This window comes from Petromyzon marinus, unplaced genomic scaffold, assembly GCF_048934315.1.
Source record: "Petromyzon marinus isolate PM22_M1 ecotype Great Lakes invasive population unplaced genomic scaffold, UKy_Petmar_22M1.pri1.0 PM_G_Scaffold_64, whole genome shotgun sequence".
Taxonomy (NCBI): Eukaryota; Metazoa; Chordata; class Hyperoartia; order Petromyzontiformes; family Petromyzontidae; genus Petromyzon; species Petromyzon marinus.
In genome coordinates, this window is record NW_027423018.1 from 7,770 (window position 1) to 79,858 (window position 72,089).

Here is a 72,089-nt window from a genome sequence, read left to right on the forward strand (position 1 = left end):
TAATGCTTTTTGTTAAAGGATACATCAGTAAATATGTGTAATGAATTCAACTGAGTCACAGACGCACTTCTTCAACCAACACACGGGGTACTACCCCTTAACACATGAACAACCTATGGTGGTGGACCACCAGGCTATCTACACTAATTACACGGGGTCCGGGTCCACGTGTTGGTGACTCTTGTAGGACGTAGATTCTTAAGGATGAACAACAGCAGCCGGTCCCTCTCAGGGACCCGGCTTTTATCCTCTGTGGCGGGGGTGGCTCCGCCCTTAGCCACGACCATCTTCTGGAATCCTCTAGCGGGTTCCCGGCCCTGACACGTGACCACCCCTAGCCCCCACCTGGGGGCCCTGTGTACACTTTACCGGTCACGTGTCCTTCGGGGTCAAGTGCCATGGCCCTTGGTAACCCCATTCCCATGGCCAGCACTCTCACACCCTATCCTGTAGGGGTCGGCACCGCACGCAGAGCGTGGTGCCACTCAGCACTGTCAGACAGCGCTCACCATGCCCCTCTCGGGCCGGTACTGCACCCACATCCACGTGGTGCCCTCGATGTTAATACGATGTTAATACATCGCACGCCGTGCCTCTCTATAGCCGGCATTACACAATGACATTCGCGATGTCACTACATATATATAAATGTAATATTGTATTATGTGAGAGATAAACATATTTAATAATCCTGTTGCTAAAGTTTTTATTCCGTTTTTATTTACTTCACTATATCATCGTTGTGCAGGAATTCATTTTACACAATGCAATTATGGTGTAGGTTTTGAGCCTCTAATTTGGACATTTATTTGCGTCCATGTTTGACAAATCTGTAATGGATATGCCATATGAAATAAAATATGGATCTGGATTGTACCTCTTTTGTATCTAGATTATTTGATCTCTAGATATAACATCTAAATGTGTCTGTACCACATTCCGGTGTTTTTCCAATTAACTGTACAGTAAAACCTTGAATTGCGAGTAAGTTCGTCTGCAAGTGTTTTGCAAGACGAGCCAAATTTTTTAATAAATATTAATTTGATAAACGAGTGAGGTTTTGCAATACGAGTAGTACGTATACGCTTTGTCTGCCGAGCGTCACGTGATCACAACTGATATACGAGTGCTTTGATATACGAGTGCTTTGGATTACAAATACGTTTCCGGAACAAATTATTCTCGCAATCGAAGGTTTCACTGTATTTGTTAACAGTTGCTTTACCTTTTTCAGGTCGGTCACTTGTTTTTAATGCTATGTTTGAACATGAAATGGAAGAGAGCAAAAAGGTATCTTTAAATGCAATCTTAATACAGCACATTAATACTGTGATCATACATTTCCAAGGTGCATTTGTCACAATGGATCGGTTGATAAGTATCTCTTGAGAGTGCTGTCAAATGTTGAACTATTACCCTAGTAACTCTTTTGGCGCATTGCACATTTATTATCAAAAAGTATTCATTCCGAGGGAATGTTAGATTGTATTTTATAGCTATTTTTTATACAACATTTCACAGAAGGCCATTGCATGTGTGTCAAGAATGGATTTATTACGCGCAATAAATAGTCATCGGCAAGTTGAATACAACTTTAATGGAGCCACTTTACATGTGTTGTGTAGATATAACGGATGTTTATTTTATTTAATTGAATGCTATATTTTCGTCTCCCAATATATGCCGAAGTTAATTTGAATATATTGTGTTGCTACCTTGCAGAATCGAGTGGAGATTAATGATGTGGAGCCTGACGTGTTCAAGGAAATGATGCGTTTTGTCTATACGGGAAGGGCTCCAAACCTCGAGAAGATGGCCGATGACCTGCTGGCCGCTGCTGACAAGGTTACACGCTTAAAATGTTAACATGAGATCGCACCACCTTGTGATGTATCGGTATGCAGTTGTAGGTCGCAAGTGAAATTAAAACAGCATTTAGGTATTTTCTAAAGCCCATGTCACAAATAATATGAATAGCAAATGTATATGATGCAGACGTTCACATTAGTGCTTTCAGGTTTTGGAATTGATGTCCTGGGAGATGATTGAATTTTCAACAAAAAATATAAATTGTCATGCAATTTCACAATGGAATTGAATGTCAAACTGGTATTAGTCCATGCTAGAGGCTAGTACGTGTGCATTGAAGTGCATTCACATGCAGCATTTTTATCCTAAGTGCAACCATTTGGCTGTGTGTTCTTGTATTGAGGGTTTTTTGTTAATCACATTAACAATTGATACAATTAGTAATAAAATAAAGGGAAGTGTTTTAAAAGATTGTTTGATGTGGCATGGCTGTATAGAAATAAATTGGAACAAATATACTTTTATTAAGGAAACGGATATCCTGCTGTTCCTGAAGATCTGCCAGATAATCAGTTAAGAGTCATTACTCTCCCTTCTGGAACATCATATTCAATAGTTCCTAAAGCGATTGTAATAAAATAAGAATACAAATCGTATAAAGTCGCATGTTTAAGCTTTGTTCATTAAAGTTTCATATTCTGCTAGAGTTGAAATATGGTGGCTTGCAGTTGCATTGTTTATCAGCTTAACAACCAAACTCTTTAAGCTCTTGGAAAACAACATCTCACCTCCTTTGTAATTTGCATGACTTTGTAACCAATATAATAAAGTTTAGGACAAGGACCCCTAATTATAGTAGAGATCAATAAATACATGACTTAAAACATAAATATGCTGAAAGGTTGATGCCATGTTTTAAGAAAATTCTCAAACATTTGACTGCTGTATACTGCGTTTATAAAGTAGTTCATGGGGTGAGGGAATGTTATACAAGCGAAATAGGTAGAGAAAATAGTGTTCTTAATACTGAAATTGCACTTTGTTTTTACTTTTCTCAAGTATGCATTAGAGAGGTTGAAGGTGATGTGCGAGGAGGCACTATGCACAAACTTGTCGGTGGAAAATGTTGCAGAGACTTTGATCTTGGCCGATTTGCACAGTGCAGAGCAGTTGAAGGCCCGGGCCATTGACTTCATAATAAACAGGCAAGTCTAGTGAGAGTGTGACTGTCACTGAGCTGCGTAACATTGATGATGCTTACATGGCAATTTGCATTACAGTCCCTTTTAATGGAGACTAACCGTTTGCCCCAATCCTTATAGACACTGCTTATTAGGAGCTCGCTTAACCCTGACTTGTACTTGCAGTCATGCGATGGACGTAATGGAGACGGCGGGCTGAAAGTCCATGGTTCTGTCTCGCCCTCACCTGGTTGCGGATGCTTTCCGTGCCTTGGCCACGGCCCAGTCTCCACAGCTGGGACCTCCATGCAAGCGTCTCAAACAGACTTAACGGTGGCAGGCAAAGAACATCTATGACCAGGAAAACTTGGGCTGCACGGTGCGGTTATTTACCTGTGGCCTCCATGCAAACAACCGTGAAGACTTTGCATCAGACTACCAACTTTCCTCTGCTTTGAAAATAATGTTAATTTAAGCAAATTTATTTACTTTCACAAAAAGGTGGCCAAATTCACTTTACCATGTAATATAGTGCTACATCTATACATCTACAACTCTATAAACAAGTACATATGTAGAAAAAATGGAAAACTACAGCCTAATAAACACCACGACATATCCCAATTGAGAGAGTGTAAAATAAAACGTTCGATGTGATTGTCCCTAGGTGGCAGGACAATTTGGTTCAATTGTTTAGTTAAGTAAAAACAGAATGGTCTAAAACCCTGCAATGTCTACCTTAACATGAAGGATGAGTATTCGTCCAGTGTCTGTGTACTCAAGGTTACAGATAGTGGCATAGAGAACAACCAGTTCTGAAAGATAAGAATGTGCCAAGCCATATAAGGCCTTAATTCAAGAGGTAAACTTTTCAGATTGATTTTTCATTGCACAGACAGCTTATGCATTGACTAGAACAGGAGTACTATGATTGCCGAGTTTGAAGACTGACAAAGATAACATTGCAGTCGTGTATCCTGCGTATAACAAAGCATGGATGGAGTACTCGGTGTAAGAAAAGGCAAGGCACAGCATCAATTTGGCCATGTTACGCAGTTCATAGCATTTCACTTTTTTGCTTGTATGGGCTTTCATGTATGACCCAAAGATTTTTGACTTACAACAAAAGTAAATCTTATTTCCATCAATTTAGTAGTTTGTATTCACGGAAACAAGATGTGCTGTGTTTCTAAGTTTTGTTTCGTATTATATTGTAATGATTTGTTTTTATTATGAATTTCATCTATTACCAACTCGTAGCATCATGTCAACCCAGAGTTTTACGTGATTGGAAGGACCATAATTTTTGCATCAGCGCTGTTTTACGTAACCTCTCACTTAAAATTAAATTGTACATAAAATTGCATAAGCTTTGAAGGATTACACACATAGATTTGGAAGCACAGATTTAAATAATATTCAAAGCTGCAGGATATAATATGAAAGTACAACAAATGAGCAGTGTCATGGATTTGAGTCGATTTGAAGAATATTACAATCTAATGCAATGTGTTGGGATATGAACAAATGCAAACGACGAGAATGTTGGAGGTTTTTTTACGTGTTAAACGTACAAAACAAGTTGGATAATACATGCAAAATTAAGGATAGCCAGTGTTGTAAGCAGTCTATTTATTTTGTTATTTGTTTAATATTTTAGTTTCGTCCTTATATATATTTGATGCTAAAGATGTATATGGTACATTGCACTCTACCTATTCAATTAAAAACTGATTAGGTGATTCGGGGAAGTTATTTGTTGTCATGGTGAGAGTTAAAGCATTGAAATCTGATTGGGGTTCTAATCTGCAGCAAGTCTATGCTGTCGTAAGTGAGTGTGACAAAAACTCTTAGCAGAGTGCAGCCAGTGCGGTGGACTAATTGAACCCTGAAATGTATCAGGCAGTTACCGATAATGTACTCTTCAAATTGTTGCCTTGTATGACTTCCGAAATTGAAAATACTTTGCGCCAAATGTAAATGTTTATTGGAAAATGGATATACTGTAACTGCCAAAAAAATATATATAATTGCAGAAATAATAATATGGTCTTTGTAAAAAGTGTGTGTTTTGAAAAAGTGTGATTGCATGCAAGACAGTTTTGGGTTCTTCCCACGAGTTTTTATGCATATTCAGAGATGAAAATATGTTAATTGGTTTAATAAAAAAATGTTGCTACAATTGTAATACAAAAATATAAACTTGAAGCTAGTAATGCGGCATAGTGCCCCAATGTTTGACCTTTTATCTTTTTCCATTACAGATAATACTGTTTTGGATGTAATATAAATGTTTTGTAAGGCCCTTTTACAATGAATTGTCAGCAGATGATTGGAATTGCAAAATGAACCATTCTTTGTATATTACGTGTTTTCTAAATTGATTTGCATTATAAATGGCAATATAAACCCTTTTCATATGGTAAATATATTACCGTTATCTGATCTCTTCTAGAAATCAGTATTTGGATATAAGAAAAAAAGCTGCTTTTAGCTCTGCACCACTTATTCCACATTTTTTTCATTAAAATTGTTTTTGATAATGTTAATATTTTCATTTATGACATTTTGCAGTGTTACACTTTTTTCGGTAAAGTCTCGTCGAAAGAAATTACTACACGACTTTACCCGAAAGAACCAAAGAGTCATTCCTGCAGTCACGAAAGCTTTGAATCTATTTTGCAGTGTATTTAAAAGTTGAATAAACATGAATGTACCTGGAAATATGTCCAGTTTAAGTTGTCATGTTCTTTACTCTGGGAATGTTACAGATATGTGGATATGTAAAATTTCAATTGACACCCAACAGCAACATTTTAACAAGTTGTATTTTGGAGCCAAAGGTAAACTTAAGTGTATATTTCCTTGCCACTTTTAAAGGCATGTTTACCATGTGTTGATAAACAGTTCACTGGAGAATTGTAATGTGTTCACTGTTCATCATTTACAGCGTTTTGTCAACCCACTGCTTAAACGAAGGCCTCACCACACCATGTCGGTCATTCTTCACCCACTGATGTTAACTGTGGCTGGGAATTGAACTGGTTGTTTCGTCAGTTTCCTAGTGCCACCACTCCATTCAATTACATCCTGTTTAATGTGTATAATTATAAGTGGCATTCTTACTCTTTGGTTCTATTCGGTAAAGTCACGTAGGTAAAAAAATTAAAACAACAAAAATCACGACGTTTCGGCCACAACACAAGCGGCCTTCATCAGGTGAAGGGACCAACCTGTCCAGCGGGCAGCGTTGGAGTGAAGAAAGCCAAGCGCTGGTCGCCTCCCTTTAAGCTGTGAGGGGGCAAACAACAAACGCTCTGACAAAGGAAATTAGCATGAAACGCACCACTGACAAAGCTTGGAATTAGCACAAGATGATAATACACCACCCTGGGAGTTTGGAATACCACTATGCATGTTGTTGTTGCAACGCAACAACAACATGCATAAATACAAACTGACAATTTCATCCTTGCAGTCACGAAAGCTTCAAATCTAGAAGTCGCATTCTATTTTTGGTGGTCATACGTTCAGTATTTTCTGCTGAACTGAGTGTTGGATTTATTCATTTTAAATGTACTTTTTGCTTGGTTACATTTTGCTCAGGTAACAGCTCGCATTTGCGGTAATTGGTGCCATACATCAATGTCTTGTCTGGCATTAGACACGTCTGTACGAACAGTGTTTTCATTAGCCTCCATTTATCAGTTAGGGGAACAACTAAGCTCGAAGGGGCAGTACGTGTCGTTCTGGTCACTCAACACGACGTGTACTGTTCACGGACCACTGAGAAAACGCGTTGCAACAACAACATGCATAAATACAAACTGACAATTTCAGCCAGTGCAGCAGCTTTCTATAGCATGACCACATCGATTCAAGTTTCACAAACATCTTATTCGTATGTGCAGACGTGTAGCAACTACAATAATGTTTCTTTGAGGTGGTAGAGCCGGATGACTGCGTCAGCTGTAGCAGATTGTATCACTGTAATGCCTCCATTATGTTTGTGAATCGGGCATTGAATTGTTATATGTTCCATGGTTCTGGGTGAGCCCAGTCGCACACTGGAGAGTTTTTTCTATTTTCCTTTTTTGTGCATCGACCGGATGTTGTTTAAGGTAGCCCGTAAGCTTTACGGAAGATCGAAGCCAGGTACCTTTTACATCGGGTCTTTCATGAGGTGTTTGTGTCTTGTGGACTTCATTCGGATTTCCAAGAATCACGTTTGAATGTTGACTTAAAGCTTTCGTGACTGCAGGAATTCACATTCTTGGGTCTTTCGGTAAAGTCACGTAGATAGGTTCAAAGAAAATAACAAAAAAACTACGACGTTTCGATCACAGCACAAGCAATCGTCATCAGGAGAGCAATCTTATTATCCCTGAGATCAGGGCTAGGCCAGCCCTGAACAAGATCCGTTTACCATTGGGAGAAGTGACAACAGCAGATGTCAGTGTGAAGGCGATCGGTATTACCTTAGTGTTGCGGCATCTCTTCAGAAATGTGAGTCACTTGATCGAGTCAACGGATCTTGTTCAGGGCTGGCCTAGCCCTGATCTCAGAGATAATGAGATTGCTCTCCTGATGACGATTGCTTGTGCTGTGATCGAAACGTCGTAGTTTTTTTGTTATTTTCTTTGAACCTATCTACGTGACTTTACCGAAAGACCCAAGAATATCACGTTTGAAGTTACATTGTTGAAGGTTAAGCGCGTGGGTCCAAAAAGGCTTGCGCGACTCGAGTGCTGGCGAGGGACTGTATTGAGATCCGAGTGGATGGGGAGACGTTCGTTTTTCCACGATTTGCTGTGCTTCCCGGACAGTTGCAGTATTGAGGCAAATGGATGGGGAAGTGATGCGTGGCAACTCGAGAAGCCAGGATTGTGGATCCTGCTTTAAGGTTCAAGTGCCACCGCATTGCATCGTTCAATTGGACATCAACAAGCCGGGTGTGTGCCGAGCTATTTATGGTCCATGCCATTGCACAGAATACACAAGGACCATGGCTTATACCATAGCACCGGTGATAAATAAGAATTATCAAACAAGAACATGGAACAAAAGCTGAAAAGTATTTAGGAAAAAAGCGTGGAGCGGTGCATGCTGAGAGTTACTCCGGGATGGAAAGAGGAATGCAGATGTACTGACATCGCAGACGTCGCTGTGTAATGCCGGCGGTAGAGGGGCACGGTGTGCGATGTACTCACATCGTGGACACCACGTATATAGTGACATCGTGGATGTCACTGTGTAATGCAGGCCCTAGAGAGGCACGGCGTGCGATGTACTCACATCGTGGACACCACTTGTATGTGGGTGTCGTGCTGGCCCTAGAGGAGGCTCTGTGAGCGCTGAGTCATAGCGCTGAGTGACACCACGCTCAGGTGTGCATTGCCGACCCCTACAGGATGGGGTGTGAGAGTGTCAGCCATGGAATCGGGTTACTTTAGGCCATGGCACTCTGGTTGACCCCGGAGAACACGTGACTGGTAAAGTCTACACAGGGTCCCCAAGTGGGGGGCTAGGGGTGGTCACGTGTCGGGGCGAGATCCTGCTCGAGGATTCTAGAAGGTGGTCGTGGCCAAGGGTGCGACCAGCCACGACCACGGAGGATATAAGCTGGGTCCCCAGAATTGCTGTTGTCATCCTGAAGATCTACATTCGACGTCCGTGAAGAGTCACCAACACGTGGACCTGGACCCAAGCTGGGGTCCTGTCCGTTGTAGCTACTCCCAGTGTAGTTACGGTGTAATTAGTGTAGTTAGCCTGGTGGTCACGTAGCTAGTTACGGTGTAATTAGTGTAGTTAGCCTGGTGGTTATGTAGCTAGTTACGGTGTAATTAGTGTCATTAGCCTGGTGGTCACGTAGCTAGTTACGGTGTAATTAGTGTAGTTAGCCTGGTGGTTACGTAGCTAGTTACGGTGTAATTAGTGTAGTTAGCCTGGTGGTCACGTAGCTAGTTACGGTGTAATTATTGTAGTTAGCCTGGTGGTTACGCAGCTAGGTACGGTGTAATTAGTGTAGTTAGCCTGGTGGTTATGTAGCTAGTTACGTTGTAATTAGTGTAGTTAGCCTGGTGGACACGTAGCTAGTTATGGTGTAATTAGTGTCGTGATTCAAAATAAAGGTTTTTGGGTTAGATCGCGTTAGTTATAAATGTGTCGTAACCCTCCACCACCCGACACGGCCAATCAGCAAAAAAGTGTCACGTTGACAAAAGACAAAAGAGTTCACTACATCAGCCCACCGCTGTGTTGAAGGGTGAATCCACAACATTTACAGCTTGAATACGACGTTTCGCTGGTAATTACATCCAGCATCATCGGGCAATTCGCCAGAATGGTAAAGCCCTCACTTGCTCCCGGTCTTAAATAGAGCAGCAGTAGGGTGACGTCTTCATTTAACTCATTCAGGTGCAGTAATTATATAATCGATTGGTGATCAGTGACAGCACCGTGACTACACGGGATGTCGCGCTTGGCCTGCGCAAAAGGCAGACGGCACAAAGAATGAAGACGCACAATATGACACTGTGAACTTGCGAGACAATTTCGTTTTGCGCGTGCGACACTCACCGCCATTCTGCTGGGTAAAATGTGTAGTACTCTTTGGTTCTATTGGGTAAAGTCACGTAGGTGAAAATAACATAACAAAAAATCACGACGTTTCGGCCACAACACAAGCGGCCTTCATCAGGTGAAGGGACGAGACTGTCTGGAGGACAGCGCTGACTTTACCCAATAGAACCAAAGAGTATGGATCCTAGCAGTCACGAAAGCTTTAAATCTAGAATTAAAATGTGTAGTCCAATCACTTGGCACTAAACATTTTATTTAAATGTGAAGACCTTTGTCGATCCACTGCTGGATAAATTCCTCCACCACGATGTTTCTGCCATGGGGGTTGTTTGACCATCATTCACCACATTGGTCAGTGTGGATTGGTGGACAGGTAGGTGCCCAGAATTAGTTCAGATATCACTCGCTAGTGATGTCATCCATGATCAGTAATCAAACTTGAGTCGCTGCTGGGTTCATAGTGCATTGCGCTAACAATTGCACCGCTACTACACCTTAAACATTGAATGTCATCATTGACCACGGTCAATCCACAGCTGGATGAAGACCTCCCGGTGCTATCCGTGTATCTGCTTGAGTCCCGAGTGGTTGGGGTCATCTGAGTGGAAGTGGTGTGTGGTTATCCACGTCGGGTGAGTTTTCTCACCAACCTGCATTGACCAGGGTATAATGACTAACGGTCACATATCTTTCCCACAATTTTAACGCATCTTGATACATTAACCAGAATCTGAAAATATGAAATATTCATCATTACGAGGAAATAAAACAGGAAGGAGACAGACTCCTAAACATGGATTTCTCTTTTTCTTAGTTCTTTCGGTAAAGTCACGTTGAAGGGAAACAATAAAATAATCAAATATATATAAAACAATAAAAATTCTCACGACGTTTCGACCATAACACAAACGGTCGTCATCAGGTGTGTCGGTTTGCATATATTTATTTTTAAACGGTGTATTTATTTATAAAAACGTTAGCGCCACACGCAGTGATTTGGCAGTATATTTAGAAGGACTAGTCCATCTATGTTCTGAAAAGAGGAGGGGGGAGACGAAAAATTTTAATGTATGCTGTCTGAAAGCCACTGTAAGCGTGAACAATCAATTAAGACCTGAAATGGTTTATCAAATCTTTCCAATGATTGCTAAGCCAGAATCCATCTTCTCAGTTGAAATTGTCTCTGTGCTTGTATATGTGGATAGCCTCATGAACGAATCTCTCATGGTAGCCAGATGGCTTACAAAGAACCTCTGTCTTGAAAAAGTCAATGTCATGTGAGCCTACTGAATTATAACAATGATCTGCCACGGCCGAGGTGTTGGTCCTACCGTGTTTAAGGTCTGCTTTGTGTTCACGAATGCGGTCTGAGACATGGCGTTTGGTTTCTCCAATGTAACTACTACCACAGAGGCAACTTAGTTTGTAGACACCAGGGTATTGTATGTCCGGAATCACATCTTTTACAGACGGAACCAGATCACGGATTTTATGTAATGTGTTGAAATGGACCTGGATCTTGTGTTTATTCAAGATTTTGGACATCTATTTTGTGATCCCCGCAATGTAGGGTAAAGTGATGGTTTTGAAAGGCTCCTCAAGTGGGTCCTTCTTCATGGTTTGAGTGATAGCTATGCGGATTGTATAGTCGGAGTAACCATTAGCCTTAAGAGCTTGGTGTACGTGCTTGAGTTCACTGTCTATGTGTTCCTGGTCGGATATGCATTGGACTCTTTGATACAGAGTCTTGATGAGAGAATTCTTCTGTGATGGATGGTGGTGGGAATCCGGCTTCAGATAAGCATCCGTATGGGTAGCTTTCCTGTAGACAGAGTGGCTCATTGAACCATCAGGTCTCTTTTTAATTAGGACATCCAAAAAAGGTAGCTTGCCATCTTTTTCGACTTCCATGGTAAATCTGATGGCTGGGTGTATGGAATTGATGTGGTCGAAGAATTGGTCTAGAGCAGGCCGGCCATGTGGCCAGATGACAAAAGTGTCATCCACGTACCTCTTCCATAAGGTTGGGCGCAGAGTGGCAGTCTGGATGGCGTCAGTCTCAAATTTCTCCATGAAAATGTTAGCTATAACCGGAGATAGGGGGGAGCCCATTGGGGTGCCCTCAGTTTGTTTGTAGAAAGTTCCATTCCAAGTGAAGTATGTATTGGTTAAACAGTGTCTCACCAGGGGGGGTACCTCAGTGTTTAGTCCTTGATGAACCAAGTCTTCAATGATTGCGATGGTGTCAGGTACAGAAACCTTGGTGAATAAGGAAACTACATCAAAACTGACAAGCAGGTCGTCTGGGGACAGGGAAATACCCTTGATTGTCGATACCAGGTGAGTAGAATTTTGTACCGCAGAGGTGGTTTTTCCAGTGAAAGGATGCAGGATTTCAGACAAAAAACGAGCCAGTTTGTAGGTGGGGGAGTTGATAGTAGAGACGATGAGACGAAGGGGTGTATCTACTTTATGTATTTTTGGTAAGCCGTATAATCTTAGTGGCCTGGCAGCAGAAGGTTTCGACGAAAACTGTTTAGATTGATCAATTAATGCGGTTGAATCAGAAATTATTTTGTTGGTTTGTGTGACGAGGCTGTTGGTGGGATCTCTTTTTATTTTTGTATAACTACCATCGTCGAGTAATTCTTTAATTTTGTTGTTGTATTCTATTTTATCCATGATGACAGTAGCATTGCCCTTGTCAGCTGAGAGGACTACAATATCATCCCTCTTTTTTAATTTATATAATTCAAAACGCTCATCTTTGCTGAGGTTGCTAGCTGGCATCTTAGCGTTTTTGAAGGTTGCAGCGATTTCAGATCTTTTTGGCATTGCCTTTGTCGGCTGAGAGAACGACGTTCTCTCAGCCGACAAAGGCATTGCCACTGTCATCATGGACAAAACAGAATATAACAACAAAATTCAAGAACTACTCAACGATGGCAGCTATACAAAAAATAAAAAGAGATCCCACCAACAGCCTGGTCACCAAAACGAACAAAATTATCTCTGATTCAACAGCATTAATTGATGAGAACAAACAGTTCTCGTTGAAACCCTCTGCTGCCAGACCACCAAGATTATATGGCCTTCCAAAGATACACAAAGAAGATACACCCCTTCGTCCCATCGTCTCTACTATCAGCTCCCCCACCTACAAACTGGCACGTTTTCTGGCTGATATACTGCGACCTTTCACTGGAAAAACCACCTCTGCGGTACTAAATTCTACTCACCTGGTATCGACAATCAAAGACATTTCCCTGTCCCCAAACGACCTGCTTGTCAGTTTTGATGTGGTGTCCTTGTTCACCAAAGTCCCGGTACCTGACACCATCGCTATCATTGAAGACCTGGTTCATCAAGGACTGCATACTGATGTACCCCCCCTGGTGAGACATTGCTTAACCAACACATACTTCACCTGGAATGGAACTTTCTACAAACAAACTGAGGGCACCCCAATGGGCTCCCCCCTATCTCCGGTTGTAGCCAACGTATTCATGGAAAAAATTGAAACTGACGCCATCCAGACTGCCACTCTACGCCCGACCTTATGGAAGAGGTACGTTGATGACACCTTTGTCATCTGGCCACATGGCCAGCCTGCTCTAGACCAATTCCGCGACCACATCAATTCCATACACCCAGCCATCAGATTTACCATGGAGGTCGAAAAAGATGGCAAACTACCCTTTCTGGATGTCTTAATTAAAAGGAGACATGATGGTTCAATGAGCCACTCTGTCTACAGGAAAGCTACCCATACAGATGCTTACTTGAAACCGGATTCCCACCACCATCCATCCCAGAAGAACTGCCTCATCAAGACTCTATACCATAGAGCCCAATGCATTTCCGACCAGGAACACATTACCAGTGAACTCAAGCACGTACACCAGGCTCTCAGGGCTAATGGCTACTCCGACTACACAATCCGCAAAGCCATCACTCCAGTCATGAAGAAGGATCCTCTTGTGGAGCCACTCAAAACCATCACCTTACCCTACATTGCAGGGGTCACTAAAAAGATCTCCAAAATCCTGAATAAACACAAGATCCAGGTCCGATTCAACACAGTACATAAAATCCGTGATTTAATTCCATCTGTAAAAGATGCTGTTCCAGACATACAGTACCCGGGCGTTTACAAACTAAAGTGCCTCTGTGGTAGTAGCTACATTGGAGAAACCAAAAGACATATCTCGGACCGCATCCGCGAACATAAAGCAGACTTGAAACACGGTAAGACGAACTCCTCTGCCGTGGCAGATCACTGTTACAATTCAGTGGGCTCACATGACATTGACTTCTCCAAGACGGAGGTTCTTTGCAAACCAACTGGCTACCATGAGAGATTCGTTCATGAGGCCATTCACATATACAAGCACAGAGACAATTTCAACCGAGAAGATGGATTCAGGCTTAGTAACCACTGGAAAGATGTGTTAAATCATTTCTGTTCTTAATTAATTGTAATTTTACGATGACCTTCAGACCGCAGCTCTTTCGCCAGCATTGCCTCTTAATACCTCTCACACCACGGTTAATGGTATGGTTTACAACATGGAGTATACTAGGGCTTCGCAGCTGTCTCTCTCCCCCTCCTCTGTTCCGACCATGGACGAACTCGTCCGTCTGAACGGGGCCCGTAGCTATCCGTGGTACGGAAATTTGAGGGTAAGAATCCACCCATTTTTTCACCATATAGCATTGTGATATATAACGACTTATGGTTGGTAGCTTAGCTGATTGGAGAATATAGAGTTTATTGATAACATGAAGGTAATTTATATTTTAGTTTTTATTGGTTCACTATATAGTACTGTGAATAGCTCAGATGTGTAGTCATTTCTGTGACCAGTCACTAGCAAATCACCCAGTTATTTCAATGCTAAATTCGCCTAGTTATTTCAATGCTAAATTCTCCTGTTTGATTTGTACTAAGTGCCTCGGTGAATGTGTATGCTCTGACTTCAACGTAACTATTTCTGTAGCAGTTACAAGCGAATCACTCAGCCATTTCAATGCTAAATTCTATGCTAATCCCATTATCAAGGGGTGCCTCTGCGGATGTGTATGCCTTAATTTAGCTATTTCAATGCTAAATTCTATGCTAATTCCTTTTAACAATGGGTGCCTCTGCGGATGTGTATGCTTTAACTTTTAACATAGCTATTTCTGTGACCAGTCACAAGCTAATCATTCAGCCATTTCAATGCTAAATTTTATGCTAATTCCTTCGTCAAGGCTCTTTGTTCCTCTCACACAGCTTAAAAGCCGTGATCTGAACGTGGCTCTCTCACTCCAGCGCTGTCCTACCAGACAGTCTCGCCCCCTTCACCTGATGAAGGCCGCTTGTGTTGTGGCCGAAACGTCGTGAGAATATTATTGTGTTATTTTATTTTATCAATTTATTATTTTATTCTCATTCTACGTGACTTTACCGAAAGAACCAAAGAAGATAGATGGACTAGTCCTTCTAAATAAACTGCCAAATCGCTACGCACGGCGCTAACGTTTTTATAAATAAATAAATACACCGTTTTTAAAAAAAAATGTATGCAAACCGACACACCTGATGACGACCGTTTGTGTTATGGTCGAAACGTCGTGAGAATTTTTATTGTTTTATATATATTTTATTATTTTATTGTTTCCCTTCAACGTGACTTTACCAAAAGAACTAAGAATATGAATTACTCCAGTCACGAAAGCTTTAAATCAAAATGGATTTCTCTGTTAGATGCAGTCATTTGATGCCACTATTTGTGATATCTCAGGGAACACGATGTGACAAATCAAGCATACCAGCTTATATGGAAGAATGTCTCGATTCCAGCTCTCAAATCAACAGATAGACACGATGCTTATATAAATAACCACATTGTACAGCTTACCGACCTGCCAAGGAGTTAACCAGTTCTTTCGATGTCCTCTAGTACACAGGTAACTATAGGCTACAACAGGTGTTTCGTAAAGCCAGTAGATACACCTTTCTGCGGCCCACTTTTCAACTCCCACAAAATCAGCAGCCTGCAATACAATGCAGCGATATGGTCCAATTAACACTTCAATGGCGACTAATGGGAGATGCGAATGGACCGTGGAAGACTGGCCCACAAACTTCAGTTTGAGAATGCAGAGGACTAGAGGGAAAAATGCCAAGGAAATCCCAATCGGATACCCCCCCCCCCCAATTTCTCTCTACGAAGAGTTGACGGCGGGGATTTGAGAGGCGGCAGCAGCAGCAGCAGATGGTGGCCGTACGCTTGTGGCAGCGAAGCCCCGAGTAGCTGTCCCTGCAGGTGCACACGCCAGGGAGCCGCGCAGCGCCCGCCGTTGACGCAGCCATCTCGGCACAGCGCTGTTCGGGGGGCATCGCCAGAGGCGCACGGGAGGAGGAGCCTTTAGCCGTCGGCAGAATCCTTGCATCGGGTAGAGCTGCCCCAGACATCGTCGTCGTCGTTGTCGTCGGCCGCCAAGTGATCAGAGTGGCGATGATGACGCATTGGCGAATGTTCGTGCGTGTGTATGTGGTCACAACGGTGACTTCCTGGGCCTCAATTATGTCGGCGCAGACTTAAATGAGTACCTGGTGTGCTGTGGATACAACGTCAGCATTGGGGCGACAAAAGCGGCTTTGGGGCCGTCCATAAATGACGTCACGCGATTTTGGACGATTTTTGACCCCCCCCCCTCGTCATTGTCACAAATGTCTGACCCCCCCCCCCAAAAAAAAAGATAAAAATCTTCTTTGGTCTGGTAGGACAGCACTCCAGCGCTGTCCTACCAGACAGTCTCGTCCCTTCACCTGATGAAGGCCGCTTGTGTTGTGGCCGAAACGTCGTGAGAATATTATTGTGTTATTTTATTTTATCAATTTATTATTTTATTCTCATTCTACGTGACTTTACCGAAAGAACCAAAGAAGATGAATCATTGCAGTCACGAAAGCTTTAAATCGAAAGATAAAACATGCTTCAAATCGCTTTAAACTATTGTCATTGTAGTGCGTATTTATTGTGCCGCTGCACTCTGATGTTGTAGGAGAAAACATTTATTAACAAGTCTATTTAATTAAGTGGAACGTGTTGTCTATATTTATTTAAAGTTGCGCATTTTGATGTGACGTCACATTTATCACCCCCCCCCCTCGTCACGCATCGTCACAAATGTCTGACACCCCCCCCCCCCAGGTGCGTGACGTCATTTATGGACGGCCCCTTTGGCGTGGTGTTGGCCACACCACCTACTCGATACAAGACGTACACAAGCTGAAGAATCAGACTGGCGAACGAGAGGCACAATTGAAATAAATACATCGTGACACGGTTGGCATAGATGAGGTGAGAAGGAAAGGAGAGCACCCCATACCTCTGAAGAGTGGCATAACCTTTCCTATCATAGGGGCACAGCTGACAGTAATTCTAGAGGAATGGGATTATATTATTGCTGTCTCTGAGAATCGCGCTTCGTGTTTGATCGCTCTCATCGGATAGGGCGACCTGAAAAACTGGCGATGTACTTTCGGGTTACCAGAGCACAGAATGCAAGCTCACATTCACTCGGGTAAGATGGGCTGCAAGCACAGTGGCCAGATGTTAACTATCTCGCCTGGTATACAGGAGGTCGTTGGTTCGATCTCGACTGACGCCTGCTGCTGTATATTTGGATGTTCTCCCCTTGATCGTGTGGCTTTTTCTCCGAGTCCTCCGGTTTTTCCCTCCCAATTCAGAAGCATGCGTTTGGAGTATTTGGCTGCTAGAAATTTTCACACGATAAGCCACTTCGTTGAGCTATCATTTGTGGCCAGGTCGCTTCTAAAAAAAAGAGCTTTATAGCTCAGTGGGCCCTGGTAAAATAAAAAATAGTTTTAATTTAGTATGAGAACGCAACATTCTCGTCGGCAATGGCATAAGACAGGAGGCGGCAGTGTATACGTGGTGCATCTGCGTTCGAGGCTTAGCCAATTTTCACAGCCTCAGATCAATCCACTGCTGGATGATGCCTTTCCCCATATTATATGGGTTGCTTCACCATACTGCACCACACTGGTCAATGCGGTTTGTTTGAAGGGGTCCAGATATCACTTCCAATTCATGTTATAGTCATTCCCTGTAATCGAACTTACAGTGAGGGAAAAAAGTATTTGATCCCCTGCTGATTTTGTACGTTTGCCCACTGACAAAGAAATGATCAGTCTATAATTTTCATGGTAGGTTTATTTGAACAGTGAGAGACAGAATAACAACAACAAAAATCCAGAAAAACGCATGTCAAAAATGTTATAAATTGATTTGCATTTTAATGAGGGAAATAAGTATTTGACCCCTCTGCAAAACATGACTTAGTACTTGGTGGCAAAACCCAGGAGTGTCCCACTTTTGTAGAGGAAACCTTTACAGCAAAATCATCAAACACCCACCACCCCCACCACACTACCGTTCCCAAAGTCCGCCGAGTGGAAGGTCATGGCAACGCAAGAAAGTCGACTGATCTTTCACGAGGCCAGGACTCCCCACGCCCGTGTCTGAGGGTTCTAAGGTCAACTGTAGTTTAGATTAACAAAAATATCTGAATGCAACTGCAACTCACAAAATAACAAAATTAACCCAGAATGCACCAAATCTCGTCAGATCTTTGAAGCTCAACCGGGGAAGAGCCTGGGTTTAGTGCTTAATTTGAAGACTGTCTGGGAAAAGCAGACGTTTTATGCCTTGCGCTGCAAGTTGGCCAACAGATGTCGGTGTACGGTGACGCTTTTTATATTCTTGGTTCTTTCTGTAAAGTCACGTAGCAGGGAAACAATAAAATAATAAAAATATAAAACATCTATGCAGTTGTCGAGTGTTACCCCCCCCCCACCACCTTTCGTATGCACAGGTAATCTCCGAGTTACTCCGGTTTCCTCTCACGAGCCAAACAAGCTACAAAGGAATTGGTCGAACATCTGAACGCTGGAACTTCATGAATACAAAATCTCAGAAACAGTCAGGATTTCCTGAGTAAATGAACGGGAAAAAAATATTCTGACAGTATTATTATTATTATCACCCACGGATGCGCATGTGAATGCCGTTTTGTCAACAGCGCTGGATGCAGCAACAATACGTTCCTAACCTGAAGCTACGAAAAACCTCCCCTATGCATTAAGTGCCTGGCATGAGCAATTCACATTTTTCAGATTCCGTATTCAAAGATCGCACGTGTCCAAAACCAACGGCGCCACGTTCAAGTTGAAACCGGTTCCTTGCGAAGCCTCGGGAGGTACCGGTGGGGCGAGTGGGAGGACGTGTCTCACGGTGGGCCCCCCCCGACCCCAAACTCCCCCTTCTCTCTCCTCGCCGTCCGTCTCGATTTCCACCGCGGTTCTAGTTTCTGTACCGTGCCGCAATATCGGACCACAGCCTCTGCATGTCCTCCAGGCCCCTGGTCCAGAGCTCGCGTAGCTTCACCCAGCCGGTGCGCGCCGTTATCAGCAGGTAGTCGGCGTTCTGCGGGTATCGCAGGATCGTGTAGCGGGCCATGACCAGCGACTGGCAGAACCTGCGGGGAAAAGTAGACCATGTTGTTGTTGTCGCCGTTGCTGTCGTGACGGTTAATATCGTTTGTTATTCAAGAGGGTTTTTGCTGCCGACTTGTTGATCGGCTGGGATTTTAGCGTCCAGGAATTGCATCCATAGTTGGATCAAGTCTCGTGGTCAGCAGCAGAAGTGCCAGCAGAAGGAAAGTCGCTGTCTTCATCTTCCTCGTCTCCAGCAGCAGCAGCAGTGTGATCAGCAACATGATCGTAAACAACATCGCTATGAGTGTCTTTTCTATAATCATCATCACCGTCATCAGCAGCATCCGTAAAAGTGCTGTTAGCAACATCATGGTAATCAGCATTATTATGTCTTAACTGTTACTGATCCCCCCCGTTCACCAACACACATTAACCAGCATGGTGAAGTATGGTCAACTACCGCGATGATCGACATGGCATTGGCAAGACCTTCATTCATCATTGGTCTGATGAAGAGCTTTAAATAAATAATAAAGCACGTTTCGATTTAAAGCTTTCGTGACTGCAATGATTCATCTTCTTTGGACTGTCCTACCAGACAGTCTCGTCCCTTCACCTGATGAAGGCCGCTTGTGTTGTGGCCGAAACGTCGTGAGAATATTATTGTTATTTTATCAATTTATTATTTTATTCTCATTCTACGTGACTTTACCGAAAGAACCAAAGAAAATAAAGCACTTTTTTTTTGCCGCACAATCATCGAGTTTATCGGATTCTCGCCAGACCTGGATTAATTCTCGTTACGCAACCGCCACAGGTTTTTGAAGCCAACGTTTCCCGATGCGGCCAACGGCGATCCGGGCAGACCCGACCCGAACTGCCCCGGCCCCCCTCCGCTCTTACCTGCACGTCACCAGGAAGTAAACGGCCCTCCTCTCGTCCTCGGTGAGGGCCTGCACGCTCTCGTAGCCGGCCAGGACGTGACCCCCGGCCTCCATCGCCTCGCCGCTCTCCACCATCATGTACATGATGGCTATGGCCAGGTCGTACACGTGGTAGCCGAACATCATCGAGTTGAGGTCCACAATGCCAGAGACGCGGTGCCGCGGCGCTCCCTCCGCCGACTTGGGCCCCTGCTGCTGCTGCTGCTGCTGCTGCTCGCTTCCTGCGGCCACCTCCTGCACCAGGATGTTGTCGTCATTGAAGTCACCGTGGATTATGCCTGCGGCGAGGGGGGAAAACGTCGAATTTGATTTCGTCCGTTGTCTTTTATTGTTGACCGTCCTCCCCTCGTCGCCGTCGTCATCGTTCGTGCCCGTGACGTTTTTATTCCGGCCGCACGATTGGGGTTGCGCAAGCCGCGTGTGCGAGTCTAAGAATGGCCCCCGCAGAGTCTCAGTGAATCACCAACTTCTTCTCCTGCCTTCAAAGGCACAGAATTACAATAACCCACCAGCGTCGTACAACTCTGCACGGGGGCGAGATATGGAGCGGTGTGTAGTGGTATGCACACCGCATCACGAGCCCTTGATTCCCGGCCATGGAGAACATCACTGATATCTGAACCAGTCCTGGGATCCTACCTACATCCTCACCGACCAGCATGGTGAAGGTGGCAAAACAACCCCCATGACCCTACACAGCCTGGAAAGCCTTCGTCCAGATAGTGCATTGACAAAGGGCTGTACATTATTATTAAGAGTATATGTGTAACAAAAACTGTTGAACACAATTTAGCATGCATTGAAAAATGATTTGGTAGAAATTACAATAATGATTTATATACAGTAGCGTCTGAATGTAATAACCCTGTCATTTGATTTCACCTGTGATCAGTGTCTGTGCGAGTGTTCCCCATTACATGCATGCCTTGTAATGCATCTGTGTATGCTGGGTAAAAGTAATCACGTAAAGCACATTGCAAAGAAAATGCTTGCCACAAATGAATCACAATACCTTGCTGATCTCGTCAAGCAGCATAAACCATCATGCGAACTCGGGTGATCCTCGCAGCGGCTTTTGGCTAACCATCGAACAAACAAAGACGGTCACCGCATCGCGCGCTTTCAGATGCACTTCTGCGGCCGTCTGAAAAGCTCTTCTTTCCGATATTAGGAAGGCACTGGAGCTATGCACTTTTAAACCTAGATTGAACACTAATTTATTTTTGAACTGATTTTTTGTGTTTAGTTTGTTGTCCTTCCCCCGCACCTCCGATTAGCACGGTTGGCTACGTACGGTGCAAAAGAAGTTCAACGTACACACGTACGCGGCACCCGTCGTGGCTTCAAGGCCTCGTCGGTGGCCTGAAGCGCCCCTCGCCCCCTGAGGCATGGAGCTACGTCCCGGGTGAAGCTGCGAGGCGAGCGTACATCTGGTAAACTTGTGCAGGTTGGGTTGGATCTCCTCGCGGAACTTGGCGATGACCTCCCTGACCAGACCCTGGTTGGGGTCGCCGTCCAGAGTGAAGAGGTAGGACTCGAGCAGGTGGGTGTTTGATAGGTTCCAGATGAAATCGTCTCGTTGCAGGGAGTGCAGGAACGGGTGCTCAAACTATGCAGATGTTTAAAAACGAAGGCGGTAAGATGACAAAAAATGCAATACGAGATTAACATAGCATTGGCCAGTTGAGTACACATGTAAGTTAAAGGCAGCAAAACGTCAAGCTAGCAAAGGATAGTCTTCGATTCAGAAAAGATGTTCTCCTTGACTTATTATTTTCTCTTCGGTTTTTTTCGGTAAAGTCACGTAGGTAAAACTATAAAATAAAAGAATAAATGAAAAAACAACTACATTTTTTTTCATTCTATCATTTTATAGTTTTACCTACGTGACTTTACCGAAAAAACCAAAGAGTATGAATCCTTGCAGTCACGAAAGCTAAAAATCTAGACTTATTATGCAGCTGAGGGTGGGGCTGCCCAAGTCCTGCGTGCGGCTAGCAAATGTTTGATTGGTATTTGTGAATAACAGGACACTTGAATGGATCTGAGAAGTAGTTTTGTGAGATCACCTTCTGTGGGCCATTCTCTAACCAGAGGTGATGCACAGAATGAGATGTTTTTTTCCATCTCATGACATGGCACCAATTAGCACAACTCATACAGCCCTTATCAAGGCACTGCCGTATTCAGTGTTGGTCATGTAGGGTGTTTGACCATACTTCGCCAAACTGGTCAGTGTAGGTTGGTGAAGGATAGAGGACAAGGGGGGGTGGGGGGGGGGCAGGACTGGTTCAGATATCACTTGCCACGAATGTTAGCCGTGGCCGGAAATAAAACTCAGGTGGCCGGGTTCGTAGCGCAGTGTGCGCACAACTGCGCCACCGCTCCACCCCGACGCTTGGAATAAAATTTGGGGGGGAAACAACAAAAATACGTTGTTCATAATAAAGGTTTTTGGGTTAGATCACGTTTATTTATAAATGTGTCGTAACCCTCCACCACCCGACACGGCCAATCAGCAAAAAAAAGTGTCACGTTGACAAAAAGACAAATAATTCACTACTTTAGCCCACCGGTGTGTTGAAGAGTGAATCCACATTTACAGTTTGAGTACGACGTTTCGCTGGTAAATACATCCAGCATCATCGGGCAATTAGCCAGAATGGTAAAGCCCTTGCTTGCTCCCGGTTTTATATAGAGCAGCAGGGTGACGTCATCACTTAACTCATATCAGGTGCAGTGATTAGAGGCGGAGGGGGGGGTATTGTAATTATATAATCGATTAGTAATCAGTCATTGGTTATGATTAGTAATGAGTTGTAGATTAGTAATTCTTTAAATCAAAATGTAATGTGTATTATTTAATAATACGCTTCCAGGCCGCACTAAGCCTGTAGCTGTCAGAGCGATTAAAGTTATTCTTGTTCCTCTCAATTTCAATGGATTCTCTAATTAGTCTTTGCCAGTAATAATTAGTTTTACACACCACTGCAACATTGTCAAAATCAATTGAGTGTCCTTGTTGACAAGCATGTTCTGCCACTGCCGACAGTTGTGTTTGAGATAATTTAATATTTCTCTGATGTTCTTTTAGTCTTACGCTGATGTTACGTCCCGTCTGCCCAATGTAGCAGCTGCCACATAAACAATTAATCCGATATACACCTTCTGTTGATAGTTAGGTAATGCGTCTTTAGTGCAAGATACTAGTTTTTGAATTTTGTGTACTGTACCAAATCTTACTGTAATGTTTTGCTTTTGCAAAACACGGGCTAATTTGTCAGTTACTCCTGAGATATATGGAATTTTTATTGTTTTAACAATCTGGTCGCTTTCAGCAGTATTGCTTTGCAATCGTGATTTGGCATTTAGTGCTCTGTTAATTTGAGCATTATTGTAGCCATTCTGTCGTAGTGCGTCTTTAACGTGTTTAATCTCTCTCACTAGACTCTCACCATCTGACACTGTTTTAGCCCGATGTATGAGCATCTTGATAAGAGAGGATTTCTGAGCTGGATGATGATGTGATTCTGCATTCAGATAGGCATCAGTGTGCATTTGATTTCTGTAAACGCTGTGTTATTTTATACATCGGGCTAAAACAGTGTCAGATGGTGAGAGTCTAGTGAGAGAGATTAAACACGTTAAAGACGCACTACGACAGAATGACTACAATAATGCTCAAATTAACAGAGCACTGAATGCCAAATCAAGATCGCAAAGCAATACTGCTGAAAGCGACCAGATTGTTAAAACAATAAAAATTCCATATATCTCAGGAGTAACTGACAAATTAGCCCGTGTTTTGCAAAAGCAAAACATTACAGTAAGATTTGGTACAGTACACAAAATTCCAAAACTAGTATCTTGCACTAAAGACGCATTACCTAAATTATCAACAGAAGGTGTATATCGGATTAATTGTTTATGTGGCAGCTGCTACATTGGACAGATGAGATGTAACATCAGCGTAAGACTAAAAGAACATCAGAGAAATATTAAATTATCTCAAACACAACTGTCGGCAGTGGCAGAACATGCTTGTCAACAAGGACAGTCAAATGATTTTGACAATGTTGCAGTGGTGTGTAAAACTAATTATTACTGGCAAAGACTAATTAGAGAATCCATTGAAATTGAGAGGAACAAGAATAACTTTAATCGCTCTGACAGCTACAGGCTTAGTGCGGCCTGGAAGCGTATTATTAAATAATACACATTACATTTTGATTTAAAGAATTACTAATCTACAACTCATTACTAATCATAACCAATGACTGATTACTAATCGATTATATAATTACAATACCCCCCCCTCCGCCTCTAATCACTGCACCTGATATGAGTTAAGTGATGACGTCACCCTGCTGCTCTATATAAAACCGGGAGCAAGCGAGGGCTTTACCATTCTGGCGAATTGCCCGATGATGCTGGATGTATTTACCAGCGAAACGTCGTGCTCAAACTGTAAATGTGGATTCACTCTTCAACACACCGGTGGGCTAAAGTAGTGAATTATTTGTCTTTTTGTCAACGTGACACTTTTTTTGCTGATTGGCCGTGTCGGGTGGTGGAGGGTTACGACACATTTATAAATAAACGCGATCTAACCCAAAAACCTTTATTATGAATAATATTGGTCGCGAAAGCCTACATGTTAAACTGACTAACTTCTATGGGGAGGATACTTTTCTTAAAACCAGAAAATTGGAGAAGCTCCGCATTAAGCGGATGAAATTGATATCTTCACTGGCGTTCCTCAAAAGGTGCAGAGATTCAAAGGTAATACCAAACGCAGATAAAATAACACATCACATAAAGTCTTCTAAAGCTAACCAAATACTACACAAAGCTAGCGAATTATTATTAATAGAGAGAATACAGCACAATAGGAGTGAATTATCTTACTTTTCGGAATCGCTAAAGCAGTTACACTTAGATATAAGCAATAGTGTATCTATGCATTATTGGAATATAATCGATAACATAACACAACAATCGGCTCATAATGTGTTTAAACTAACAAAAACTAACCAAATTAATACATTTTCTAGACTACATAATAAACAAATCCCTACTGAAAACCAAAAATTTAAAAACAAAACCGTACTGAACTTGACTAACACTGTATTAACCGGTGACATGGTCTCTATCCTTTCTAAAGGCCTTAACTTTGCCGTTACCCCACACACAATTCCAGTGGATGAGATAATTGCTGAGGTAGAATCAGCAGTTAGACTCCTTCCACATAATGAGGCAGAGATGACTAGACATGAGATTGCTAAAATAATTGAGAATAGCAAAGTTCCAAAAGTAAATATTAGCTCTAACGAGGCAAAAGCCTTAAGAGAGCTGCGTGTAAACAAGGATATCCAAATCCTAGCAGCTGATAAAGGCCGCACTACTGTAGTGATGTCACGAGCCGATTATGATAATAAAATTAGAAATTTACTAGAGGAAAGTACCTACATTAAAATTAAACGAGATCCAACTAATACTTTAGAACGTAAGACCACTGCAATAATTGCAAATTCATTAATCCCTAAAAATGAGCAATACCAAATTAAGCCAAGGGCCTCAAAACCACCTAGAATCTATGGGCTACCAAAGATTCATAAAATCGGCATCCCATTACGACCCATAGTCAGTACAATTGGCTCTGCCACATATCAATTAGCAAAATATATAACCCAACAAATACAGCCCTACATCGGTAGGACATCTTCATTCATAAAAAAAAAATTCAGAACATCTTGTGAATGTGCTTAAAGATATTAAACTTACTCCTGATGATATTCTGGTAAGTTTTGATGTGATTTCTCTATTCACTAAGGTTCCAGTGGACGAATCGCTTAAATTACTTGATACACTAGTAAAGAATACCGGTTTACCAAAAGATATTCCGAAACTTGCTGGCCATTGTTTAAATAACACTTACTTCTTATGGAGAGGGAATTTCTTTAAACAAAAGGAATGAGCAGCAATGGGTTCTTCTTTATCCCCTGCTACAGCAAATTTGTACATGGAAAACTTTGAAATAAGAGCACTTGCCTCGAGCACATTAAAACCATCCTTTTGGTTTAGATATGTGGGTGACACTTTGGTTGTCTGGCCACATGCTAAAGATACACTGAATGATTTTCTAAATCATCTCAATGCACAAAACCCGGCCATCCAATTCACCATGGAAATGGAGGTGAATAACACACTCCCATTCCTAGATATTTTGCTTGGACATGGCCTAAACGGTAAAATAACACACAGCGTTTACAGAAAGCAAACGCACACTGATACCTATCTGAATGCAGAATCACATCATCATCCAGCTCAGAAATCCTCTCTTATCAAGACGCTCATACATCGGGCTAAAACAGTGTCAGATGGTGAGAGTCTAGTGAGAGAGGTTAACCACGTTAAAGACGCACTACGACAGAATGGCTACAATAATGCTCAAATTAACAGAGCACTGAATGCCAAATCACGATTGCAAAGCAATACTGCTGAAAGCGACCAGATTGTTAAAACAATAAAAATTCCATATATCTCGGGAGTAACTGACAAATTAGCCCGTGTTTTGCAAAAGCAAGATTTGGTACAGTACACAAAATAAAAAAAACTAGCATCTGGGACTAAAGACGCATTACCTAAATTATCAACAGAAGGTGTATATCGGATTCATTGTTTATGTGGCAGCTGCTACATTGGACAGACGGGACGTAACATCAGCGTAAGACTAAAAGAACATCAGAGAAATATTAAATTATCTCAAACACAACTGTCGGCAGTGGCAGAACATGCTTGTCAACAAGGACACTGAATTGATTTTGACAACGTTGCAGTGGTGTGTAAAACTAATTATTACTGGCAAAGACTAATTTGAGAATCCATTGAAATTGAGAGGAACAAGAATAACTTTAATCGCTCTGACAGCTACAGGCTTAGTGCGGCCTGGAAGCATATTATTAAATAATACACATTACATTTTGATTGAAAGAATTACTAATCTACAACTCATTACTAATCATAACCAATGACTGATTACTAATCGATTATATAATTACAATACCCCCCCCTCCGCCTCTAATCACTGAAGCTGATATGAGTTAAGTGATGACGTCACCCTGCTGCTCTATATAAAACCGGGAGCAAGCGAGGGCTTTACCATTCTGGAGAATTGCCCGATGATGCTGGATGTAATTACCAGTGAAACGTCGTACTCAAACTGTAAATGTGGATTCACTCTTCAACACACCGGTGGGCTAAAGTAGTGAATTATTTGTCTTTTTGTCAACGTGACACTTTTTTTGCTGATTGGCCGTGTCGGGTAGTGGAGGGTTACGACACATTTATAAATAAACGCGATCTAACCCAAAAACCTTTATTATGAATAATATTGGTCTCGAAAGCCTACATGTTAAACCAAAAATACGCCGCTTGAAAACCAGCCATTCGATCACTTGGAAGGACTCTCACGTTGCTAATTATGAACAGCTGCGTACGTTCCGAGCGAGTGGGCTCGTTACGTCACATTACACTTGCTTACCGAGAGAAAAGGCTCGCCGAAACTCAAGAGTTTTTTTTTAAGATTGTCGCAGTAAGGGGTTGGGGAAACTATCGCTCCGCATTTCCCAATGAAGTAATTTGCGAGTTATTTCTTTTTTGGCTTTTTACTTTGGCGAATATTCTCATATTCTTGTTTCTTTCGGTAAAGTCACGTAGAAGGGAAACAATAAAATAAAACAAATATAAAACAATAGAATTTTCACGTTTCGACTGCAACACAAGCAATCATCATCAGGTGTGAAAACCACAGCAATAATTTTTTTTTTCAAATTTCCTTGTTGTGGTTTTCACACCTGATGACGATTGCTTGTGTTGCAGTCGAAACGTCGTGAGAATTTTATTGTTTTATATTTTTTATTATTTTATTGTTTCCCCCTCTACGTGGTGACTTTACCGAAAGCAACAAGAATATGAATCCCTGCAGTCTCACGTCACCTGTCAAGAGGCGCTCGTGCGCTCGTACCTGCTGCAGGGCTTGGTGGATGCTCGCTGCCAGCTTGCCCACCTGGTAGTACAGGCTGCCATCCGCCAGCACCCTGGACAGCAGCACGCCGGGCAGGTTCGTGAGCAGCCGCACGTTGAACTCCTTCTCTCCTTCGCCGCAGTCTGAGAATTCACAGCAGGAGTCGCCACCGAGGTCAAGAGGTCACCACGGTTAGTGAAATCTCACCGTCGCTTCCTTTTGCTGGAACATAAAAAGCTGTTCGGAAGCTGATATCGGAACCTCCAAGGTCTGGCCAAAGTGTCAACTCACCACTTTGCGCCCTGTGTTCATTACCCACGTGCTATACTACACAGGGTCTCTTATGAATTGCTCAACTGATAGCCAAGGCTACTATTCTTTTTTTAGGAAATTAAGCGACAATTTGCTGCTCAGCATTAAATGGTTAATAACAATAATGAACGTGCCAAGTCCGATATATAACGCACATAAAATTCGTGTAGTCTTTAAAACGCCAATCTCTCAAGCAACTTGAATCGAGTATTTCTGTTCCCCCCCCCCCCCCCCCCCCAAAAAATAGTAAATTGGAGTGATTTTTTTCTCATGACTTTCTTTCACGGTACTATTAACGCAGAAATTAATAACACGAACGCATTCCGAAATTCGCATTCCTATATGGCCTTGTTGTCTAAACCGCTATAGCTAAATAAAGCATTTGAGAGGAATAATACCTCGCCACACCCATGCGTAAGGCATCGGCCAAAGTTGCAACGTGGCATGCAACCCTCGTGCCTTAGCGCACGCTGACCGGAACCGCGGGCAATTCGCCCAGGTTCGGGCCAGAATGGATACGTCAGCACACGAGTCTAGCTGAATTCCCTGGGTTCAGCTTGAGCAAATTACTTAGGAGCAGGGTGAATGGGGGCCCATCTGCATCAGGAGGCGACTTTTATCGCTCGTTCCATCACGTAAATATAAGGGTCAGCGGCTTTCCGTGATCTACGCATTCCAAACACGGCGTTGGGCGGTGATGTCAGCTCACGCGATGAACCCCGAGCCTGGGTTTAAAGGAGCGCTGCTAGCCCAGGCATTGTAATCAGAATATGTACTTTTACTGGAGGAATCTGATGAGCTATGAAGCACTTTGCTTTACAAATGTTTAGCAGCCCAGTGTTGTCCCAACAATAGCACGTGGGCCAAGCCCGAACCACCAAAATTAATTCATTCTGGTCTACAGGACAACTATCCCGCCACGCCTTACAGGAACTAATTAAGTACATGTCTCAGTCAGCAATACTCACTTGAAATTACACACGACAACCGTCGCCCCCACGCCCGCCCCCCAACTGAAAAGTTTGACAAGACCCTCCCGATATTCAGTGAGGCTCTGCTGTGAAAACAAGTGTAACGATGATGATTACAATAATAATAATATTAATAGAAGTGATGCGATGCAGGAGGTCGAAGTGGGTGTGGGGGAGAGATAAGCTCTGTATCGACATGTTTGCATTTCTCTAAATCTCTCCTCTTGCGGATAGATCTTTCTCCTATCTCTTCCATATAAATATCATATTTCTGATTAAATCTCTCTCTGAATGAGTTAAATGATGACATGACCCTGCTGCTCTATTTAAGACCAGGAGCAAGTGAGGGCTTCACCATTCTGGCGAATTGCCTGATGATGCTGGATGTAATTACCAGCGAAACGTCGTATTCAAATATTGTAAATGTTGTGGATTCACTCTTCATCACACCGGTGGGCTAAAGTAGTGAACTATTTTGTCTGTTGTCAACGTGACACATTTTTTTACTGTTTGGCTATGTCGGGTGGTGGAGGGTTATGACACATTTATAAATAACGCGATCTCACCCAAAAACCTTTATCATGAATAAATCTCTCTCATATCTCTACAATATATCGCTTGTGACATATCTTTCCCGTCTATGCTTGTTCATGTAATACATGGTTTTGGTTTGACGTGTTCCCCTTGTCAGCCAATCCGGAACTCGATGCAAAGAGTTTGACGTTTGCTTCTCAGGGTCTCGTGGGAAGATAAGCAGAAACAAAAATTACGATTTAGGTTTTGTAAGTATGTTGAAATTCTTTCGCACCATACGTACGTAGCCAACCGTGCTCATCGGAGGTGTGGGGAGGTGGAACACACTGTGCAGTTGGCGAATGGCGGCGTCGGTGAACTGTACAAACATTATATCTACCAACCTGCAGGTCAGTAGATGAGAAAACAGCAAGTGTGCTTCTGATCTCTCACCACAGATGTTATCGTCTCGTCCGTGTGGCTTTGCTGTGAGCAGTCATTCCAGTTTCATCCCACACACCAAACATTGTTTTTTTAATATATATGAAGAATTTACAAAATATCACAATGTGGACCTTGGGCCAGTACCAACAAGCAGTGCGTTACATCCACCAACCTCACAAAAACTAAAAAGTATGATCCTTTTACATCACTTATCGTCAGTGGAGTGCGACCCAGTATTATACCACCGCCTCATGCTCGGATATTGATCGTTGTCTTTGCAAGTATAAACCAATGCTGTGTTCGTATGATTACTATCAGCCTATGACTAAATCACCTGGAATGTGCCCTATCATAAGATCTGAAAGCTAAGCAGGTTGAGCCTGGATTAGGGCTTCTATGGGTGACAATCGTGCATTAAACAGGCATCACAGGCTGCTGCGTGGTGCTATGTTATGGGGGCCAGAGTTCAGTTGCAGCAAAATCAATTGTACTGCACTGTACATCTATTAAACTTGATTTGTCACTTTCGTGACTGCAGGAATGACTCTTTGGTTTTTTTCAGTAAAGTCACGTAGAAATAAGAAATAATAATAAAATTACATAATAGCATACGACGTTTCGATTGCAACGCAAGCAATCATCATCAGGCATAGAAGAGCTAAATTTAAGAGAGAGAGAGGAAACATAGAACCGCAGATATATATACAGACACCTAAGTAGAAGGGAGTTCACACAGAGACACAAAGAGAGACACAACGTACGGAGCACAGAGAGATAGGGTCTCTGTGCCGAGGCCTTAGCATGTAGGGGGAGACAAAGGGAGATGGAGACGCACATCAAGTAGAACAAGATTTAGTATTATGTACATCTCTTCTCCAATGTCTCTGCTCCCGGGACCCACGCAGGCGCAGCTCACCGATGCTCTCGAGCGACATGATCTTCCCGCTGACGTTGTCCACCACCTCCTGCATGGGGAAGCCCCTCTCCCGCAGGAACCTCATCATAGCCATCTGCACCTCGAGCATCTGCGGCCGCTGGCTGTCCCACGTGTTGGTGACCTTGAGCACGAACTGGCGACCGTCGCGCGCCAGCACGCGGTAGTTCTGGTCGACGTAGCTCGCCAGCGGGCTCACCCCCGCCACGCTCACCCCGTAGAGGCGCTCCACCAGCTCCGCCGCGCGGGACTCGCTGAGGCACGGCTTCTCGTGCTCGCGGCCATCGTCCTGCGGCGCGGCTTGCATCGTCTTCAACGGACAAAACGAGGGCAATCAAAAAGCTTTTGGGTTTTGCGAGTGCACGTTGGCGTTCGCTCCATTCGTGCAGCGCAAGGCGCCTCCGATGAGCACGGTTGGCTACGTACGGTGCGAAACAAGCTCAGAGTACACACGAGGCTACACCCTGGAGGCGCTACGCTTCACGGACAGCCCACAGTAGTTGTCGCATTTACAGAGTTGTGCCGACACACGTGGCATACTACTTATTTAAATTACATCTCCGAGATCTTTAGCATCCGACTGTGAAGCAGACAGTGCGCAATATTTACAGTTCATACACCCACAGCGTTAACCGGGGCGGTCGTGGGACTCGTACCACAAACATCTGCAACGCGCTACCGCTTGGCCATGAAGTCAATCGATCGATCAGCGATCAATAAACACGTCTCTTTGCTCGCATCACATTTAATAGCAACACATTTCACCGAACAGAAAAGCACCACTTAAACATGTCAGATATAAGATTCGTAATAACAGAGAATTCTCCTTGTGTATTTCAGTGGAAATACAGCCAGTGCCTGATAAAGTAGCATTACTGTAACTGGAATTATAACAAGAACCATGGGTTTATGCAGCATTGGGGAGCTGCAGCTATGGCCCACCGAGTAAACACCTTGTCCCGTAAGCACAAAATCACGTGTTCAAATTCCACTGGATGTGTAATTGTGTGAATAATAATCAGGGCTTAATCTGTCACTGAATATTTTCCGGGTCGCTGGTGCGAAGTGGAGTGGGCAGCACAGCCCCGGTAGCCACGGCGATAGCGAAAGGTACACACGGGACGTGGTGTGCCGGGTGTCAGCAGGTTTTTCAGAGTCGCTGACACAGGGCAGCCCTGGCCGAAATTATCTCCATACATATGTAAAAGGCAAAGTTGTGATTATGTGTGTCTGTTAAAAATGTTTAGCGTACTTCCCGACATGCAACAAACTTGAAATTTGCCATGTGGGTACTTTCCAGACTGTACACCACGCAAAAAATATTAAAATACACTTTTGTGTTTTTTCTGGGGGGAGGAGGGGGGGGGGGAGCTCAATAATGCATTTTTTTGCACGGCAAGTGAGCTGTGACGTCAAATCTGTCACGTGATCCACGCATGTGGAAGCGTAACGAATTAGTGTAGTGGTTAGCGCACTGCGCTACGAACCCGGCAACCCGAGTTCAATTCCCGCTCACTGCCACCACCGGTGACGATTATTTCAACCGCTCCTGGGCCTCCCCTAGATCGACTCAGCCTAAAACGAGTAATTGCTGTGGTGTGTGAACATCGCCACTGGGGACACAAAGGCGGCCGGGCGTGGTGCTGTCACCCACCCCTTCGTCTGTATATATAAAAGGGAAATTTGTGATTATGTGTGTCTGTTCGAAATGTTTAGCATACTTCCCGACATGCAACAACTTTAAATTTCCCATGTGGGTAGCTTCCAGACTGTAAACAATGCAAAAAGTATAAAATATACTCTTTGGTTCTATTGGGTAAAGTCACGTAGGTGAAAATAAAATAACAAAAAATCACGACGTTTCGGCCACAACACAAGCGGCCTTCATCAGGTGAAGGGACGAGACTGTCTGGAGGACAGCGCTGGAGTGAGAGAAGCCACGCTTAGATCACGACCTTTAAGCTGTGTGAGAAGAAAAACACAAAGCGCCTTGACAAAGGAATTCGCATATAATTTAGCATTGAAATGGCTCATTGAAATAGCTAAGTTAAAGTATACACATCTGCAGAGGTACCCCTTGACAAAGGAATTAGCATAGAATTTAGCATTGAAATAGCTGAGTGATTAGCTTGTAACTGGTCACAGAAATAGCTATGTTAAAGTCAGAGCATATTTCACGTAAACAAAACGTGCCAATTAGTTACTGCTTCAGCACACTGGTGTATTGGATAGTAAACCCAGAACATTTACCATTAGAGTATGACGTTTCACTGATTATTACAACCAGCTTCATCAGGCGATTTGCCATAATTGTGAAGAAGTATTCCTGTTTCCGTCTTTGAAGTCAACTCAGCCTTAAATGAGTACTTGGTGCAGGGTGTGAACATCGCCACTTGGGAGACAAATGCGGCCGGGCGTGGTGTTTGGCCACCCACCCCATCGTGTGCTGGGCCGGCCTTCATAGGTGTTGGCTCCCAGCCATTGCCCCGAGTCTGTTGAGGCTATACGGGGGTCTTTGTCTTTGTGTGTGTGTATGAGATGCATGCGAGTGTGTGTGTGTATGAGATGCGTGTGTGTGTATGAGATGTGTGTGTGTGTATGAGATGCATGTGTGTATGAGATGTGTGTGTGTGTGTATGAGATGTGTGTGTGTGTATGAGATGCGTGTGTGTGTATGAGATGTGTGTGTGTATGAGATGTGTGTGTGTATGAGATGTGTGTGTGTGTATGAGATGCACTGCTGTATAATAATGAACTACTCACTACTGAGTACACAGACAGTCCCCACTGTGTTCACAGCTACCACCCCAGCGCACGCATAAACTCAACTCAGTCATTAAAAATGTTAAGTTATGTTTAGCAAACAATAGTCATTGCAACGTTATACTTGACTCTAATAACAAGTTTAAGGCACTGCTGTATAATAATGTACTACTCACTACTAACCACAGTCCCCACTGTGTTCACAGCTACCACCCCAACGCACACAAACTCAACACACACTCACACAGTGAGCTAACCACTGCACCACCGCTCCCCACACACACACAGTGTGCTAACCACTGCACCACCGCTCCCCACACTCACTCACACAGTGCACTAACCACTGCACCACCGCACCCCACACACACGCAGTGCGCTAACCACTGCACCACCGCTCCACACACACACAGTGTGCTAACCACTGCACCACCGCTCCCCACACACACGCAGTGTGCTAACCACTGCACCACCGCTCCCCACACTCACTCACAAAGTGCGCTAACCACTGTACCACCGCTCCCCACACACACGGTGCGCTAAACACTGCACCACCGCTCCCCACATACACACAGTGTGCTAACCACTGCACCACCGCTCCCCACACACACACAGTGCGTTAACCACTGCACCACCGCTCCCCACACACACACAGTGCGCTAACCACTGCACCACCGCTCCCCACACACACACAGTGCGCTAACCACTGCACCACCGCTCCCCACTACACACACAGTGCGCTAACCACTGCACCACCGCTCCCCACACACACACGGTGCGCTAACCACTGCACCACCGCTCCCCACACACACACAGTGCGCCAACCACTGCACCACCGCTCCCCACACACACACAGTGCGCTAACCACTGCACCACCGCTCCCCACTACACACACAGTGCGCTAACCACTGCACCACCGCTCTCCACTACACACACAGTGCGTTAACCACTGCACCACCGCTCCACACACACACAGTGCGCTAACCACTGCACCACCGCTCCCCACACACACACAGTGCGCTAACCACTGCACCACCGCTCCCCACGTCCACCACAACCTGGCACCCGATGTCGATCGGCTCGGCTCACCGTGGCTGCTGCACCACGTGACGAGGCTGCTGCACCACGTGACGAGGCTGCTTCACCACGTGACGAGGTGCAGGACGAAGAGTTCCGCATCCCCATTCACTCCACGCCAAGTCACCTGCAGAGAAAATCGATTTAAATTTCGATTAACTATACTCGTGCCGATTCCTAATGGGATAACATTAGGAATCGATTATAGTAGAGTTACGGATGTATGAGTCGATTTCCTTTGGGATAACATTGGAATCGATTAATTGTGGCTTAGGCTAAAAAAAATCGATTTGTATTGGGATAACATGGGAATCAACAGTGGTCTAAAATGAACCTTCATTAATCGATTCCGACTGTGTAGACGTGGGAATCGACCACGTTAGACGATCACGTGTGTGGGCGTGGTCTCTCAACGTCAATCAACCAGGTAGGGCGTTGACTGGTGGGGAGTTTGGGATCTGATTGATTGATTGCTTCTGTGGACAGGTGTCTTTTATACAGGTGTAGGGGTGCTATGGGGAATAAACACATGGCACGGGAAGGTGTGGTTCACCCACACCTTGGTGGCTACAACAACGTCCGCTAAGGCTCCAGTGGGTATAAAGTGCGGGGAGCCAGGGAGCTCGGGGCAGAGTGTGGGGCCCGAGGCTGAAGCAACCAGTGAAGAAAGAAGGCCAGCTAGGTGAGACCCTGGAACTCCTGTGACCGCTGCCCTTTTCAGGGCCGGCACAGCAAGCCAGTGGTGCGGCCCCAGAGCCCCAGAGTCAGAGTCCTTCTAAGGGCCGGTCTGGTCGGCGGGGTGCCGAGATCTGTGCCTAACCAGGGCCGGATCTGATAGCCTCCCTTAGAGCCCTACCAGAAGGAACTGGGAGCCTAGAGCTTAGGCTAGAGAGCCTGGGGTGTGTTCCTGAGTTATACGGGTGGAGGGGCCGCTACCCCTTCTAGTGTAACCCTTGTTAAGGTTTAAATAAATAGTGCTGCTTCTATTCTGCCGTGTCCTGGAACCCACTACAACTGGTGTCAGAAGTAGTCTTAAAATGAACACAAGGAGTACAAACCGATCACAGGCACCCCAGGAGGAGGACGGCTCGCCTGGGATTGCGCCAGAGGCCGCGGCCGACGATCCTGGGATGCCCCAGACGCCCCAACAGCAGCCGCCGCTGGAGGAGTGGCCGCCGATGGAGGACGGGTTGCAGGCAGCTCACTCTCGACTGGCTGAGCTGCTGTATGCCGCGGCTTCCACGCTGGAGGAAATCAACCGCGCGGAGCTGCGGGCGCAAAGGCGGCAGAGAGACGAACGCCGTTCAACGGCCATTCCCGCCGAAACACAGCCACCAGATTTCGGATTTGCCGCCATGACAGTGTCCGCCACGGCGATTGGAGGGTCGCAGCTCGACGTGGACGCTGTGGGCCAATCAGCGGTGGTGACGTCATCACCAACGGACGCCCGCTGTCAGGACCAAAAGGCGGGCGCATCGTCATCACCTGCGCGACCGCCGATGGGTGTCCCCAGCCCCTCCAACACCGGCGGGGAGGCCGGAGATGGCGCGCGGCACCTCTCAGAGACGAAGCCATCATTTCAACAACGCCTGCCGGTGTTGAAGGAGTTCGTTTCAGACGGCGGCGACTGGGGGGGCCTTTCAACGCCGCTTTCTCGCTCATCAAGAGATGGCCGGCTGGATGGACAACGAGACGTTGAGTGCGCTACCGGCCATGCTGGACGATGACGCCCTTGCTACGCTCATCACAGCTCCCAGATCAACGCGATCTACGCTACAGTCGGCGCTCCAGGTCCTCACCATAGCCTACGGGCCATCGTCGGACTGCCGCAAACTCTTCCACGAGCGGTGCAGGGGCCAAAAGGAGCCACCGCTGGCGTATCGCACGGCTCTCCTGGCCCTCGCAAAAGCGGCTTTCCCGCGGATGGACGGCGAAGGGGTGGACGCGATGGTGACGGAGACGCTCCTGGCGTTGGCCCAGGAGCTACAGATCGTCATCGTCGCAGAGGACGACGCGGACATGTGCTACTTGCGGGCAGCAAGACACATCCACGCGCACCTGATAGCGCAGCGTCGATCACCTCTCGTCCCCAAGGGCGCAGCTGCGGTGTGCGCTGGGACGCCAACCATCCCCCCCTCCGAGGAGGTCTTCGCGGCGGGTCGCCCGGTGGAGTGGAGATCCGGAGGGAGGCCGGCTGGGACAACACTGGATCGCCAGGAGCACCCCAAGGTGCTCATCACGTGCTACAACTGTGGCCGCAAGGGCCACGTGGCTGCGGAATGCCAGGCGCCTCGTCAACGACAGCCGGGACGGTCGGACGGCGCTCCAGCCTACAGGCCTCCGCATCGCAACCCGGCAAGTCGCGGCACCCCACATGCTCAGCCTGTGCACACACCTGTCCCCACCTCGCGCGTTTCGGTGTACGGGCCTCGGGGTACGCCCATTGGTTAGTTGGGTGGCGGCGGGGTCGAGAGGGTGCTCGGGCCAGGGCAGTGGACGGAATTGGCCCACCGCATTGTTGCTGCGTTGGCAGGCTCGTCCGTGGTCGCGGGTCGCATTGACGGGGTCGAGGTGCGTATCCTCGTCGATACGGGAGCTTCGGCGACCATTGTGTCAGACTTGATTTATAATATTCTTCCCGTTCAAAGCCGCCCCTTGCTCCCAGTCACCGTTCCGTGTTACGCAGCGAACGGGGGTTCGCTGGGTATCATAGGCCAAATTCGAGCACAAATTTGCATTGGCGATATCAAACTCTCCGGGCCGATATTAGTCTCGTCCTCGCTGGCGGTTCCGTGCTTGTTGGGGACGGACTTTTTGGGCAAAATGCCGATTAAAATTCTAATTGATCAGGGTTGCATCGAGCTTCCCTCGGGCCAACGGGTAACATTCCTGCCTTCCCCTGTCACCTCAAGGGCAGCGTGCGCGTCGATACAAGCGTTCGTCACTCGGACGGTGCGTGTACCTCCCGGGGCGCAAATGCTCGTGCCCCTTCGCTTGCGTCGGCCTTTCGTGCCTGGTGTTCTGGACCAGGGAATTCTATTAGGGCCCTCGAGGGCTGGGGAAAACGGGCTGGATCTGGTGGCCGCTTAAACGCTCGTTAAGGGGAGCGATGACCCGTTTATCCTCGTCCTTAACGTTGGCGTACAGACGGCCGTCGTTCCTCAGGGAACTGTGCTCACGCACGCGACGCCGGTCCCCGTGGTAGACACGGTTATGGGTAATGTGGGGACCGATCCTCTGGCTCAACCGCATTCTGAGGGGGACGATAGTTGGATGGACGCACTATGTTCGGGCACAAGTGATCTGTCCGACTCCCAGCGTGCCGGCCTACGCACCCTTCTGACGGAATTTTCCGATGTCTTTAGTAAACACAAATATGACATTGGGTGCACGAAATTGTTGCATCACCACATTGACACGGGTGACAATGCCCCGGTACGCCAGAATCCTTTTCGGTTAAGTCCGGCCGAAAAAGATCATGTCAAATCGGCAGTGGATGACATGCTGGCTGCAGACATTATAGCCCCTTCCACCAGTCCATGGGGAGCACCCATAGTGCTTGTCAAAAAGCGCGATGGGTCCTTGTGATTCTGTGTGGATTTTCGCCGCCTTAATAAGATCTCCGTGGCCGACGCGTATCCACTTCCCCGGATGGACGAATCTCTGGATGCTCTGGCTGGCGCACGTTTTTTTTCTACGTTGGACTTGTTATCCGGATTCTGGCAACTCCCATTGGATGATGAGTCCAAGCCAAAGACTGCGTTTCGCACACCACATGGCCTATTCCAATTTAACTGGTTACCTATGGGATTACACTCCGCTCCGGGGACATTTCAGCGCCTTATGGAACTGGTTTTGGCTGGCTTACAGTGGAACGTCTGTTTGATCTATCTGGATGACGTCATCGTGTTCAACAAGACATTTGACGAACACCTTTTGCGCTTGCGCGCCGTGTTCCTCAAAATGCGTGCTGCGAATTTGAAATTTAAGCCACAAAAGTGCCACCTGCTACGGGAATCCGTACGCTATTTGGGGCACATCGTCAGCCGCTCGGGCATATCCACCGATCCCGCAAAGACGCAGTGTGTCAGCTCCTGGCCAACCCCCACCTCGGTGGCTGAGGTCAGGAGTTTCATTGAATTTGCGTCTTATTACCGGCGGTTCGTCGCGGATTTTGCGACCATTGCTAAGCCCTTACACGCTCTGACGGCGAAGGGAGTGAAATTTCACTGGGGCCAGGAGGAGGAGGTCGCTTTTTGTTCCCTTCGCGACGCTCTCGTGCGGGCCCCTCCATTGAGCTACCCCGATTTTTCGGAACCCTTCCTGCTCGATACAGACGCCAGCAATACGGGCATTGGGGGTGTGCTCTCACAGGTGATCTGTAGTGTGGAACGCGTCGTGGCTTATGGCAGTAGGGTTTTGTCTCCGGTGGAACAGAGATACTGCGTCACGCGTCGGGAACTCTTGGCTATTGTATTTTTTATGCAACAGTATCGCCCATACCTGTACGGTCGGCATTTCACTGTCCGTACGGACCATGCGGCATTACAATATGCCTTGCGGGTGACGCAGCCTTCGGGGCAATTGTCCCGATGGCTCGAAATCCTTCAGGATTATGATTTCACGACCACATATCGGAAGGGTGCTCGGCACACTAATGCGGATGCGCTGTCTCGCCTGCCGCCCGCCTCAGATTGCGCTTGTCTCAGGGGATCGGGGCGTTGTAAGCCGCAAGAGGATAGCTCCCCCTTAGATATCCCGGTTCTCGCTGCTGCCACTGAGGACCCCTTGCCTGAGGGTCCTGTCGGGGAGGGAGGTGCGGACTCCTTGCTGGGGTTGTCCATTGCGGAATGGGGGCGCCTCCAGATGGAGGACGCATCCCTCCTCGCGTTGCGTCGTCGCGCAGGGGGTTCCGTGCGGGGGGTCGCGGGGATTGATTCGTACGGGCTGCTCCAGGGGCTCCTAATGCATTGGGATGGGAGGGCCTGCCGTCACAGGCTTGTGGTGCCATCCGCTTTGCGGGGTAAGGCCGTTTGGACCGCACACGAGCGGCTTTTGCACCTGGAGACCCACAAGACCCTTGCCGTGCTCCAGCTGGATTTCTTCTGGCCGGGTATGGCAAGGGATGTGGATGACCTCCTGGGTGCATGCACTCAGTGCGCCCAACGAAAACCACCAGCGAAAGGCGCCTGCCCACCGCTACAATCTATCACGGTCTCTCGGGTTAACGAACTCGTCACACTCGATATATTGGGGCCCATCCCTGCGACCCCTAGGGGTAACAAGTACCTGCAGGTTGGCGTGGAATATTTCACCCGATGGCCTATGGCATGGCCTCTTGCTAACCAGTCAGCAGCAGCCGTTGCCGAGGCCTTTGTCCAGGGCTATGTCCTCGACAAGGGTGCTCCCGAACGGCTGCTGACTGACCAAGGGAAGAACTTCTCTGGCGTCCTTCTGCACGAGGTGTGTGCGTTTCTTGGTACGAAAAAGATTCGCACTTCCCCCTATCACCCACAAACCGATGGCATGGTGGAGCGGCTGCATAGGATGCTTACATCTATGTTGTGTCACCAGGTGTGTGACTCCCAAACCGATTGGGACCTTCACATTCCGGGGGTTTTGGCCGCCTATAGAATGGCTCCTCACGCGGCAACCGGCTTCTCGCCGTTCTTTTTGATGTACGGTCGCGACGTTGACCCACCAATTGCAACTCAGCTCCGCGTCTCAGAAACCAGCAGAAAATCTAAATTGGCCGACCACGTTAAATTTAATATCCTGAGGTTGACCGAGGCGCGGGAGGCAGTGGCCCAAAACTCTTCCTCTCGGCAGAAGGCCAACGAGAGGTTGCGATCGCGCCAATCACGCACACATGCGTGGAAACCAGGCGATCAAGCCTGGCTGCACTGCCCTCAGGTGCCGTTGGCGACCTCGGCGAAATTGTTGCGGCCTTGGAGGGGCCCTGTGGTTATTGTGAAGGTTATGCGGCCGCAGTGCGTTCGTATCCAGTGGGGGAAACGCCGCTGGTACGTACACCCCTCGCGTCTGAAGCCGTTTGTGGTGCCGCGCGTCCCTCCACCACATTACACGGGCCGAGCATGTAATGTGTCCGCTGACTCCCGGACGGCGTCTTCGTCACCTGCCCTTGATGCTTCGCTAACTGTTCCACCTTCAGGCGCCTCAAGAATGACGGCTTCCAGCGCGCCTGCGCCACCCGGTGGGGACGGAGTTTGCCCTTCCTGGGTGACGGAAGACGGTGCACCTGCACAGCCGGTGCCCACTGCCGGGCCGACCCGACCCTCCCCCTACGATGGACCCGCAAAACGGACTCGTGCCAAAATGCGCCGCTTGTTGTAATAATGGTTCTTGTTACTCTTGTTGTTCACTGTTAAGTTTTCTTGCTGCGTTGATGGGGGGGTACAATGTATATGTGTATATAGTGTAATTTTGTATAGGTGGGTTGGGTTATTTATTGGGGTGTTCGTTCTTATGAGGCACGCACGGGTGGGGGTTTGTTGTGTTTATTGTTCGAGTATTGTTGCAGCCGGGACGGCTGCGGGTTACACGGGAGGGGGTGATGTAGGGGTGCTATGGGGAATAAACACATGGCACGGGAAGGTGTGGTTCACCCACACCTTGGTGGCTACAACAACGTCCGCTAAGGCTCCAGTGGGTATAATGTGCGGGGAGCCAGGGAGCTCGGGGCAGAGTGTGGGGCCCGAGGCTGAAGCAACCAGTGAAGAAAGAAGGCCAGCTAGGTGAGACCCTGGAACTTCTGTGACCGCTGCCCTTTTCAGGGCCGGCACAGCAAGCCAGTGGTGCAGCCCCAGAGCCCCAGAGTCAGAGTCCTTCTAAGGGCCGGTCTGGTCGGCGGGGTGCCGAGATCTGTGCCTAACCAGGGCCGGATCTGATAGCCTCCCTTAGAGCCCTACCAGGAGGAACTGGGAGCCTAGAGCTTAGGCTAGAGAGCCTGGGGTGTGTTCCTGAGTTATACGGGTGGAGGGGCCGCTACCCCTTATAGTGTAACCCTTGTTAAGGTTTAAATAAATAGTGCTGCTTCTATTCTGCCGTCTCCGTGTCCTGGAACCCACTACACAGGTAACGAGCTGAGATTAGGAGCACTCCCTTTAAGAGTGTGCTCCTAATCTCAGCTCGTTACCTGTATAAAAGACACCTGGGAGCCAGAAATCTTTCTGATTGAGAGGGGGTCAAATACGTATTTCCCTCATTAAAATGCAAATCAACTTATAGCATTTTTGACATGCATTTTTCTGGATTTTGTTGTTGTTATTCTATCTCTTACTGTTCAAATAAACCTACCATTAAAATTATATTTCTTAAAATTATATTTCTTTGTCAGTGGGCAAACGTACAAAATCAGCAGGGGATCAAATACTTTTTTTCCCTCACTGTAAACCCCAATGATCCGATCGAAATGAGGGATCTTGATCGGATCATTGGGGGGCCACGTGCCACCACTACCCCCCCCCCCAAACAGTCATGAGCAGCACCTCCCCACACGCCCTGCCACCGAGAAAAATGTTTCACGTAAGAGAGTGAAACTGATATTTTCATTCTCAGCTGGAATTTAGCCAAATGCAATACGCTTGAGAAACCTGGTTTAAAATCACAAGCAAGTTGCCTGAATTTCAAACCCATGGTCTCAGCGGTACAGCTCGGTGCTCTTGGCAGGCTGAGCCAACCGGTCACTTCATCGCAAGCAACCGGAAGCATCAAGGTTGTCAATGCCGTGCGCGTCGTCCTAATGGGGAGCGGCAGTGTGGTGGCTTGCAACGCTGTGTTGCGAACCCAGTGAACAGAGTTCAATTCCTCCCCACTCACAACCAATAACGGTGCCGAATATTTAAACCGCTTTCCATGGGTCGGCATAGCTTTAAATGAGTACCTGGTGCAGTGTGATCGTGGTGGTGGTTGTGATGGTGGTGATGATCATGGTTGTGATGATGGTTGTGGTGATGGTGTCTCTATTGGTCTCTGTGAGTCCCTGAGCCTCTATGGGTGTCTACGAGTCTCAGTCACTCTGGGTCTATATGGGTCTCTATGAGTCTCTACGGGTCTCTACGGGTCTCTGTGTGTCCCTGTGGGTCTCTGTGAGTGTCTGTGTGTCTGTTGGTCTCTGTATGTCTCTGTGGGTGTCTCTGGGTCTCTGTGTGTCTCTGTCGGTCTCTGTGAGTCTCTGTGGGTCTCTGTGTGTCTCTGTCGGTCTCTGTGTGTCCCTGTGGGTCTCTGGTGGCCGGGCCTGCTGTTGGCCACGCACTGCTCGTGTGCTGTGCCAGCCTTCATAGACGCTGCTACTCGCCAACAGCAATTGCCTCAACAGTCTGTTATTTCAAGTTTCATTTCAAGTTTTCATGTATTAGGTATAGCCCTGTGACATGGGAATCAAGTGGTCACCCACCTAAGTTCATTATAAATGTGGGAGCGTTATACGCATTAGTTCGCTATCACGACATACAGTACCCTGGTGTCTACAAACTAAGTTGCCTCTGTGGTAGTAGTTACATTGGAGAAACCAAACGCCATGTCTCGGACCGCATTCGTGAACACAAAGCAGACCTTAAACACAGTAGGACCAACACCTCGGCCATGGCAGATCACTGTTATAATTCAGTAGGCTCACATGACATTGAATTCTCCAAGACAGAGGTTCTTTGCAATCCATCTGGCTACCATGAGAGATTTGTTCATGAGGCTATCCACATATACAAACACAGAGACAATTTAAACCGAGAAGATGGACTCTGGCTTAGCAATCATTGGAAGGATTTGATAAACCATTTCAAGTCTTAATTGATTATTCACGCTTACGGTGGCTTTCAGACAGCATAAATAAATTTTTCGTCTCCCCCCTCCTCTTTTCAGAACATAGATGGACTCTTGATTTAAAGCTTTCGTGACTGCAGTAATTCATATTCTTAGCTCTTTCGGTAAAGTAACGTTGAAGGGAAACAATAAAATATATATAAAACACAATATATATTTTATTGTTTCCCTTCAATGTGACTTTACCGAAAGAGCTAAGAATATGAATTACTGCAGTAAGGAAAGCTTTAAATCAAAACATCAACAGGCTGATGTGCCACATCTCCTCCTTCAAGAAGTCTCACAGCCCTGCGATGTTGTGTCCACACAACCCAAACTACGGAGTGCCTGGTGGTAAACCGCTGTGCTGTAGCCTGCGCCCCTCCAGTGGAGGAGGAACAGTAAAACCTCGCTGATGCTCTCCTGAAGCACTCCTGTGCGCAACAATCATTTAGACTAGTTGCACGTGCATCGATTGTAAAACCCCGTTCCGTTTCAGGTGGGGACAGTTGGTGCCGTGTGCTCGTTTCACGTCGGGGTGCCACTAAAGGCGCAGGTCCCACTTCTGAGTGATCGGTTACGCGACTCTCTTTTGCACGCAACACAATCTCTTGTGATTCTATTTAATTATTTAAATATTTCGTGACTGCAGCGATTCATATTATTTGTTCTTTCGGTAAAGTCACCACGTAGAAGGGAAACAATAAAATAATAAAAACATAAAACAATAAAATTCTTAAGACGTTTCGACCGCAACACAAGCAATCACCGTCAGGTGTGAAAACCACAGCAAGAACATTTAACTCGTAATCTCGTAGTCACTTACATGTTAATATCGCCTGATGATGTCACTTACATGTTAATATCGCCTGATGATGTCACTTCCCTCTTAATGTCGCCTGACGATGTCACTTCCCTCTTAATGTCACCTGATGATGTCACTTCCCTCTTAATATCGCCTGATGATGTCACTTCCCTTTTAATGTCGCCTGATGTCACTTCCTTCTTAATGTCACCTGATGATGTCACTTCCCTCTTAATGTCGCCTGATGATGTCACTTCCCTTTTAATGTCGCCTGATGATGTCACTTCCCTTTTAATGTCGCTTGATGATGTCACTTCACTCTTAATGTCGCCTGATGATGTCACTTCCTTCTTAATGTCACCTGTTGAAGATGTCACTTCCCTGTTAATATCGCCTGATGATGTCACTTCCCTTTTAATGTCGCCTGATGATGTCACTTCTCTTTTAATGTCACCTGATGTCACTTCCCTGTTAACGTCGCCTGATGATGTCACTTCCCTTTTAATGTCGCCTGATGATGTCACTTCCCTGTTAATGTCGCCTGATGATGTCACTTCCTTCTTAATGTCGCCTGATGATGTCACTTCCCTTTTAATGTCGCTTGATGATGTCACTTCCCTTTTAATGTCGCCTGATGTCACTTCCCTGTTAATATCGCCTGATGATGTAACTTCCCTTTTAATGTCGCCTGAAAATGTCACTTCCCTTTTAATGTCGCCTGATGATGTCACTTTACTCTTAATGTCGCCTGACGATGTCACTTCCTTCTTAATGTCACCTGATAATGTCACTTCCTGCTTAATGTCGCCATGAGCAGCAGCATCAGTGAGTGTGGCACTGAAGAGAGAACCCCGTGGGTGAGGCTGATGGAGCGCCGCGTGATGCTGCTGCTGCTGCTGGCGGTGGCGGCGGTGGCGCTGATCACAGAGCAACAGTCTCAGGTAACGGGGGTCCCCCCCCCTCTCATTCACCGCTCTGGGGCCCCTCTCATTCACCCCCCTGGGGTCCCCTCTCATTCACCCCCTGGGGTCCCCTCTCATTCACCCCCTGGGGTCCCCTCTCATTCACCCCCCTGGGGTCCCCTCTCATTCACCCCCTGGGGTCCCCTCTCATTCACCCCCCTGGGGTCCCCTCTCATTCACCCCCTGGGGTCCCCTCTCATTCACCCCCTGGGGTCCCCTCTCATTCACCCCCCTGGGGTCCCCTCTCATTCACCCCCTGGGGTCCCCTCTCATTCACCCCCCTGGGGTCCCCACCCCCTCTCATTCACCCCCTGGAGTCCCCTCTCATTCACCCCCCTGGGGTCCCCTCTCATTCACCCCCCTGGGGTCCCCACCCCCTCTCATTCACCCCCTGGGTTCCCCCTCTCATTCACCCCCTGGGGCCCCCCTCTCATTCACCCCCCTGTGCCCCCCCCCTCTCTCTCGGTGGTGGTGGTGTTTGGGGAGTTTGTCTCCCGCTCGCGACTCAACCCACACCCAGTGACGGCCGTTATCTGAACCGGTCCTGGGCCTCCCCCAGTTCGACTCAGCCGCAAATAAGTAGCCGGTGTAGCGGTGTAGTAGAGCGGTGCACATCGCTAGCACTGGGGGAGACAAAGGCGGCCGGGCCTGGTGCTGGCCACCCACCCCCTCGTGTGCCACAGTGCCGGTAGCCTTCATAGGTGCTGCTACTCGCTAACAGCACTTAACAGCACTTGCCCCTGTCGCACCTCAAGGTGTACAGGGAATGGCTCTGACTCCCGGCCACGTAGTTTACCCGGGCCCGCTCACCATCATGAAGGTCCTTAATGATCGTGAGCAGAGGGTCAGGTACTCCAAAAGCACGAAGAACGACCCAGAGCCCAGGCCTACTGATGGTATCATAGGCCTTGACCAGGTCAATAAAGCAGAAATGTAGGTCTTGTTGGAATTCCCTACATCTCTGCTGTAGCAGACGGACAGAAAATATGGCATCTGTGCAGGACCGCCCTTTCCTGAAGCCGCATTGGGGCTCCGCAAGCCTCTCCTCAGCGTGCCTGGCAAGGCGATGCTGAATAATCCTTGCCAGGACCTTTCCCGGCACACTGAGGATTGAGATGCCCCTGTAGTTGTTACAGTCTGTGCGGTCCCCCTTCTTAAAGAGGGGGACCACCAGGGAATCCTTCCAATCCTGCGGAACCCGTCCAGTGGTCCAGACTGTTGTTATGATGTCATATAGGGCAGTCTGTGCACAAACGCCACCCTCCCTCAGCATTTCACTTGGGAGATCATCTCTGCCTGCTGCCTTTACTGGTCTCAGACTCCGGATCGCCCTCAGTACTTCCTCAACAGATGGCACCTCAGCCAGCCACTCACAGGGGGTGACTTCTTCCAATATTTGAGGCACCGCAGCCTTAGCAGGGTCATCCTCACTTTGTGCCACGATGTTTTCCTGGCTGAGGTATTTTCCCTCCCCCAGGACCTCACAGAAATGCTCAGCAAATCTGCAAACCTGTTCCTGGGGGTCGGAGATTGGATCACCGTTTTTTCCCCTAATGATGGTAATAGGTGTGGTGCTGCAGGTTACTTTTTTGATGGAGTTAAATAGAGATTTGTGATCACGGGCCACTGAGGCAGACTCCATCTCCTCAGCAACCCGCGACCACCACCCATCCTTGCAGCGCCTCACGGCTCTCCGAACCTCCGAGCGAAGGCTGCGGTAAGCCTCATTCTCTGACGTGGGATTCTGTAGCCGATGACAGTGGGCCTGTCGCTTTTTCTCAACCATCCTGAACACCTCCTCTGTCAGCCAGGATCTCTGGGGAGGTCTGGACCGCGTACCCAAAGCAGCCATTGCAGCTGCATGAGTCACAGTCCTAAACCTCGCCCATTTACCCTCGATATCAGGAGGAGTCGGGAACGATGCCAATCCCAGCCGCAAGCGATGATGAAATTCTCGCTTGCAACTTTCATCAGATAACTGAGACCAGGCCACTTTAGGTCGGAATTGGGTCCTGGGTGTACACCCACCTCCGGAGTGGTAGAATGGCAGGCGCATCTTACAGATGACTAGTCGATGGTCAGAGGGCAGATCAGCTCCACGGTAGGTCCTGGTGTCAAGGACATGGGCTCGCATCCGCTCGTCCGTCACTATGTAGTCCAGCAGCTGTTCTTGCTTGGACCCGGCATGCATCCATGATGTTGTGTGGATGCGCCGATGCCGGAACAGCGTGTTGGTAATTACAAGCCCATGGGCTGCACAAAAATCTAGCAGCCTCCTACCGTTGCTATTGAGCTGATCTGGCCCATGCCCTCCACTCACTCCAGACCAGGTGCCAGTATCATGACCAACTCGGGCATTAAAGTCACAGACACAACAGACACAACACACACAGAGACACACACACAGAGACACACAACACACACAGACACACACACACTGAGACACGCACAGAGAGACAGACATAACACAAATGTCTCCCCGTGTAGTCTCCCTGACGGGCTGCGCGAGGCTTACAGACACACACACACAGACACACACACAGAGACACACACACAGACACAACACACACACACAGACACACACACAGAGACACACACAGAGACTCACACAGATACACACACAGACACAGAGACACACACACAGAGACACACACACACAGAGACACACACACAGAGACACACACAGACAGACACAACACAAATGTCTCCCCGTGTAGTCTCCCTGACGGGCTGCGTGAGGCTTACACACACAGAGACACACACACAGAGACACACACAGAGACACACACACAGAGACACACACACAGAGACACACACACACAGAGACACACACACACAGAGACTCACACAGATACACACAGACACACACACAGACACAACACACACAGACAGACACAACACAAATGTCTCCCCGTGTAGTCTCCCTGACGGGCTGCGTGAGGCTTACAGAGACACACAGAGAGACACACACAGAGACACACACACAGAGACACACACACACAGACACACACACAGAGACACACACACACAGAGACACACACAGAGACACACACACAGAGACACACACAGAGACACACACAGAGACACACACACACAGAGACACACACAGAGACACACACAGAGACACACAGAGACACACAGACACACACACAGAGACACACACACAGAGACACACACACAGACACACACACAGAGACACAACACAGAGACACACACACCCACACACAGAGACACACACACAGAGACACACACAGAGACACACACACAGAGACACACACAGAGACACACACACAGAGAGACACACACAGAGACACACACAGAGACACAGACACAACACAAATGTCTCCCCGTGTAGTCTCCCTGACGGGCTGCGTGAGGCTGACAGAGCCCGCGCGTCTTTGTGGGCCTCAGGCTGTGAGGGCGAGAGGTCGGCTCCACTCTCTCACTCACCGCCCTCGTTGTTGTGTCGCCCGCTCTCGTTCACGTTTTTGTTTTATTATAGTCGTAGTAGTTGTTGATATTACAGTATTAGTTATTATAGCAGTTCATGTTTTTACTATTGTAATTGTTTATATTATTGCTGTTGTAAGTTGTTGATGTTATTATTAGTGTTATAGTTATGATTGTAGATGTTGTTATTATAGTAGTAGTTATACTTACGATTATAGATGTTGTGGTGATGGTGGTGCTGGTTGTTAGTCTCCTCAGAACACACAGCCGCCTTCTCCCGCCAAAACGCGACTCTTCGGTGGTGGAGGGAGAGGGTCGTGGGCGAAACCAACGCGAGCAGCGGGCGATGGAGGGGTGAATGCCACCGGCGAACTTAAATTGTTTTAATTTAGGGGGGTACACAGCAAACTCCACCTTTCACTAACGCCAGTGAGCCCCTCTTGCTTCTTGTCGCTATGGATGAAATAATTAAACATCAAACAAATTCGCTACATTTATTCAGCGCGTCTTGAGTTTTGATGCTTTTCATCCCCCTCTTCCGGGCTATGCTTGGTATAATCTGAAACGCAGCAGCGCCTTATCTAGTCTATGCTATTTACCATGGGCCTTACTCCGGGCTATGAAATAAAGTTCAATGTCACGTGCAATGGAGCTGACCAATTAAAAAACACCCACAAAATATCAACACCACGTGACTCGTGGTGGGAGGGGGGTTGCCATCTTGGTAAGGGAGAATCCACCACACACCCCCCCCTACCTAAGATGACCGCCCACACGTTGTTTGACTGGTTGTTGGGGAGAACCTCTGATAGCCAATAGCGACTATTAGGCGACTATTCACACTCGACTATTGCGGAGCTGTAGAAGCCCATCACGCTTTTACCCCGTCGTGGTCTTTGCGCAGGCAAAGTGAGTTCTCAGGCCCGTACGGGCGTACAGCCGTTTCAATACGGGCAAACAACAATAAAAATCTGTGTCGATTTGTTTGTGTTTCTTCCTTGTGATGGGACTTTGTAGGATTAACGTTGAGATTTATAAGGGGCACGGGGTGATCAGTAAGGTCTGAATTGGTCTGTAATAAGGTAGGGCACTGATAAGGGGTTGACAGCTGTGTAGTGTATAGTGTAGTATAATGTATAGGATGAACGTTGAGATTTATAAGGGGCACGGGGTGATCAGTAAGGTCTGAATTGGTCTGTAATAAGGTAGGGCACTGATAAGGGGTTGACAGCTGTGTAGTGTATAGTGTAGTATAATGTATAGGATGAACATTGAGATTTATAAGGGGCACGGGGTGATCAGTAAGGTCTGAATTGGTCTGTAATAAGGTAGGGCACTGATAAGGGGTTGACAGCTGTGTAGTGTATAGTGTAGTATAATGTATAGGATGCACGTTGAGATTTATAAGGGGCACGGGGTGATCAGTAAGGTCTGAAATTGGTCTGTAATAAGGTAGGGCACTGATAAGGGGTTGACAGCTGTGTAGTGTATAGTGTAGTATAATGTATAGGATGAACGTTGAGATTTATAAGGGGCACGGGGTGATCGACAAGGTCTGAATTGGTCTGTAATAAGGCAGAGCGCCGATAAGGGGTTGACAGCTGTGTAGTGTATAGTGTAGTATAATGTATAGGATGAACGTTGAGATTTATAAGGGCCACGGGGTGATCAGTAAGGTCTGAGTTGGTCTGTAATAAGGTAGGGCACTGATAAGTGGTTGAGAGTTATGCTACTGACACTAACGGTGTGACTATGCATACGTAGCCGTTCAGAGTGTTCAACGTCGGCCTGGGTGCTGCGGTCGTCCAGGCGGGCACCGTTCTGGCCCACGCAGTGGCCGCGTGTCGTGGGGAGGCCGGCAAGGCGACCACAGATGTCTCGTGGCCATGGTGAAGTGGAGGAGCGAGCCGGACGAATCATGGATGGACGCGCTGCGCTGCAAGAATTCCGATTTTATCCGGCGAGCGGCGGGGCGAATTTTCAAAACATTTTCAGTCAGGGTAAATATGACACTTTGGGCGCACGTCCCTAATGGCAGCACCGCATTGACACGGGCAACGCCGCTTCCGTACGCCAGAATTCACACGGGCTCAGTCGTCAGGAGGAGGACCACGTTCGCCACTGCGGTCGACGAGGGGAGCTCTCGTTGTTCCCGTTAAGAAACACGATGGGAGTCTGCGGCTTCGCGTGGATTTCCACCAATTGAACAGGGTCTCCGTGGCAGATGCACACCCGCTCCCACGGATGGACGATTCATTGGATGCCCTGTCGGCCGTGTGGGTTTTCTACCACACTTGACTTGTCGTCGGGGTGTTGGCAGTTGCCTCTTGATGAGAGCTCTAAACCAAATCCTGCGTTCTGAACACCTCGGGCTCTATTCCAGTTTAATTGTCTCCCGATGGGACTCCACTCGGCTCCGGTCACGTTCCAGCGACTCACGCAGCTGGTCCTAGCAGGCCTCCAATGGGACTCGTGCCTTATTTATTTGGACCACGTGATCGTCTTCGGATGCATGTTCCAGGAGCAGCTGCAGCGGTCGCGATCGGTGTTTGTTAAACGTTCGGGCGGCCAATCTTACGTTTAAACCACAGGAGTGTCATCTCTTGCAGACATCGGTTCGCTACTTGGGGCACATCATCAGCGAGTCCGGGATAGCCACGGACCCCAACAAAACTGCGTGCGTGCGCAACATGGCCAACCCCCACGTCGGTGGGTGACGTTTGCAGCTTTGTCGCGCTGTGGGACGGCCTCGTGACTGCTTTGTGACGTCATACACCAACGTGCATTGAGGCCCTTATAAGGACTGCTTTGTGACGTCATACACCAACGTGCATTGAGGCCCTTATAAGGACTGCTTTGTGACGTCATACACCAACGTGCATTGAGGCCCTTGTAAGGACTGCTTTGTGACGTCCTACACCAACGTGCATTGAGGCCCTTATAAGGACTGCTTTGTGACGTCATACACTAACGTGCATTGAGGCCCATATAAGGACTGCTTTGCGACATCATACACCAACGTGCATTGAGGCCCTTGTAAGGACTGCTTTGTGACGTCATACACCAACGTGCATTGAGGCCCTTATAAGGACTGCTCTGTGACGTCATACACCATTTGCCATGACGTCCAAGCCATTAAACACCGGAACAACGAACGTGCCATTCAAGTGCATCTTGAAACCCATTATCTGAAGTAGTTTGTATTAAATAACTAAATAATAGAAACACGTTTACAATATTGAGCGAAGTTATAGTCACGGACTTTTTCCAACTTTAGCTCAACAGGACCACAAAAGCTCAAATATGTGGTTCATAATAAATGAATCAATCTGATTGCAATCATGAACTGGCCAAACACTTTTCGATTTCAACATCACTTTATAAAATAACATTTTAAATATAAGCGCACAACTTTATCTATCTGTGATGAGCGCTGCACTTTCCGTTGTTTTCATGCAGGGGGCGCTGCAAACTTACACACCCCCTGCATGGACGACGGAGGCACAGGGACAGACGTTCGATTACGTTGGAATCGATCTGCAGACGGCGGTCTTCTCGCACGGCCAGCAGCTCGATGTCGTCTTATCTCGATCCCGCAATCCCAAACAGGTGAAAGTCCGCATCGAACCGAACCCCCGGCAAGGCCATCTACTTAATGACGAGAGAAAATTCACACGAAATGTCCTTTTCAATGAAGTCTTCCAGATGTAAATTGATACAACCTTTTAATGAAGAAGTAAAATCATCCAATTCAAAACACAACACAATTCAAAGATGCTTCATTTTAAAACTTCAAAACGGAGCATGGGGTACTTGCGTGAATGCGTCCTTCATGTGCAAATGTTGTGACTTTCCTGGCCTGAAGGCCGTCAACGTGTTGGACCATTATTGGTGCACAGCGTCTCAACAACAGCAGTGGGGTTTGCTTCAACCGATAGGTACGAACATCCAGACGTCAATCAGCAAGGAGCATTTCTAGTCCTAGTTAGACAAAATCTACGACAACACGTAAGACAAAACTACAATTCGTGTTGTAGAGAATGTACCTCCTCCTATACGTGTAACTTTTAAGGGGTATGCCTTGTAACTGATTAATGATCCGAGCGTGCTACCTATGTCAAAGACAATGAGTTGCTCCAGATGCTTCGTGAAACACAAAAGTACCCTTTGACCTGTATCACAAGAACAACGGGTCTCACCTGAGTTCTCTGTACAGGTTACTTCCAAACACACACACACACACACTTTGTCCTAACATCACTTATTCAATGTGTGACCCTCATACAAAATGTTACATGCACGCGCACAATCAGACAAGTATTCATTCTAAACCATTGACGGGCATATTAACATCGAATTACTGCAGCGAAATTGAATGCATCACGTTACATCGTATTAACAAGAAGCTATTTTACAAATGCGCACCGTCTGCTTAACAGTGTATGTACAACGTACTATTGTTGCGTTATTCAAAACGAGTAGGCCGTTGCATGCTGGCGTCTGGGTCAAAATGTAGCAAATTTAAAACATTACGCTACAAATAATAGATCACGGCGTTTCGATGGCAAAACAAGCAATCGTCATTAGGTGGGACAAGCACAGCAGCAAGAAGAAGAAACTGCTGCAGTAGGCGCCTACTACTTCAGCAGTTTCTCTTGCTGTGGTTGTCCCACCTGATGACGATTGCTTGTGTTGCCATCGAAACGCCGTAATCTGTTATGTTTCTACCCACGTGGTGACTTTACCGAAATAACTCAAGAGTGTGGATTCCTGCTGTCACGAAAGCTTCGAATCAAGATTGCCTACAAACTACACAACTGAGATGACGCATCAATCATCGCCCCCTACTGACAGGCTCTTGTCCACATGCAGGCTGGTGCAGGGCCACCACCTTGTGCCACACAGGGGCAGCTGCTACTTGGGGATGCTCTTCAAGTGTTTCAGACGAGGTACGACACAAAACTCCGAGTTGCTGAGACGATTAAGCAAGCACGGTGTAAATTCAATTATTATAACATAGTGAATCATTGGGGGCTTATTGTCTCTCGCTCCTGGTTAAATATCTACCCAACCCACAGGTCCACAAAGACTTGCCACTCTTACTCTGCAGGATGAACCTAGAAACTGAGTGTCCAACTTCACATTCTTGTCATTAAAGGCCTGTGACAAAGGTGCATCTATTGTAGCGACCGTCTCAAGCTTACACATCTACCGGGTCTCCATTTGACTTTGTATTGTCTCGGAGGAAGTCCACCCACACCTCGACTTCCACAAACTGCTGGGAGTTGCCTCGCTCTGCCTCACAGTCAGAATTCTCCTCCTGCTTCACGTTGCCTCCATCGATGTGAAGGTCCCATTTTGGAGTTGAATCTTCATCTTCACATTTCACCTTCACTTCTTCCCTCTTCACAATCACCTCTTCCCTCTTCACCATCACTTCTTCCCTCTTCACCATCACCTCTTCATATTTCACCTCGATAACTTTAAAAGTGTCCAAGCTGGGATTTTCTTCCGGTTCTTGTTTCATGAGGGATGGGCTTATTGTGGCACTTTGACTTTCACAAGCTGATTTCAGACTCCACTCCTTGTGGATCTTCTGATGCTTCTGTGTTCTCTGGTGTACTTGAAGATGTGGTTGCTGTGCAAACGCCTTCCCGCACGGAGTGCACCTGAAGGGTTTCTCTCCCGTGTGTGTTCTCTGGTGAATTACAAGAGGAGATGACTGTGCAAACGCCTTCCCACACACACTGCACTTGAAGGGTTTCTATCCCGTGTGTTCTCTGGTGTATTACAAGAGCAGGTGACCGTGAAAATGCTTTCCCACACACACTGCACCTGAAGGGTTTCTCTCCCGTGTGTGTTTTCTGGTGTTCTACAAGAGTAGATGATTGTGCAAACGCCTTCCCACACACACTGCACCTGAAGGGTTTCTCTCCTGTGTGTGTTCTCTGGTGTTCTACAAGATTAGATGACTGTGCAAACGCCTTCCCACACACAATGCACTTGAAGGGTTTCTCTCCCGTGTGTGTTCTCTGGTGTGCTAGAAGAGCAGATGAATGTGCAAACGCTTTCCCACACACACGGCACTTGAAGGGTTTCTCTCCTGTGTGTGTTCTCTGGTGTTCTACAAGATTATATGAATGTGCAAACGCCTTCCCACACACACTGCACTTGAAGGGTTTCTCTCCTGTGTGAGTTCTCTGGTGCCGTGTCAAATCTCCTGTACGATCCGTGCTGTATGCACACTGGTCGCATTGTTGACTTGTCATACCGAGCTGCGCTGAGTGCCTTTGCTCCATCAGACCAATTCTGCAGAGGAAGCGTCAGAGGAAGCGTCAGCGGCAGACAGAAAAAAATAATATCCACACCATCTACACGTCAGTATCGAGGCACAGAGGAATGCATATAGTCACACGTGACTTACATGTCTATACTTATTCATATATTCATTATGTAATAAAAACGTTTCCCAAATTAATCACACGGGCTGTTATGGCACACAATGAGAGGGCAAATGGTTATAAACATGCCTGCAAGCCCTCGTATCTTCAAAATGAATGTTAACACAAAACTCCGAGCAAACAATTTCAGCTGTCTGGCTACAAAAGGAATATTTATGAGAGCTAAATTCAGCTGACATAGCAGAGGGTGTTGAAAACAATACTTCATAAATTAATGTTCAATCGCAACTTAGAGGTGTGAATCCAGGCTCAGATGTCCTTGAATGCTGGGATGAACAGTTCCGACTTCAGCTGCATGTGCGTACTGTGTTAACTTCCTGTTTCCATTCTTATAAAGAGTTCCAGAGGAAAACAAAAGTAAACTATTGTTACGCTATAACCTCCGTGTTCAACAGAGTTAATAGACGTTACTGCAAACACAAACTGTACACTGTCACTGGGTAAACAGGCGGTGGCGTGTCTAGAATCACGCCTGGCCACCTTCATCTGCTTGGCATGAATGCTTCCTCACTCCACCAAGTAATTAATTGAGGATCAATGAACATAGCTGAGGCTAACTGGAGTTTGCGTGTCTCTCTCCGTGGTGAGATGTTAACTACCTCACCTGGTATACAGGAAGTCGTGGGTTCGATTCCGACCCTGACGCCTGCTGTATATTTGGAGTTTGCGCGTCTCTCCGTATAGCGTCTTTGACCGATAGACATTGACACACGTATTCTTGTTTCTTTCGGTAAAGTTACGTAGATAGAAGATAACAATAACAGATAATACAATTACATTAAATAAAGAGCACTTGTGTTGCGATCAAAACGACGTGACTTTTTTTGCTTTATTTACATTCATTTTTATTGTTATTTTCATTTAATTTTCTATCTACGTGACTTTACCGAAAGAACCAAGAATATTAATACCTACAGTCACCAAAGTTTTAAGTCAAAACATTCACACACGTTGACAAAGCCTCACCTTGTGTTGTTGTGGGCAGGTCGCTTCTGATAACAAGAGCGGTATAGCAGCTCAAGCGGGCTTGGCCTGGTAACAAAAGAAAATAAAAACTGCGTGAATATTTACAATAAAAAAAGTTACAAAGTGGCGAGCCGGGTGAAGACAAATTAAACTTAAGCGAGATAATTAAAGTGAACGCAACCAGGCGAGGGCAGGAGGCAAGGCCCCGCGTGGCTAGGCCCCGCGTTGTAAAGTTCCAACCTGGACATCGATTCCCATGCTCACTGCTACTCAACCGACATCCCTACGAGAGAGAGGCTCTACCTTGGTAAACAACAACCACAACCACCACAACAACCACCACCACAAGAACAATGACCACCACCACAACGATGAGAATTTCTCACCTCGGATTTCAGTGCAAGAGCGCACACGGCAGCTTCCTGTTACCTTGCGACAGCAGGAAGTAGCATGACGTCAGTGCCCTTCCACGAGCAGCTCTCTAACTGAATAAATTATGTTAATCAGGCCGGCCCACACGTAGAGGGACGGGGGCGTGGGCGCTGAACCCGTCGCAACAAACTCGCGACGGCTTTAACGGTCACATTATGTTAATGAGCCACCGGTCACTGGGCGTAGCTTTGCCCAAATAAGGATTGCCACTGGACCGATATCGGCGGTAACCCGATCGGAGGTGACGTCACGCTCAAGAGCGCGGTGGACGGGGGGAGGGGTGAATACCTTGGTGACATAACGTCACTAGCGAGGTACACCTCACCCTGGCGTTTCACGCCGATGAGGTAATTAAGAGTGGTGACGTTACAGAGTTGGAGTTTAAGTTGATTTAGATTCATTTTCCATTGCTCCCTCCCTTGGGTGTGTGAGCTCAGCAACAACGTGGACATTATTGTGTATACACTGTGTGTGTGTACACTGTGTGTACACTGTGTGTGTACACTATGTGTGTACACTGTGTATACACTGTGTGTGTACAATGTGTGTGTACATTGTGTGTACACTGTGTGTATACACTGTGTATGCTGTGTGTGTACACTGTGTGTGTACACTGTGTGTATGTGTGTACACTGTGTGTGTACACTGTGTGTATACACTGTGTGTGTGCACTGTGTGTGTGTACACTGTGTGTGTACATTGTGTGTGTACACTGTGTGTGTACACTGTGTGTGTGTACACTGTGTGTGTACATTGTGTGTGTGTGTACACTGTTTGTGTCCGCATTGAACCGAACCATCTACTTAATGACGAGAGAAAATTCACACGAAATGTCCTTTTCAATGAAGTCTTCCAGATGTAAATTGATATAAGCTTTTAATGAAGAAATAAAATCATCTAACTCAAAACACAACACAATTCAAAGATGTTTCATTTTAAAACTTCAAAACGGAGCATGGGGTACTTGCGTGAATGCGTCCTTCGTGTGCAAATGTTGTGACTTTCCTGGCCTGAGGGCCATCAATGTGTTGGACCCTTATTGGTGCACAGCGACTCAACAACAGCAGTGGGGTTTGCTTCAACCGATGGTTACGAACATCCAGACGTCAATCAGCAAGGAGCATTTCTAGTCCTTGTTAGACAAAATCTACGTCAACACGTAAGACAAAACTACAATTCGTGTTGTATAGAATGTACCTCCTCCTATACGTGTAACTTTCAAGTGGTATGCCTTGTAACTGATGAATGATCCGAGCGTGCTCCCTATTTCAAAGACAATGAGTTGCTCCAGATGCTTCATGGAACACAAAAACACCGTTTGACCTGTATCACAAGAACAACGGGTCTCACCTGAGTTCTCTGTACAGGTTACTTTCAAATACACACACACACACACTTTGTCCTAACATCACTTGTTCAATGTTTGACCCTTACAGATCAAATGTTAGAAGTATGCACAAAACCAGACAAGTATTAATTCTAAATTATTGACAGGCATATTAACAAAATTGGATTAAATTTCGATTTAAAGCTTTCGTGACTGCAATGATTCATCTTCTTTGGTTCTTTCGGTAAAGTCATGTAGAATGAGAATAAAATAATAAATTGATAAAATAAAATAATACAATAATATTCTCACGACGTTTCGGCCACAACACAAGCGGCCTTCATCAGGTGAAGGGACGAGACTGTCTGGTAGGACAGCGCAGGAGTGAAAGAGCCATGTTCAGATCACGACCTTTAAGCTGTGTGAGAGGAAACAAAGCGCCTTGTCAAAGGAATTAGCATATAATTTAGCATTGAAATGGCTGAGTGATTAGCTTGTGACAGGTCACAGAAATAGCTATGTTAAAAGTTAAAGCATACACATCCGCAGAGGCACCCCTTGACAATGGAATTAGCATAAAATTTTGCATTGAAATAGCTAAGTTAAAGCATACACATCCGCAGAGGCACCCTTGACAAAGGAATTAGCATGGAATTTAGCATTGAAATAGCTGAGTGATTAGCTTGTGACTGGTCACAGAAATAGCTATGTTAAAGTCAGAGCATACACATTCACCGAGGCACTTAGTACAAATCAAACAGGAGAATTTAGCATTGAAATAACTAGGCCAATTTAGCATTGAAATAACTGAGTGATTAGCTAGTGACTGGTCACAGAAATGACTATGTTGAAGTCAAGGCCTACACATGAGCTATTCACAGTACTATATAGTGAACCAATAAAAAACTAAAATATAAATTACCTTAATGTTATCAATAAACTCTATATTCTCCAATCAGCTAAGCTACCAACAATAAGTTGTTATATATCACAATGCTATATGGCGAAAAAAATGGGTGGATTCTTACCCTCAACTTTAGCACCACGGATAGCTACGGGCCCCGTTCAGACGGACGAGTTCATCCATGGTCGGAACAGAGGAGGGGGAGAGAGACAACTGCGAGGCGCTATTATACTCCATGTTGTAAACCATTTCTGTTCTTAATTAATTGTATTTTACGATGACCTTCAGACCGCAGCTCTTTCGCCAGCATTGACTCTTAATACCTCTCACACCACGGTTAATGGTATGGTTTACAACATGGAGTATAATAGCGCCTCGCAGCTGTCTCTCTCCCCCTCCTCTGTTCCGACCATGGATGAACTCGTCCGTCTGAACGGGGCCCGTAGCTATCCGTGGTGCTAAAGTTGAGGGTAAGAATCCACCCATTTTTTTCGCCATATAGCATTGTGATATATAACGACTTATTGTTGGTAGCTTAGCTGATTGGAGAATATAGAGTTTATTGATAACATTAAGGTCATTTATATTTTAGTTTTTCATTGGTTCACTATATAGTACTGTGAATAGCTCAGATGTGTAGGCCTTGACTTCAACATAGTAATTTCTGTGACCAGTCACTAGCTAATCACTCAGTTATTTCAATGCTAAATTCGCTTAGTTATTTCAATGCTAAATTCTCCTGTTTGATTTGTACTAAGTGCCTCGGTGAATGTGTATGCTCTGACTTCAACGTAGCTATTTCTGTGACCAGTTACAAGCTAATCACTCAGCTATTTCAATGCTAAATTCTATGCTAATTCCTTTGTCAAGGGTGCCTCTGCGGATGTGTATGCTTTAACTTAGCTATTTCAATGCTAAATTTTATGCTAATTCCATTGTCAAGGGGTGCCTCTGCAGATGTGTATGCTTTAACTTTTAACAGCTATTTCTGTGACCAGTCACAAGCTAATCACTCAGCCATTTCAATGCTAAATTATATTCGAATTCTTTTGTCAAGGCGCTTTGTTTCCTCTCACACAGCTTAAAGGTCGTGATCTGAACGTGGCTCTTTCACTCCAGCGCTGTCCTACCAGTCTCGTCCCTTCACCTGATGAAGGCCGCTTGTGTTGTGGCCGAAACGTCGTGAGAATATTATTGTGTTATTTTATTTTATCAATTTATTATTTTATTCTCATTCTACATGACTTTACCGAAAGAACAAAAGAAAAATTGGATTACTGCAGTGAAATATACTGCATCACGTTACATCGTATTAACAAGAAGCTTTTAAAAAAAAGTTGCACAGTCTGCTTCACAGTGTATGTAAAACATACTATTGTGTCATTCAAAACGAGTAGGCCATTGCATGCTGGCGTCTGAGTGAAAATGTAGCAAATTCTAAACATTACGTACAAACTACACAACTGAGATGACGCATCAATCATCGCCCCCTATTGACAGGCTCTTTTTTCGATTTAAAGCTTTCGTGACTGCAATGATTCATCTTCTTTGGTTCTTTCGGTAAAGTCACGTAGAATGAGAATAAAATAATAAATTGATAAAATAAAATAACACAATAATATTCTCACGACGTTTCGGCCACAACACAAGCGGCCTTCATGAAGGCCGCTATTTTATTTTATCAATTTATTATTTTATTCTCATTCTACGTGACTTTACCGAAAGAACCAAAGAGGCTCTTTTTTTCGATTTAAAGCTTTCGTGACTGCAAGGATTCATCTTCTTTGGTTCTTTCGGTAAAGTCACGTAGAATCTTAGCAGCGTTCATTGCAGCTCTGTCGTCCCGACAGGTTTGTTCCTTTCACCTGAAGGCCACTTGTGTTGTGGCCGAAACGTCGTGATAATTTTTTGTGTTATTTTATTGTTTTATTTTATTATTTTATTCTCATTCTACGTGACTTTACCGAAAGAACCAAAGAAGATGACAGGCTCTTGTCCACATGCAGGCCGGTGCAGGGCCACCACCTTGTACCACACAGGGGCAGCTGCTACTTGGGGATGCTCTTCGAGCGTTTGAGATGAGATACAAAACTCCGAGTTGCTGATACGATTAAGCAAGCACCATGTAAAAGCAATTATTCTGATAACAGTGAATGCTTGGGAGCTTATTCGCTCTTGCTCCTGGTTAGAGATCTACCCAACCCACGGGCCCACAAAGACTGGCCGCTCTTACTCTGCAGGATGAACCTAGAAACTGATGTTCAACTTCACGTTCTTGTCATTAAAGGCCTGTGACAAAGGTGTATCTATTGTAGCGACATCGTCTCGGGCTTACACATCTACCGGGTCTCCACTTGACTTTGTATTGTCTAGGAGCAAGTCCACCCACACCTCCACTTCCACAAACTGCTGGGAGTTGCCTCACTCTGACTCAGTCAGAATTCTCCTCCTGCTTCACGATGTGAAGGTCCCATTTTGGAGTTGAATCTTCATCTTCACATTTTACCTTCACTTCTTCGCTCATCACTTCTTCACATTTCACCTTCACCTCTTCATATTTCACCTCGATACCTTTAAAAGTGTCCAAGCTGGGATTTTCTTCCGGTTCTTGTTTCATGAGGGATGGGCTCATTGCGGCACTTTGACTTTCACAAGCTGATTTCATACTCCGACTCTGCTCCTTGTGGATCTTCCGATGCTTTTGTGTTCTCTGGTGTTTTCGAAGATTTGATGAATCTGCAAACGGCTTCCTGCACAGAGTGCACCTGAAGGGTTTCTCTCCTGTGTGTGTTCTCTGGTGTTTTACAAGATCAGATGAATGTGCAAACGCCTTCACGCACACACTGCACTTGAAGGGTTTCTCTCCCGTGTGTGTTCTCTGGTGTGTTACAAGATTACCTGACTGTGTAAACGCCATCCCGCACATCGTGCACCTGAATGGTTTCTCTCCCGTGTGTGTTCTCTGGTGTGTTACAAGATTACATGAATCTGAAAATGTCTTCCCACACACACTGCACTTGAAGGGTTTCTCTCCCGTGTGTGTTCTCTGGTGTACTTTAAGATGTGGTGACTGTGCAAACGCCTTCCCGCACACAGTGCACTTGAAGGGTTTCTCTCCCGTGTGTGTTCTCTGGTGTGTTTTAAGAGTAGATGAATCTGAAAATGTCTTCCCACACACACTGCACTTGAAGGGTTTCTCTCCCGTATGTGTTCTCTGGTGTGTTTTAAGAGTAGATGAATCTGAAAATGTCTTCCCACACACACTGCACCTGAAGGGTTTCTCTCCTGTGTGTGTTCTCTGGTGTGTTTTAAGAGTAGATGACCATGAAAATGCCTTCCCACACACAGTGCACTTGAAGGGTTTCTCTCCTGTGTGTGTTCTCTGGTGGGTCTCAAGAACTGATGACCATGCAAATGCCTTCCCACACACAGTACATTTGAAGGGTTTCTCTCCTGTTTGAGTTCTCTGTTGCCGTGTTTAGTTTCCAGTCCGGTCCGTGCTGTATGCACGCTGGTTTCATTGTTGACTTGTCGTACGGAGCTGCTGCCTTTGCTCCATGAAACCAATTCTGCATAGGAAGCGTCAGAGGAAGCGTCAGCTGTAGACAGAAAATAAGAACATCAGTTTCGAGGCACAGAGGAATGCATATATACACAGTGACTTACACGTCTATACTTATTACTATATTCATGATGTAGTGAAAACGTTTCCCAAATTCATCACGAGAGGGGAAATGTCATAAATATGCCTGGAAGCCCTCATATCTGCAAAATGAATGTTAACCCAAAACTCCGAGCACACAATTTCGGCTGTCTGACTACAAAGGAATATTTATGAAAGCTAAATTCGGCTGACATAGCAAAGGGTGTTGAAAAAATACTATTTCTGTTGTGCAAAAATGCATTAATTAACGTTCAATTGCAACTCAGGTGTGAATTCAGGCTCATATGTCCTTGAATGCTGGGGATGAACAGTTCCGACTTCAGCTGCATGTGTGTGCTGTATTCACCTCCTGTTTCCATTCTTATAAAGAGTTCCAGCGGAAAACAAAAATAAACTATTGTTTTGATATAACCTCCGTGTTCAATAGAGTTAATAGACTTTACTGCAAACACAAACTTGACACTGTCACACACTGCCATGAGTAAACAGGTGGCGGTGTGACCAGCACCATGCCTGGCCACCTTCATCTGCTCAACATTAATTCTTCCTCACTCCACCAAGTAATGAATCGAGGATCAATCAACATAGCCGAGGCTATCCGTGTCTCTGTCTCTCTCTCCCCGTGGTGAAGGTGTTCCCCTCCACACATTCAGAGTCAACAGCGGCACGTGCTTAGCGTCTTTGACCGATAGATACATTAACACACGTATTGTTGGTTCTTTCAGTAAAGTCACGTAGATAGAAAATAAAAATAACAGATTAAATTCAATAAGATAAAGACCACTTGTGTTGCGATCGAAACGTCGTGGGTTTTTTGCTTTATTTTCAATTTTTTTTATTTTTCATTTAATTTATAATCTGTTATTTTCATTTAATTTTCTATCTATGTGACTTTACCGAAAGAACCAAAAATATTAATTCCTGCAGTCACCAAAGTTTTAAGTCAAAACATTCACACACGTTGACAAAGCCTCACCTTGTGTTGTTGTGGGCAGGTCGCTTCTGATAACAAGAGCGGTATAGCAGCTCAAGCGGGCTTGGCCTGCTAACAAAAGAAAATAAAAACTGCGTGAATATTTACAATAAAACAAAGTTACAAAGTGGCGAGCCGGGTGAAGACAAATTAAACTTAAGCGAGATAATTAAAGTGAATGCAATCAGGCGAGGGCAGGAGGCAAGGCCCCGCGTGGCTAGGCCCCGCGCTGTAAAGTTCCAACCTGGACATCGATTCCCATGCTCGCTGCTACTCAACTGACATCCCTACGAGAGCGAGGCTCTACCTTGGTAAACAACAACAACCACCACCACAACGACCACCACCACAACGATGAGAATTTCTCACCTCGGATTTCAGTGCAAGCGCGCACACGGCAGCTTCCTGTTGCCTCGCAACTGCAGGAACTAGTATGACGTCACTTCCCTCCCAAGAGCGGCTGTTACTGTATAAATTATGTTAATGAGGCCGGCCCATATGTCGAGAGATGGGGGCGTGGGCGCTGAACCTGTCGCAATAAACTCGCGACGGCTTTAACGGACACATTATGTTAATGAGCCACCAGTCACTGGGCGCAGCTGTGCCCAAATAAGGATTGCCACTGGAACGATATCGGCAGTGACCTGAGCGGAGGTGACGTCACGCTCAAGTGCGCGGTGGACGGGGGAGGGCTGAATAACCTGGTGACATGACGTCACTAACGAGGTACACCTCACCCTGGCGTTTCACACCGATGAGGTAATGCAGAGTGGTGACGTCACAGAGTTGGAGTTTAAGTTGATTTAGATTGGGTGTGTGAGCTCAACAACAACGTGGACATTATTGTGTATACACTGTGTGTGTGTACACTGTGTGTGTGTACACTATGTGTATACACTGTGTCACTGTGTCGCTGTGTCACTGTGTGTGTACACTGTGTGTATATACTGTGTGTGTACTCTGTGTGTGTACACTGTGTATATACTATATGTACACTGTGTGTACACTGTGTGTACTATTTGTGTACACTGTGTATACACTGTGTGTTCAATGTGTGTGTACATTGTGTGTACACTGTGTATATACACTGTGTGTACACTGTGTGTATACACTGTGTATACTGTGTGTGTACACTGTTTGTGTACACTGTGTGTACATGTGTGTGTGTACTGTGTGTGTACACTGTGTGTGTACACTGTGTACAGTGTGTACACTGTGTACACTGTTTGTACAGTGTGTGTGTACACTGTGTGTACATTGTGGGTGTACACTGTGTGTACACTGTGTGTGTGTACATTGTGTGTGTACACTGTATGTACACTGTGTGTGTGTACACTGTTTGTGTCCGCATTGGACCGAACCCCCGGCAAGGCCATCTGCTTAATGACGAGAGAAAATTCACGCGAAATGTCCTTTTCAATGAAGTCTTCCAGATGTAAATTGATACAAGCTTTTAATGAAGAAATAAAATCATCTAATGCAAAACACAACACAATTCAAAGATGTTTCATTTTAAAACTTCAAAACGGAGCATGGAGTACTTGCGTGAATGCGTCCTTCGTGTGCAAATGTTGTGACTTTCCTGGCCTGAAGGCCGTAAATGTGTTGGACCCTTATTGGTGCACAGCGTCTCAACAACAGCAGTGGGGTTTGCTTCAACAGATAGGTAACGAACATCCAGACGTGAATCAGCAAGGAGCATTTCTAGTCCCAGTTAGACAAAATCTACGTCAACACGTAAGACAAAACTACAATTCGTGTTGTAGAGAATGTACCTCCTCCTATACGTGTAACTTTCAAGTGGTATGCCTTGTAACTGGTGAATGATCCGAGCGTGCTCCCTATTTCAAAGATAATGAGTTGCTCCAGAGGCAGACGCTTCGTGAAACACGAAAGTACCCTTTGACCTGTATCACAAGAACAACGGGTCTCACCTGAGTCCTCTGTACAGGTTACTTCCAAACACACACACACTTTGTCCTAACATCACTTATTCAATGTGTGACCCTCAGATAAAATGTTAAATGCACAATCAGACAAGTATTCATTATAAATCATTGACGGGCATATTAGCAACATTTAATTACTGCAGCGAAATTGACTGCATCACGTTACATCGTATTAACAAGAAGTTATTTTACAAATACGCACTGTCTTCTTAACCGTGTATGTACAACGTACTATTGTTGTGTCATTCAAAACGAGTAGGCCGTTGCATGCTGGCGTCTGGGTCAAAATGTATCAAATTCTAAACATTACGCTACAAATAATAGATCACGGCGTTTCGATGGCAACACAAGCAATCGTCATCAGGTGGGACAAGCACAGCAGCAATAAGAGGAAACTGCTGGAGTAGGCGCCTACTACTTCAGCAGTTTCTCTTGCTGTGGTTGTCCCACCTGATGACGATTGCTCGTGTTGTGATCTAAACGCCGTCATCTGTTATGTTTCTACCCACGTGGTGACTTTACCGAAATAACTCAAGAGTGTGGATTCCTGCAGTCAGGAAAGCTATGAATCAAGATTACCTACAAACTACACAACTGAAATTACGCATCAATCATCGCCCCCTGACAGGCTCTTGTCCACATGCAGGCTGGTGTAGGACCACCACCTTGTGCCACACAGGTGCAGCTGCTACTTGGGGATGCTCTTCGAGTGCTTCAGACGAGATACAAAACTCCGAGTTGCTGAGGCGGTTAAGCAAGCACCGTGTAACTGCAATTATTATAACATAGTGAATGCTTGGGGGCTTATTGTCTCTCGCTCCTGGTGAGAGATCTACCCAACCCACGGGCCCACAAAGACTGGCCGCTCTTACTCTGCAGGTTGAACCTAGGAACTGAGTGTCCAACTTCACGTTCTTGTCATTAAAGGCCTGTGACAAAGGTGCATCTATTGTAGCGACATCGTCTCTGGCTTACACATCTACCGGGTCTCCACTTGACTTTGTATTGTCTAGGAAGTCCACCCACACCTCCACTTCCACAAACTGCTGGGAGTTGCCTCGCTCTGCCTCAGTCAGAATTCTCCTCCTGCTTTACGATGTGAAGGTCCCATTTTGGAGTTGAATCTTCATCTTCACATTTTACCTTCACTTCTTCGCTCATCACTTCTTCCCTCTTCACCATCACTTCTTCACATTTCACCTTCACCTCTTCATATTTCACCTCGATACCTTTAAAAGTGTCCAAGCTGGGATATTCGTCCGGTTCGTGATTCACGAGGGATGGGTTCATTGCGGCACTTTGACTTTCACAAGCTGATTTCAGACTCCACTCCTTGTGGATCTTCTGATGCTTCTGTGTTCTCTGGTGTACTTGAAGATTTGATGAACGTGCAAATGCCTTCCCACACACACTGCACTTGAAGGATTTCTCTTCTGTATGTGTTCTCTGGTGTTTTAAAAGCAGATGAATCTGAAACTGTCTTCCCACACACACTGCACTTGAAGGGTTTCTCTTCTGTGTGTGTTCTCTGGTGTTTTTTAAGAGCAGATGACCGTGAAAATGCCTTCCCACAAACACTGCACTTGAAGGGTTTCTCTCCCGTGTGTGTTCTCTGGTGTAATACGAGATTATATGACTGTGTAAACGCCATCCCGCACATCGTGCACCTGAAGGGTTTCTCTCCCGTGTGTGTTGTGTTCTCTGGTGTTTTACAAGATCAGATGACTGTGCAAATGCCTTCACGCACACACTGCACTTGAAGGGTTTCTCTCCTGTGTGTGTTCTCTGGTGTTTTTTAAGAGCAAATGACCGTGTAACCGCCATCCCGCACACACTGCACTTGAAGGGTTTCTCTCCCGTGTGTATTCTCTGGTGTTTTCTAAGAGTAGATAAATCTGAAAATGCCTTCCCACAAACACTGCACTTGAAGGGTTTCTCTCCCGTGTGTGTTCTCTGGTGGTTCTTAAAAACTGATGGCCATGCAAATGCCTTGTTACACACAGTACATTTGAAGGGTTTCTCTCCTGTGCGAGTTCTCTGGTGCCGTGTCAAATTTCCAGTCCGGTCCGTGCTGTATGCACGCTGGTCGCATTGTTGACTTGTCGTACCGAGCTGCGCTGAGTGCCTTTGCTCCATCAGACCAATTCTGCAGAAGAAGCGTCAGCTGCAGACAGAAAAAAAGAATATCCACACCATCTACACGTCAGGCACAGAGGAATGCACACGTGACTTACACGTCTATACTTATTAATATATTCATGATGTAGTGAAAAAGTTTCCCAAATTCATCAGATTTGATGAATCTGCAAACGCCTTCACGCACAGAGTGCACCTGAAGGGTTTCTCTCCACGGGCTGCTATGGCACACAATGAGAGGGAAAATGTCATTAATATGCCTGGAAGCCCTCATATCTTCCAGATGAATGTTAACTCAAAACTCTAAGCACACAATTTCGGCTGTCTGACTACAAAAGGAATATTTATGAAAGCTAAATTCAGCTGACATAGCAAAGGGTGTTGAAAACAATACTATTTGTGTTATGCAGAAATGCATAAATTAACGTTCAATCGCAACTTAGAGGTGTGAATCCAGGCTCGGATGTCCTTGAATGCTGGGATGAACAGTTCTGACTTCAGCTGCATGTGTGTGGTGTGTTCACCTCCTGTTTCCATTCTTATAAAGAGTTCCAGATGAAAACAAAAATAAACAATTTTTTTGATACAACCTCCGTGTTCAACAGAGTTAATAGACGTTACTGCAAACACAAACTTGACACTGTCACACACTGCCATGAGTAAACAGGTGGTGGTGTGACCAGAACAATGCCTGGCCACCTTCATCTGCTCAGCATTAATTCTTCCTCACTCCACCAAGTAATGAATCGAGGATCAATCAACATAGCCGAGGCTATCCGTGTCTCTGTCTCTCTCCCCGTGGTGAAGGTGTTCCCCTCCACACATTCAGAGTCAACAGCAGCACGAGCTTAGCGTCTTTGACCGATAGATACATTGACGCACGTATTGTTGGTTCTTTCAGAAAAGTCACATAGATAGAAAATAAAAATAACAGATTAAATTTAATAAGATAAAGACCACTTGTGTTGCGATCGAAACGTCGTGGGTTTTTTGCTTTATTTAAAAAAGATATTTTTCATTTAATTTGATTGCTATTTTTATTTTATTTCATATCTACGTGACTTTACCGAAATAACCAAGAAAATTCATTCCTGCAGTCACCAAAGTTTAAAGTCAAAACATTCACACACGTTGACAAAGCCTCACCTTGTGTTGTTGTGGGCAGGTCGCTTCTGATAACAAGAGCGGTATAGCAGCTCAAGCGGGCTTGGCCTGGTGAAAACAAAAGAAAATAAAAACTGCGTGAATATTGACAATAAAACAAAGTTACAAAGTGGCGAGCCGGGTGAAGACAAATTAAACTTAAGCGAGATAATTAAAGTGAATGCAATCAGGCGAGGGCAGGAGGCAAGGCCCCGCGTGGCTAGGCCCTGCGTTGTAAAGTTCCAACCTGGACATCGATTCCCATGCTCGCTGCTACTCAACTGACATCCCTACGAGAGAGAGGCTCTACCTTGGTAAACAACAACCACCACCACCACAACAACAACCACCACCACCACAACGATGAGAATTTCTCACCTCGGATTTCAGTGCAAGCGCGCACACGGCAGCTTCCTGTTACCTCGCGACAGCAGGAAGTAGTATGACGTCACTTCCCTCCCACGAGCGGCTCTCTAACTGAATAAATTATGTTAATGACGCCGGCCCATATGTCGAGGGATGGGGGCGTGGGCGCTGAACCCGTCGCAATAAACTCGCGACGGCTTTAACGGACACATTATGTTAATGCGCCACCAGTCACTGGGCGTAGCTTTGCCCAAATAAGGATTGCCACTGGAACGATATCGCCAGTGATCCAAGCGGAGGTGACGTCACGCTGAAGAGCGCGGTGGACAGGGGAGGGATGAATACCTTGGTGACATGACGTCACTAGCGAGGTACACCTCACCCTGGCGTTTCATGCCGATGAGGTAATGCTGAGTGGTGACGTCACAGAGTTGGAGTTTAAGTTTATTTAGATTAATTTTCCATTGCTCCCTCCCTTGGGTATGGGAGCTCAGCAACAATGTGGACATACACTGTGTATACACTGTGTGCGTGTGTACACTATGTGTATACACTGTGTCACTGCGTGTCGCTGTGTCACTGAGTACCTGGTGCGGTGTGTAAATATCGCCACTAGGGAGACAAAGGCGGTCGGGCGTGGTGCTGGCCACCCACCCCCTCGTGTACCGTTCCGGCCTTCATAGGTGCTCACTAACAGCACTTGCCCCTACGGTCTGTTAAGGCTACACGGGGGATCTTTGTCTTTGTGTGTCACTGTGCCTGGCACAAGCGTCGTGGTGACGTCACCGTCACTTAGTGGCGAATGGCGGTTGTTGTTGTCACTGTGTCACTGTGTGTGTGTCACTGTGTGTGTGTATATACAGTGTGTGTACCCTGTGTGTACACTATGTGTATACACTGTGTGTGTGTACACTGTGTGTACACTGTGTGTCACTGTGTGTGTGTACATTGTGTATACACTGTGTGTACAGTGTGTGTACACTCTGCACAAAGAGGGTACACTGTGTGTGCACTGTGTGTACATTGTGTACACTTTGTGTGCACACTGTGTGTACACTGTGTGTGTACACTGTGTGTGTACATTGTGTGTGTACACTGTGTGTGTGTACACTGTGTGTGTCCGAACCCCCGGCAAGGCCATCTACTTAATGACGAGAGAAAATTCACACGAAATGTCCTTTTCAATGAAGTCTTCCAGATGTAAATTGATACAAGCTTTTAATGAGGAAATAAAATAATCTCATTCAAAACACAACACAATTCAAAGATGTTTCATTTTAAAACTTCAAAACGGAGCATGGGGTACTTGCGTGGATGCGTCCTTCGTGTGCAAATGTTGTGACTTTCCTGGCCTGAAGGCCGTCAATGTGTTGGACCCTTATTGGTGCACAGCGTCTCAACAACAGCAGTGGGGTTTGCTTCAACCGATAGGTAACGAACATCCAGACGTTAATCAGCAAGGTGCATTTCTAGTCCCAGTTAGACAAAACCTACGTCAACACGTAAGACAAAACTACAATTCGTGTTGTAGAGAATGTACCTCCTCCTATACGTGTAACGTTCAAGTGGTATGCCTTGTAACTGATGAATGATCCGAGTTTGCTTCCTATTTCAAAGACAATGAGTTGCTCCAGATGCTTCGTGGAACACAAAAACACCATTTGACCTGTATCACAAGAACAACGGGTCCCACCTGAGTTCTCTGTACAGGTTACTTCCAAACAGACACGCACACTTTGTCCTAACATCACTTATTCAATGTTTGACCCTTACAGATCAAATGTTACTTGTATGCACAAAATCAAACAAGAATTCATTCTAAATTATTGACAGGCATATTAACAAAATTGGATTACTTCAGTGAAATATACTGTATCACGTTACATCGTATTAACAAGAAGCTTTTAAAAAAAAGTTGCAGTCTGCTTCACAGTGTATGTAAAACATACTATTGTCATTCAAAACGAGTAGGCCATTGCATGCTGGCGTCTGAGTGAAAATGTAGCAAATTCTAAACATTACCTACAAACTACACAACTGAGATGACACATCAATCATCGCCCCCTACTGACAGGCTCTTGTCCACATGCAGGCCGGTGCAGGGCCACCACCTTGTGCCACACAGGGGCAGCTGTTACTTGGGGATGCTCAAGCGTTTGAGATACAAAACTCCGAGTTGCTGAGGCGATTAAGCAAGCACCATGTAAAAGCAATTATTATAACATAGTGAATGCTTGGGAACTTATTGGCTCTTGCTCCTGGTTAGAGATCTACCCAACCCACGGGCCCACAAAGTGTTCAACTTCACATTCCTGTCATTAAAGGCCTGTGACAAAGGTGCATCTATTGGAGCAACATCATATCAAGCTTACACATCTACCGAGTCTCCACTTGACTTTGTATTGTCTAGGAGCAAGTCCACCCACACCTCCACTTCCACAAACTGCTGGGAGTTGCCTCGCTCTGCCTCAGTCAGAATTCTCCTCCTGCTTTACAATGTGAAGGTCCCATTTTGGAGTTGAACCTTCATCTTCACATTTTACCATCACTTCTTCGCTCATCACTTCTTCACATTTCACCATCACCTCTTCACATTTCACCATCACCTCTTCATATTTCACCTCGATACCTTTAAAAGTGTCCAAGCTGGGATTTTCTTCCGGTTCG

General features: G+C 46.0%; 2 protein-coding genes across 3 annotated transcripts in view; one reads left to right on the forward strand and one right to left on the reverse strand.

Moving 5' to 3' along the window:
- The window catches only part of LOC142919849 (speckle-type POZ protein-like), an 11,547-nt gene extending 5,829 nt beyond the window's left edge, over positions 1-5,718 (forward strand). Inside the window, exons 6-9 of one of the 2 annotated variants that reach the window (XM_076062507.1) lie at positions 1,235-1,290; positions 1,723-1,845; positions 2,869-3,014; positions 3,177-5,718. In XM_076062507.1, coding sequence (XP_075918622.1) covers positions 1,235-1,290; positions 1,723-1,845; positions 2,869-3,014; positions 3,177-3,210 — 359 coding nt within the window. In that variant the 3' untranslated portion in view covers positions 3,211-5,718. The remainder of the gene's footprint in view (positions 1-1,234; positions 1,291-1,722; positions 1,846-2,868; positions 3,015-3,176) is intronic. The other variant, XR_012938514.1, reaches the window with a different exon arrangement.
- A 14,264-nt stretch (positions 5,719-19,982) lies between these two features.
- On the reverse strand, positions 19,983-49,645 carry LOC142919848 (hydroxylysine kinase-like). Its single transcript, XM_076062506.1, has 6 exons — positions 49,312-49,645; positions 35,077-35,191; positions 31,210-31,537; positions 28,054-28,196; positions 21,456-21,636; positions 19,983-20,305 (listed from the first exon to the last, which is right to left on the reverse strand). Exons 2-6 carry the CDS (start codon positions 35,170-35,172, stop codon positions 19,983-19,985), a joined length of 1,071 nt encoding a protein of 356 aa, XP_075918621.1. The 5' UTR covers positions 35,173-35,191; positions 49,312-49,645.
- Positions 49,646-72,089: the final 22,444 nt, after the last annotated feature.

Excerpts from the sequence above, each read along its gene's own strand:
- LOC142919848 (XM_076062506.1), bottom strand. The coding sequence starts at position 35,172 with ATGGGGATGCGGAACTCTTCGTCCTGCACCTCGTCACGTGGTGAAGCA. Across the intron at positions 28,197-31,209 it reads CATGTCGCTCGAGAGCATCG|ACTGCGGCGAAGGAGAGAAG; the intron begins GTGAGCTGCGCC and ends GTGAATTCTCAG. Across the intron at positions 21,637-28,053 it reads TCCACCAAGCCCTGCAGCAG|TTTGAGCACCCGTTCCTGCA; the intron begins GTACGAGCGCAC and ends ACATCTGCATAG.